Source organism: Pseudorca crassidens, chromosome 1 (genome assembly GCF_039906515.1).
Source record: "Pseudorca crassidens isolate mPseCra1 chromosome 1, mPseCra1.hap1, whole genome shotgun sequence".
Taxonomy (NCBI): Eukaryota; Metazoa; Chordata; class Mammalia; order Artiodactyla; family Delphinidae; genus Pseudorca; species Pseudorca crassidens.
Window position 1 is genome coordinate 150,580,061 of NC_090296.1, and position 70,162 is coordinate 150,650,222.

The following is a 70,162-nucleotide window of genomic DNA, read 5'->3' on the forward strand; positions in this document are numbered from 1 at the left end:
GACTGTAGGTTCACAGAGAAGACTTAGCCTTCATATCAGGAAGTCCATTAATCACAAGACCCAAGGACGGATAAGCATTCCACTGAGGCTTCGGGGAATAACCAGCAAGATATTTAAAAACAGAAATGATAAAAAAAAGGACTAGCCCTGGAGTGGTGGAACTTTGCGGGGGGAAGGTCAGGGGTGGGAGGGGGAGGAAAGAGACATTTTATCACTGCGTTTCGGGGGGAATTATTTGGTTGTTTAACCTTGTTCATACGTATTACTTTGATTAAAATTCGTAAATGTTAAACATGAAACCAGTGATCAAATTACTTCCAAAGTCCACAAAGTTCATGACTGGACAATCCCTATAGTAAACACAGTTCGCTGTTTTACTTTGTAAAGTATTTTCGTTGGCACTTTCTCAATTAGTTTTACAACCCATGTATACAGAGCATGCATCCTTTACCCTATTGTATACAAGAAGGGGAAAAAAAAACAGTTTCAAATATTTACCTAAGGGCACGGTGCCAGCGGGGGCAGCGTGGGTGGGTGGCTGAAGAATAACAATAATTATAACAGTTCCCCACCCCTACCCCCCAAGTGGATGCTTCCAGGTACCAGAGCAGGTAACTGGGACCCCTCCCTGCACTCAGGGCCACATCCCTCTGTAGTCTCAGATCAATGAATCTTTCTCTTGTTTCAGAGGTTTCCCAGCAAAGAGCTCGACCCCCTCCTCCCCTCGGGCCAGAGCAGTTCTATTTTTATTTCTGGTCATTGCATATGGCTTATGTCCCAGCGGTGACTGTGCTCTGGGTGCCAGGCTCCTTGGCAGCGGCCCTAATTCGGGAGCAGAGATCTACCCAGTGCAGGGACAGCCTGCAGGCCTGCCTGGAGGAGCCCAGATGATTCACGCCAGCCCCATCCTTGGACGATGTAAAATTGTCCAGCGTTTCACACCTGAAGCAAATATGGAGAAAGAGACAACCCCGGAGGTCCCACTACCTAGTTCTAATCCTAAGTAAATGCTATGTTAAAGGTACTGGTGAAAGCCTCTTGGGCGTTTCTGAGCCACCCCACCCTGTCCTCCCTGCATCCTCTGTACTCCTGGCCAGTGGGTACCGATGCTCGAGGAACAGGGTCATTGCTCCACGTGTTTCCCGGCTCTACAAGCACGATGCTATGGAAGCCTTCCTGTTTGCAGCTTGCTTTCTTTGTGCAGCACCGTTTTTGGATATCGTAAGGGTAATGCCCTCAGTTCTGCATGGCGCCATTGCACGGATGTGCAGGCAGCCATTGGGCATGTCCTTTCTCACGTGGGCGCACATGGGGGCCTTTGGGCGTGTCCGGGTTTTGCTCTCCCCGAAGGCACTGCCATGAATGCTGGTGGACACCTCCTGGGGGTGGGGATGGGATGCTCCCCAGCTTAGCTTGGGCAAGCTTTTAGCCTCACACAAGTGCTATTGTGATTTTAATTCCAAACATTATACCTGAGTTTTGAAAATTCAGAGAATTAACCAAAATAAGTAGGCAAAAATAATCTATTTTTCACTACCTAAAAACTGCTTGACTTTTATGTCTTTTACCAGTATTTTTTCTGTGCATATAAATATGTAATTACAATTATATAGCTGTAGAGAACATTTTTTTAAAAGTTTTTTTAAAAATTTATTTAATTAATTAATTTATTTTTGGCTGCATTGGGTCTTTGTTGCTGCACGCGGGCTTTCTCTAGTTGCGGTGAGCGGGGGCTCGTTGCGGTGCGTGTGCTTCTTATTGCGGTGGCTTCTCTTGTTGTGGAGCACGGGCTCTAGGCACCTGGGCTTCAGGAGTTGTGGCTCCTGGGCTCTAGAGCGCAGGCTCAGTAGTTGTGGCGTACGGGCTTAGTTGCTCCACGGCATGTGGGATCTTCCCAGACCAGGGCTCGAACCCGTGTCCCCTGCTGGCAGGTGGATTCTTAACCACTGCGCCACAGGGAAGCCCTAGAGAACATTTTTTAAAATTAAAATGTGTGGAATTCCCTGGCAGTCCAGTGGTTAGGACTCTGTGCTTTCACTGCCAAGGGCCCCGGTTCAATCCATGGTCGGGGAACTAAGATTCCACAAGCCGAGTGACGCAGCCAAAAAAAAAGAAAAAAAAAGTCGTTTTATTTTGCATGTTGTTTTATAACCTGCCTTTTTACTTAATAATATAGTGAATATTGGGCATATTGGACATCACATAGCTCATTTAACTAACCCCCTATTCCTATTGATACTATTTTAAACATTTTGGTAATTTTAACAGATAACTTTAACTTTTTTATTATTTATTATTATTCATTTTTATTTATTATTGTTATTATTTAATATTTGCTGCATTCATAATATATGTAATGGAAGTGTGAGTTTCGACCCCCACCCCAGTGAGGGCTCATCATGGCCGACGCTTGCTGTGTGTGCCTCCCCAGCCCGTGTACCCCACCGCCGAGAATTTGAGGGGTGCACTTCCACTGCAGTCAAAGGCCACACACTAGCAGCTTTGTTCTCAGAGTGGACGGTTCACATAGGAAATTCCCCAGACTGTGGCTGGGAGAGAGCTGCGGAGCCCTGGATGAGCCACCCTCCAGGCTGGGTCCACACAGTTAACACTCTGGAACGTGCTTATGGTTAGAAAGAGCAGGACAAGCGAGGGGAGTAGCTTCCGCTCATCAGGGCCCGAGCTCAGTACCTATTTTCCCGAAGGAGTAATGGATCACTAAGCAGTAGCCCTTGTGTGACTTGTGCATGTGTTGACAACACTTCTTGGGAGGTCCAAGGGGAAGCCTGTTGATTATGCAAATCATATTGGTATTCATTGTTGGTACTCACCCAGGACTCCAGTGGAATTCACAAATAACTCGTTGCCCCACTGTTTGATGCTGGGGATGGAAGACACTGTGATGGGGGCAGGGGCTATAGGCTAAGCCCAGAGCACCACTTCTCTGGGCCTCTCTCTCCCGTGAATGTGGGTGACCACGATGTGAAACTAACAAGGGCCCTGTGCTTCCGGCACCGTCTCCATCAACACCTGCCGGTCCTGGGGCCGCTGCTGCAGGTTGTCTGTTCCACGAGGCTGCAGCCGGGTGCTGTCACTGGGTCAAGATGCTTTCCACTTGGAAAGCCTTCGGAGTGGTGCTAATGGCTGAAAGTTTATCATAGATAGAGGAGGCTTGACTGGGGGCACTGAGCCACCCACGTCCCCAGAATAAGTTACACAGTCTAACCTGTTACTCAAGGCCCTCTGCCGCGAGCCCAGCTCACCGAAGGCCAGCCCACACCCCAACAGGACTGCCAAGGCCATGGGGAGATAGTTGCCGATTTCCCCTTGAAAAATACTGCAGCCCCCCCTTTGCCTCCTGATCAGGCTCCCCTGCAGAAGGCAGATCCTTGCCACCCCCCTCCCCGCCCCCCGCAGCGGGGCGCTCACGGCCTGCGGGCCAGTGCCATGCGATGGGAAATGCTCAGCCAGCCTCTGCCCTCTGGGAGGACACGCCCTGCACCAGATGCCACCCCACTACCTGTGCAAAGGCAGCTCACTGGTCATCCCCATCACGGGAGACCTGAAGCAGGCCAGGCTGGCCCGGCAGGGGTCTCCCCCTTATTCGGTAATAGGGGTCTGTCCCAGACGGGAGCAGCACATGCCCACTGTCAGCTCTGGTCAGGGACTTGCTGTCGTCCTGCTGGCTGTTTTGAATTCTGTTAACCAATACATTGCCCAGTGCACCCCACGCCTCTGTGCAAACTCTCCCCGCGCCCTCAGCTCTGCACCTAACTGCCTTCAGTTTGACCTTTTAATCTGACACCTGGTCACTGCCCAGGGCTGAGGTCCTGTCCCCACAGACCCTCCCCCACACTGCTTACGTGCTCTGTTTGTGGACACGCATGAGTAAATCTGCTTTTCAAGCACCGGGAAAACCTATTGTTTATTTTCTTCCTTCTACACCACTGGGGGCCTCTCTGGGTCTCTACGGATCCCAGGTTCCTGAAATGGAGGCTTCCTGAACGCCAGGCACCACCCCCATCTTTTGGAAAGTAACCCCAGCAGAGCCCTCGACCTCTTTCAAACCTTTGCCGTGACATCAGGACGGATGGCTGTTTTTTCCCCATCAATGTTTTTGAAGCTTTTGGGCTCTCAGCACACAATTATTTATGGAAGCGGCTCCATCTCGCGTGCTGCTGTCCGGGGAGTTCTGAGCAACCAGGAACCGTCTCTAAGAAGGCGCAATCACGGCCGTCCTGGGAACACGCTCCCACCAAGACCGGGCTGGCTCCACACGTCTCGGCACCAGAAAGACTTTTGTTTGAAAACGTATGCTTGTTTCCCTGACAGTTCAGTGTGTGCCTGGGGCCATTCCCTTCCCACCCCTCCTCCTCGTCTGTAACGCAGAAAACAAGCTCTCATCAGGAAACGCCTGCCGGTGTGGATGGAGCTTTAGGAAAAAGCATCTCTCGTCCACTGCAAGGCCTTCCGTTGTTGCTATTTTACGTTTCTTCATGGTTTTCACGTAGCCTATGTATGAAGAGGTGATGAGAATCACAGTCCTGGGTCTGTGCCTGGTAGAGCTGCGACCGTGGGGCGGAAGCACAGCCGTGGTCCAGGCCCTCTCCCTGCCCTGCCCGTCTCGGACAGGCCCTGCTTCGGAAAGCGGCTGGGGCAGTTCATGACCATGGGAGATGGACCACAACAGATGCTGTCCCTCCCCGCAGATCCCGGGGACCCCTGGCCCTGTCTCCACAGTGCCAGCCTGGCCCCCGTGGCAGAGCAGTTTGGGGTCAGTCTCCAAGGCTGACCTGGGGGACCTAGGTGGGCTGCATCTAGGGCATTTTCTGGACAAGCGCTGTGCCCTGCACGGGAACCTGCTTTTCTTTTCAGCGCTCCTGGGGATTGAGGCTGATAAGCTTTCTGTGGGGTGGGAGGGGGAATGTGATGATCCGAGGGCCCCGGGGTAGAGCCAGAAGAGCACTGACCCCCTGCAAAGCCTTCGCCCTCTCCCAGTGTTAAGGCCTGCCAGTTCCAGGCTGGTGTGCGCCCCTCAGCCAACCACATCCAACTGCTTGAGCTGGGTCATTTCAGTTCCCTCCCCTCCCAGAGCCTCTCCAACGCCCATCAAAGGACCGGCTCTGGCAAATAATGAATCATAAATTTTATTTCAAAATGTAAACGTCACTAAACATGCATACACATTAAAACAATAAAATTTACAATTTAGTTAATTTTTTTTTTTTTGCATAGGACATCATTACAATATAGAATCTATGCCTTACAAAATACATACAAAGTTTTATCCGAGCAAGCCAAGGCCAGATTGGGAACTGTACAACTGTAATACTTCACTGTAGTGATCCAGGAAAGACGAAACATGGCCTTCGGAAGCATGGTGTGGTGCTGGTTAAAAAAAACAACAAAGAAAGTTCCTATGGAAAAGGAAAACGTGTGCTCGATGGAAATGGTCTTGGACCCTTGGATTCTACCTTGGGATTTTGGCAAACAATTCCAGAGAAGCTCCATCGATGGCTTTGGGAGGAGGAGGGGCCCCTTGTGCAGAGACCCGGCGTGCACCCGGCCCACCCACACAGCAATTCCCGGCCCCGTGGGAGCCACAGCGGCCCGCGCCCGACAACCCACAGCTGCTCGGGAGAGCGACGCCTCCAGCCCGCAGGGTCCTCGGCACTTGGCACAAGGGACTCTCCAAGGTGAGGCGAGGGAGCGAAGCCTCCCACCCACACCCAGACAGGCACCCCGACCCAGGACTGGACGCTTCCCCCCGGGTGTCTGAGCCACACTGGGAAGTGGCCCCCTGCTCCATGGAAGGCAGGCTGGGGATGGAGGCATCTGGCCTCGGAGAGGCGGCCCTGGGCTGAGTGGGAGAGACGGCCTTCACCCAGACCTGTGGTTGCCGGGCAGGCATTCAGCTTGGTTTCCAAACGAGCACGTGCAGCAGCCTGTCGCCATGTCACTAGGAAGACGTCCCGAGCCCTGAGAGAAAGCTGCTTACGCGGCCCCGCTGACCCCCATGCATCCTGTGTCCCCCGCAGGGAATGCATGATGCGCGGGGCAGGGGAAGCCACTTTCTCCCATCCTGTTCATCTTTAAATAAAAGGAGTAAGGTTTTAAAGCTGCATGAGAAGGGGAGAGGCTGAGTGGGGTCGGGGGAACACTGCAAGTCCAATACCTCGATGGGGGTCAGTAGAAACCAAGTGTGGCCCCAGGCTCACGCCTCCCACCGAGTCCAACTCTTCTAACTGATGAGAGACAGAGTAGCAGGTGGGGGAAGGGCCTCTCCCTAAACGGTGTTCAGGCATTAATCAGTAGTAAGTTGGACTGTGCATCCGAATTCTGGTACAAAATTCTCTGGGATGTGTCTGGGACAAACCTTTGAAAACTCAGCCTCAGAATCGGGAAAATCAGTTACAGGACCTGGCTTTTCCCAGGGTGATCCTGAATTCAAAAAGGGTCAGCCCACACCCTTGATTTTAGCTTTGGAAAATATGGTCACCAGAATCGCACGTGGAATCTTTGGACAGAAAGATGTGGGTGACCTGCAAAGCATTTCTTACCGGCTACAACATGATGGATATAACAGGCCCTTCAAACCTTCCAGCACTCAGTCTTTAAATGACTTTGGAAAAAGGGTTTGAAAAAAAAAAAAAGTGATAGCTGTCAGAAGTCAAAAACATCAGGTAGCCTTGTAAACACAGCCGAAACCAGGAGTTGAGAAATGAGGGGACGCTATTGCTCAGATCACGCTTCCCTGTTCAGTGGCCCTCTCGTTTGCTGAGCTCTAGGGGCGAGTCCCTGGGGCGTGCTTGGACGCTGGCAGCCACCTTAGCACCTGCTTCTGGCAAGAAAAGCGGCCAGTCTTCTGGAGACACTGGGCTGGGGGGAGGGGAGGAGACTTGGAGACCCCGCTTCTGCCGCACTTCACTTGGACCCCAGAAAGCCACCAGCCCTGTCTGTGTGTCCCCAGAAGAGGGCTGGGGGCCATCTGTGGCCCAGCTGTCTGTCCCCACCTCCGAATCACCTTCCCTGGTCTGAGCTGTGACCCAGGGCATGGAGAGGTCTGGGGACCCCAGTGCTGCTGAAGTTTGCACGTGGAGGCTGCACCCTGGCGAATCCTGCACCTGCCCGGATGCGTGGCCTCAGAATAAAGGGGGATCGTCGTGCACCCCGAGTGCCGTGGGTGGGGTGCAGCAGGATGTAGGTAGGGCACCTCCAGGACCACATTCCCATCGAGGGCATCACTGCCCATTCCTACATAGCACCCAACAGGAGAGGACCCCAGGGCCCTTCGTGGAAGGGGCTGCGTTTTTCCCGATGGCTGTAGAATAGGGTAGGTGTATGGGGAGCTGACAACCCTAACATGGCTGACGCAAAGAGGGCTTCCTTGTTCGGGACATGGGCTGAACACCAGCCCCCTGGTTGAGTCCAGGGTCACTTGTAGGCCTTTTTGGAGGGAAACTCTCCCTTCAGTCAGGCAACCTTTGTTTTGAGATCTCTGCCCCCTTGGCCTTGCAAGCACTGGAGTCGGCCACAAAAGAAAGGTTTGAGTTTTCGCTACTGTTTCTAGGAGCTCTGGGGGTTCCTCACTCACACTGAAGCCAGCAAGCATGGCCATAAACCAGAAAAATGAAAGACCCTGAAACAAACCCAGGCCGGGAAGACAATTCTACATCTTAGAAAAAAAATACAGGCTGTTCAGCAGGGTCGCCAACCGTGTAACTGCTTTCCGTGGGGGTCTGAGCGAGTGCGGCCTTCCGGGGCCTGCCACCGCACGCTTCTTTTCCACACGCACTCCACGTGTCGCGATGATGAGATGCTAGCAAGAGCCCATTCGAACTTAGCCTGAGATACATGGATTTTTCCCACCCTTCAAGTGAGATGAATTTTAGCCCCAGATGAGTCAGGTTGCCTGCTGGCTGGAACCCCAGGCCGAGTGCTTGGGGCTGCCGGGCGGGAGTTCCCTCCAGGTGACCCGCGGCAGAAGTACGGTGGCCTGTCTCCCGACCAGGCCCACTTCAGAAGGACCGCAACCTGCCATCAGAGAACTACTTTGGGAACGAAGACACACTCATCTGCCGAAAAGAGCCAACGCCTGCATATTTCTGTTTTAAGGCAATGTCACCCTTCCATCTATCAGACGGAACAGCCCTGGGTCACTTAGAGGAAACATTAAATTAAGTGCTCTCTTTGGAAACAGCAAACGCCCGCTCTCCCTCCCCCACCCTCCCACCCCGCCTCTAAAACAAACCACTCTTCTTTTATTCCACGATGACTGGGTTTAGAGTCCTTTTGCCCCCTTCCTATATGCAGAGAGCAGGGGGGTCAGAAACCCTTGTTGCTCCGCGATGCTGCGGGCAGGTCACAGGAAGCGCGGCCCCTCGGGGCACGTGGCTTCTCCCTGCCTTCAGGGACCCGTGCGGGGCGAGCACACCAAAGGACTTTGGAATAAAATTCCTGAACCTGGAATGTGAGTTCCTGAGACATGAAGTGTATTCGGAGTGTGGCGTTCTCTGCCCCACCCAGAAACAACTTTGGGAGGGACCTCCGAGGGCCCTTCCGGGCCTCACTTTGGAACCGGGCGTGAAGAGCTCTCACCCCAGGTGCTCAGGGCGCGGCTCCGTCCAGGTGGCCAGCACGTCCCGTTCTCTCTCCTGGACCAAATGCGAGCAGGGCTGTCACACAACCCAACGAGAGCCAGGGTGGGGCCACCCCCTCACCCCCTCACCCCACGACATTCCCGCCTGGTTCCCACCCATAGCAAGAGCAACGCTCCCGCACAGCTCAGGAGCTACCACGCTACTCAGAAGCCACCACCACACCACTGGCTGATCCCAGCTGACACACAGCAGAGTTAGAGATGGCAACCAGAGCGCTGCAGACAGCAGCCTGCCTGCCCCTGGCTGCTAGGGACGGAGGGTGCCCATCTGCTCTGGAGCCGCCCAGGGGCTACGAGCACCAGCTGGGCCTGGGTCTCCGGGGTTCCTCTGTGCTGCATCCCTCGCCACGACCGGCTCGGGGTGGAAGCAGAATGACCACAACCAAGGCACTCTGGGCTCAGGGAAGCCCCTCTATGGCCCTCTGAGGTCCCAAGGATCATCCCTCCTCATCGAAATGAACAGAGGTCTCTGCAAGATACCCCAAGTCCTTCCCAAACCCACACTCCCTGCCCCAACACACACACACACACACACACACACACACACACACACACACTCACACTCACACACACTGTCCTGGGGACTTGTATTTACAGGCCCCGACTCCCTGGAGGAAGGGAAGGGAGGTGACTGGGCAGGTGGTGGCTTCAGCTCTCCACTGAGGAGTGCGCTGGAGCCCGGCCTGACCCACCTGCCCAGGTCAGAGCTCCGGGAGAGACGTCCCCGGCTCTCTGCCCGCCCCCGTCAGCACGGAAAGGCTGGCGGTGGGGCCCTGCACCCTACTGCCCCACAGGCCGGGGCCTCCCAGGTAGGAGGGGAAGGGAGGAGTCCAGGGGACACAGGGCTCATGGAGAAGCTGAGGGTTCGCTAATTCTGAGCTGGGGACACGGTGGGTCTGAAAAAAGCGTTTCCCACAACTTCCGTCCGGTGTTCCCCAGGGAGGAAAGAGAATGCACGTTCTCCGACTGCATTTCCCATGACATCCCCCTCGCCACCCCCCAACGTTCCAAGTCACAATGTTCCGGTCTCTTGCTACGGAACAGTCTCTGTGAAGAGCCGAGCGCGGCCACAGCAAGCCACACACACAGAGCGTCTGGCCGGGTGGCCCCGCTTTACCCATCGTGTCAAACAAAGGCATCCCAAGAGCAGGGCCGGTCGGGGAGAATGTGGGAACTGGACGCACCAATGACACCTTCGGACACCCTTGTAGGAGGCCAGTCAAGGAACGTGGTGTAATAGTGGAAGGTCCTGGGGCCTTCTGTGGGGACACAGCAGCGGGCGGGGGCCCTGGCCATGTGGACATCAGATGGTGCGGCCGGCTGCCCAACACGGGTTTGCATCTCTGCTTCCGGCGCTCCGAGGGGGACCTGGGCAGGGTCCCGGAGGCGAGGACCCCTACAGTCTCCCTGGGGAGTCCTCCCCTTACCCATCACGGCTTAAGGCGTCCCTCTGAGCCGTCTGCATTCTGAGCCCACTGCCAGCTGGGGCGAGGCTGAAGCTGGGCAGGGGGCAGGAAGAGGGAGTCGCGGGCCCCGCTTAGGGGGTCTGCCCTGAAAGCACAAGGTCGGTGACCACGGCTCCAAACTAACCGACCGGCCTATCCGCCGCCTGCGCTGAGCTTCACCTGCACTGCCTTGCCCCCAGTGTGTGCCCAAACCTAAAAGGAAATTCCAGAGTGCAAATCTATGTACAGAGTAAGGCGGCAGGAAGGGGGTGTCCTCACTGACCTCGTGGAACATGTCCATCCCTGAGAAAGGGGGGTTCAACACCGCTGAATCACCTTCGTGGGTATGTCTCTTGTGCAATCGTGGATGGTGTTTTTTGGAATTTTTTCGTTGTTTTTTTACAAATTTGACACCTGAGGTGAAGAAAATCGTTTTTTTTGTTGTCATTGACTTCATAAAGTTCTCTCTCTTCTGATTACAAAAGGAAACGACACGGAATCACGGGAGGAAGTGAGAGCATCTGCTCATGGCTATGGTAAGGAGGAGGGGCCGCGGGGCTGGGCGGGGCCTAGGGTGGGCGTGGCAAGGAAGGGCGTGGCTTGCCGCGGGCCCCGCCCCGCCCCGCCCCGCCGCCGGCGCTCAGGGCGAGCTGGCCGGGCTGATGGTGGGGCTGCTGGCGTCCGAGCGGCTGTAGTCGCTGAGTGAGCCGGTCCGCGAGCCCCCGCCGCGCCGCTGCAGCATCCCTGGGTGGAAGTTGGCGTGGCGGCGCGCGTGCTTGGTCAGGTGGTCGCTGCGCATGAAGCGCTTGTCGCAGATGGGGCAGCTGAACTTCTTCTCGCCCGTGTGCGTGCGGTAGTGCCGCGCCAGCTCGTCAGAGCGCGCGAACTTCTTGTTGCAGTCCTGCCAGCTGCAGGCGAAGGGGCGCTCCCCTGTGGGCGACACGGCAGAGGGAGGGTCAGTCACAGCCCACACCCAAGCCTGCCCCTCCCTCCCTGCGCACCTCCCTCGGTGCCCCGTCTCTGACAGCCTCGGCGACAAATCCTTCAGGGTACAGGTGTGGGTGCCAGCGCCCTCCTGTCCGCAGGGTGGATGTAAGCAGACATCTCCCGAGAGGAAATGCCAGCATGCCAGGTGCTGCGGCCCCCTCAAGTACCCGGCACGGCGTGCCACACAGCACCCTCTGCAGGGTCAGCTGTCCCTAGGCGGTGGCGGGGAGCACAGGCCGGTCCCTGGGCTCTAAGAAGGGAAACTAGGAGGAGAGGGTGGAGGGGTCAGGGAGAGCTCGCAGGCCTGCAACTTTGGCCACACCACCCTGGCCCCACCAGGAGCCCTACTCCAGAGGCCCCAAGCCCTGCAGGACCTGCAGACAATTTGCTGACGCCAGCGCCCAGCCACCATTCAGATGGTCCACAGTCTCCTCATCTGTAACATGAATGGGTCAGGATGGACTATTTCCAGGGCCTGACAGTCTGTGACCGAGATGTCTGTTTACCGCAACAGGCTCCAACTAGAGTCTGCAGCTCCTCCTCTCAGAGATCTTCCAACATGGCCAACAGGCAGCACAGGAGGAGGCTGCGGGGTGACACCTAGCAGGGGGAGGTAAGGAAGGCTGGCTACGGTCAGCACCTCGTCCCTCCCTCCCATCCCCTGCTCAGGGCAAGGGGCAGGCCAGCCTTTACCCAGGCAAACTCTGAACCACGCACACACACAAAAGACATCAATTGCACAGGGAGAACCAGCAGGGGGTTCTAGCACCCCAGAATGCAGCCCTCTGGCACTGGGGCTGGCCACACCGTACACTTTCCTGCCCCGTTTCTCCCCCTCCCTCCCGGACTCTGGCCCTGAAGCTGAGAGCCAGCCCTTGAAGCTGGTCCACCAGTGCCTCAGCAGAGGAAATCGACACGGCCCACTCCAAATGAGCCCATCAACCTTAAATATAAACAGACACCCAAAGATGGCCAGACATCCAAGGAAAACCAGTGGCATGAAAGGGAAAGGCCAAGAGCAACAAAACCACTGACTCCAGAGGAAAAAAGAGTAAAGCCGGGAAACAGAAGAGAATATTAAGCTAAAAATTCTAATTAGCATTCTCAAAGAAATTTCAGATAAAATTTTATGCATAAAGCAAACAGGATAAAAAGGAAGTTCAGAGAACAAAAAATAGTGTTTAGAAGTTGAGAGTGTTGCTGCCCAAACAAAAATTCCATAGAAAAGCTGGAAATGTACTCAAGGAAATATCCCAGAAAAAGAGAACAAAAAAAACAGCTCTAGAAAACGTGAATGCTGCAGTGTTCTCTGTCTCCTAGCAATGCTGAGGCTGAGAGCTGTGTGTGGCTGTTTGCTCTCCTTATCGATTTTCTGTTATGGGGGGGGGCAGGGTGGGGCGGGGTGGTTTCACAATCAAGCAAGAGAGCAAACCATCACTTCCCATCTGTTACTAACAGTAAGAGCTAGAAGTTCAGCGTCACGGAATCAATCCTGTGGGTATGACATCTAACTAACAGAAGACACTGAGGAAAAGAACAAAAAAATGGAGAAGAGGAAATTACCAAAGAAACAATAGAACAGTATCTGTCAGAGTAAAAAAAGGAGACAGGAAACTAACATGGAAAGGGTTATTAGCACAGAGGTGGGCCGAGGAGTGAGGAAAGGCTCCTGCTGTGAGAATACCTGCAGTGTCAGAACACTAGGTAACAAGAGATCCCAAAACTTACTGGAGAGAAAGGGGAGAAGCAGGTCGTCCGGGAGGGAGCAAGGCTGCAACACACACCAGACTTCTCGTAAGTTACACTAGCTGCTAGATGACAGAGAAACACAGCCTCCCAAGTTTACCTTGCACACTCTAGCAAAAATAAGAAAAAACTGAGAAGCCAGGGAAGTAAGCGAACAATGAAGGGTCATCCCAGGACAAGAGTGAGGGAGACTTGGTGGGCCACTGGAGCTGTGGGCCAGGAATCACAGAGGGAAGGTTACAAGAAGAAAGGGAGTTCCATGTACCATAGAGCATGATCAAGAGGCTGAACACATTTCAGGACACGGCCAAGGCACATACTATTCTTTGGTTGAAGGGAAAAAAGAGAGGCAATTAGTAACTCCAGGAAAAATAGAAGACATGTAAGAAAATTGTCTAAATTAGAAGCAAACTAAAATGCCACATGATTACGAGCAACGAGGGAAGAGCTCTGAGCCAAACACTGTTTTAGGGGCTTTTTGTGTATTATTTGTCCTTCACAACAACCCCATGAGGTGGCAGAAGGGAATGCAGTTCCAAACAGAGGCCCTGGCATACGGAAGCAACATTCACACAGTCGTGATCATGTGAACCCCAGCACTACTTGTCAGTGTTTAGAATCGATCTTATAGACAAAGCCCATACCACTGATTCGTGGCCCCAGGAGAGAATGTGGGTTTAAGGGAGAGGTAGGAATACACCCATGTGCAGTCAAAGGAAATCTCTAAATGAGGTTAAAAGCTATAAGGATAATCAACAAAAGAATTAAAAACAATCATATAACCATCAATTCAGAAGGAGGTGGGGGAGGGGTAGGAATGAGGTAATTCCTTAAATTTCAGGGTAGGGAGGTAACGGATGGCATCTAAAGTTGATAAAATGAGAAACAGTAATAAAATCATACAGTTTTATTTATGGCAGTAACCACCGAGACAACTAAAATCAGAGCAGTATTGATCTCTAGAGAATAAGGCTGGACTGGGAAGAGGATTTTTTTGCTGCTGCAAACTCTTTTGTGTTATGTGTCTTTTAAAAAAATCATATGCATTTATGTCTTTGATAACAATAAAAAGGAATGCAGAAAAGTAATTCTTTAAATATCTAGCCCAACACCAAGTCAGAATTTTAAAACTGTTAATCGGTTCTGGGGGCGGGGGGAAGAATCAATACAAAGTTTGAGAAATACCGCACACTAATCCCACCCTAGGAGATTCACAGCGCAGTTATCATTTAAGTGTTTGGAAAGGTCCAGCACGAAATACAGTGGCGTCCTTTCACGTGACCGGCGCTGCACTCAAGACTTTGGTGCACCAGGTCCAACAGATGAGGCTCAGCTCCTCTCTCCGTGGTGTACTGATGCGTGGCCTCAGACAAAGGCCTCACTGCCTGCAGGGGGGGGTAAATAGTGGCCCCACCAAAGATACGTCCAAGTCCTGACCCCTGGAACCTGTCAATGTGACCTTATTTGCAGATACAATTAAGGTAGGGATCATGAGATGAGATCACAAACATTAGAAGAAAAGGGGGAAGGACTCCAGGGAGTGATGGACCCGTAAGCCAGGGGACTCGGAGTCTGGGGCAGCCACCAGACACTGGGAGGGGGGACTAACGCTGCCAACACTTTGACTTCACACTTCAGCGCTCCAAAACAGTGAGAGAGCATACTTCTGTTGTTCTAAGCCACCCAGTTTGTGGTTAATTGGTTACAAAAGCCACAGGAAATGAACACAGTGCCCCATCCTCACAGTGGGGTCCACGTGGGGACTCTACAGGGTTGCACACAACCAGCCCTTGGCACTGCGCCTGGTACAGGCCCAGTGCTTACTCCCGAGATGTTATTTTTGCTCTTACCTATTATTCTTGTCAACTAGGTCTCCTCGGATTTGGGCCTGCCGGGAGGGGCAGGGGGTGGGGGTGCTGGGCACAGAACCAACCCAAGGCCACACTCAGCCTTGCTTCCTAATGAACCCTGTGTCCTCACTGGGAGGCTTGTCCTTTTCAGGGTCCTTCTGCTGCAACCCTGGGAGGCGCGTTAGATGTATATAATTAGAGACGGGATGCATGACCCCAGGGCGGCAGCGAAAGGCAGCATCCAACAGGATGGGATGTTGGTGCCCGGCAGCCCGGTGGCAGGTGGGGAAAGCCCAGCATCACTACTCGGCCGGCACGCAGCCCTTGGCCTACTGGGGCATCAGCAGCACGACACTTTTATGGAGCACAAAAGCAGTGCCCAGCCCTGGGAACGTGGGTGTGATGTCGACAGACAGGGCTCTCCCTGGTCCGTCCTCTATTCTTCTGTCAGCCCGTTCCAGGTGACCAATAAGCTGGTCCACAGACAGACGGATAAACCATTCAGAAGTTAAGATGCAGGCTGGCGAGGAGCACCACCGGCTTTTGCTTGGTTGGCCTCTGAGTGGTGACATTCAAGCGGCACCGGGGAGGCTGACCAGGGGCAGCGGCAGAACTGCGAACGGATGGGGCAAAGGCAGCCTGTACAGGGAGACAGAGACCAGAGACCTCCACAACAGCACTGCTCACCCTTTTAGTAAGGAACCCGGGGAGCTTTTGTTCACCTGGGTTATGCCCATTGGCATTTATCGTAGAAATTAAAACAAAAACATTTAAACTCAAGCACATATTCCAGTAGCTGTCAGAAGGATGATGACATCACACATCATGCAGCCTCTGGAACATTCCACTGTATTCTTTTGAGAAAATAAAGGACAAATAATGCTATTGTTGAGAAAATAGTTCTGACCTCAACTGGAGGGTCTGGAGTCCCTGCAGGTGTCTCTGGGCCTCACTTTGAAAACCGCCACTGCCGCTCAGGGACTCACCCCAGGTGGCACGTGGCTGAGCTGAGCTAGGGGAGGGGCGGTTGCACCCAGAGCGGGGCAGGGGTCAGCAGGTCCGGGACCGGCGGGGCGTGCACCCGTGCACCAAACAAAGCCGAGCCTCTTCCTGGCCAGGCTCAAGTTCCGCACCTGCCTCCTCCTGGGATGCGACCGGGAAACAGCAGCGGTACCGCGGGGCTGCCACCGGAGGGAGCTAGGCCCAGCGCACAAGGGACCCAGACCCCAGACCCCTGAAGGGGGCCCAGGCCTCCTGCAGCCTCCCTGGAGCCTAAGCCTGGGGTGCGCACAGGTCGCTCTGCCCGCCCCCCCCCTTCAGAAGCCAGGAGGGCGGCAGGTGTGTGGGCGTAGGGGGCACTGGGACAGGATGGCGAGAGGGCCTAGTGAGGGAAGGAGGAAGGGGGCTGGAAGCACAGGGAGGAGGGAGGGCCAGGGTCACTGTAGGGGGCGCTGGGGACCCCGGGGTTGGAGGGTGGGTACCCGCCAGTAGGTGCTAGGCCCCAAGGAGCCAGGACTGAGGGGTGTGGGTAACGGTGGGGGCAGGTCGAGGACCTGCTGGTGCTGGTCGTTGGGGGCGCAGTGTGGGGAGGAGCTGGGGCGCCGGGCCTGGGGGTATGCAGTGGCGGGAGGTGTATAGTTGGGGGCGGGCGCAGGCAGGTAGCAGGTCGTGCGGGCGGGCCGGGGGCAGGCAGGGCGGGGGTTACATAAATGTTCCCTGGCACCCTGCGAGGCGGCCGAGAGCAGTTGCCTCATCTTATCAGGGAACAGGGCGTCCCACACTCTTGCCCAAGCCGCAAGCCTGGGCGGGAACAGTATGTTCTCTCCGAGAAGCCACAAGAGGCTCCTCGCGGAGCCACCCGCCTTGGCCCCGCCCCAGGCCCGCCCCCCGCAGGTGCAGCTGGGCTCACTAGTGCGCATGCTCCGGCTCAGACCGCCTCCTGCTCGCCCTCCGTCAAGGGCGTGTTCCCCGTGACCTCCCTCGCCCCATCCAGCCTCGGCCAAACTGCCAGCCTCCACGGGGTGAAGGGAGGTGCTGGCTCCAACAGCACCTACAAAAAAGACCATCGTGGCTCTTTTCTGTCTGTGAGCCTCTGGTGGGCAGTCAGGGGCGGGGAGTTGGGGTGTGTGTGTGTGTGCGCCCTGAGCCAGGACCACAGCAACATCTGCAGAACAGGGCCCCTTCTGGGCGGTGAGTGCCGGGGCTCTACTGGCCCGGGCTCGGGGAAGCCTGGCTGGGCTTCCCTCCGTGGAAGGGAGAAGGGGGGAGAGGCATCTCTGACCAGGGGCCCTGGGACAGAAAAGCAGATGGTGCAGGGGTACCCAGGCCTGCAAGAGCAGAACTCAGTGAGCACAAGGCATCTATGCAGGTGTGTGTCTGGGGGGGATGATGGTGAGAGGCAGGGCTGGTCCAGAGAGTCAGAGGGTGGCACGGGGAGAGGCCTCCACAGAGAAACAGCTGCTCCCGGGCTCCCAGGCCCCAGCTACTCACTGCTAGCAAGAGGCCTGTCATTCATCAATAGATAGCTCCAATCTGTGGTCGCCAGCATAGGGCTGCTTCCAGCTCCCAACCTCAAAACGGCCACGTTCTTCACTCCTGGGAGGCCCGCTCTCCCTCCCACTCTGAGGCATCTCGGCAGATGGCCGACCACTGGGGCCGACCAACCACCAGCCTCTAAGGAAAGCCAAGCTGGTTGGGGTCAGCAGAAAGGCCTGTCCTCCGAGGGGGAGGCTGACTTCCCTATTTTCTTTAGGAGGACATTCGACTACTCTGCCGGTGGTTTACAGACCCACATGGAGCTGACACACAGATGCCCCATCTCCTGGGAAGTCCAGGCTGCAAGCTCTTACCCACCATTGTACAGGTGAGGGAGGTGAGGCCCAGGAAAGAGAGTTGCCACTCCGTGGGGTCCCCCTCACCCTAGGACTCAGCAGGCAGAAGAGGCGATTTCGGCATGGAAGCAGCCTCTGCAGGGGTCAGCGCCTGCCCCTCCCCAACTCCTGCACTCCTACTCATTTGTCATGGCCGCATCTCACAGTAACGGTGAGGGTTAAGTGGGAGAACACACAGGTGCTCAGAGGAGATATGCTGTTATCACTGGTGGGGCTCCTGGGGGCGTCCCCAGCCAGACACCAGCCAGTGCTCATCTCTGCTGAAACAGCCTGGCCCTGGCCTTGCCCCTGCCCTGGGTGCTCTCCTCCACCGCTGCTGTGGTGCACGCGTGTGGCTCATCACACGCTCCTGTGTACTCTCGCACATGCCAGGGCTGGCAGGACATGAAAGGAGGCGGCACCTGGCTGGAGACTGCTACACACAGCCTGGGGGCACGGGTTAAACGAGAAAATCCGCCTTCTGCAGATGCGTGTGTCTCCACATTTGTACAATGGATGCAGGTGTATTTTTAAAAGTAGACATTTTGGGTTGTTGCTTTGCCTTGCTTTGTTTTGGAATAGGATAACTTGATCCTAAAATTCATTCAGAAAAATAAACACATAGAAACAGCCAGAAAAATGCTGAAGAAGAAGAATGAGGTGGGGGGACTGGACCACCAGATACAACATGCCGTTGCACAAGCTGCTGACCGGCAGTGGAGCACAGCGGAAATGCCTGGACCAGATTCTAAGATCATAGGAACTGTGTAGCAGAAAGCAGTGACACCTAAGGCAAGGCAGAAGGGCAGTGTCCAAAAATGTCTTAGGACAACTAGGTAACAACCAGTCCATGCTTCACACCTTAAACCAGGGTAAGTTCTGAAGGGATCAAAGATTTAAATGGGAAAAGTGAAACCACAGATGTTCTAGGGGAAAACCTGAGAACATTCCTTTAAAATGCTAAGATAGAAGTTCTTTCTATGAATCAAAGTCTAGAACCCATAAGTGAAAAGATTGATAAATTTGCGGGTGTTAAATGAACAACGCTCGCATTCCTGGCCAGGCTGTTTCCACAGCACATCCCAAATCCCACTGCCACAGATACCAGTCCAAGGGCTCCCCTTAGAACCTGGCAGGGGGGTGGGCCTGAGAGCATGAGAAACTCAGGAACAGCAATTAAGTCCAATCTACTTTTCTAGAAGGAGTTCCCAGGGCAGGACCCCAGGGCTCCAGAGCCCCTGGTCCCACTGCAAACGGGGTTGGAAGGCATTCCCTTATAAAGAGTTTGACAGACCTGGCCTGACTTAAAAGACCACGGTGACGCATTCTAACAACAGCAGACCCAGGGCTGTAATCATGCACTGGAGGTCCCCCAGGCTCCTGTCATAAAAGTCGCTCTGTTCACCCTCCCACAACTGACTGACCCTTTGGAACCAGCCCAGGTGGACGGGGCAGGCGCCAGCTGCCACCCTTCCTCCCCTTGCAGCCCAGGCGAATTCACCGCACTGTCAGGACGCAGACCCCAAATTCCAGGCAGGAGAATCGGTGTCCTCGGCCAGAGCTCGGTGAAGAGGTAGGAACTGGGAGTCCTGTTCAGGCTACTGGGAAAGGGTTTCCTCTCGGACCATAAAAAGCCAGGATGAGGGCAGGGTGTGCGCGGGGCAGGGGGAGCGCGCACAGCGTGGAAGAGCCTCTGGGGCCTTGTGGGACTGGGACATCGGGGGTGGCACAGTCACCGGCGGCCACACGGAGAGGTCCGAAGAGACTCACACCGGAGCCAGACCGCAGGCCAAGCCCCTGGCCAACCTGGCCACCCCCGCCCCAAAGAAGCCGACTCTTCAAGGTCAGCCGGGGCCCCTGGGAGAGGGCCTGGTCCGGTGGGCCACGCGACCCCCTTCCTGTGCCACTCACCACGGACACAGCAGCGGCCTGCTCTCACCCGCTTCTCCACACAGCCTGTGCAACCACTCTGGCCCCACTTCCTCTTCCTGGGCCCCCTCCCCCAGCCCTCAGTTCCTCGCCGCTGTGCCTGCCGGGTAGGCCTGGATGGCAGGGACCCCACGGCGCACAGGCGTGTACTCTCGAGGTGCGCTACTTGGGACCCCACCCACCCCAAGACGCAGGCAGGGGTCAGGACGGACCATCTCAGAGACGGGAACTGAGGTCGAAAGTCAGAGTGACCTCCCCCAGCTCACACAAGGCGTGGCTGGCCCGCGTCCAGCTTTCCTCCTTTCCCACCGTGGACCGGGCTCGGCTGTGGCCAGCTGCCCATGCTGACCTCGGCCACAACGTCCCAGGTGAGAGCAGGAGAGGAAACCCTGGAGGCCACTGGCCCATCACCCAGATGGGGCCCAGAGGCCGGCACCTGCCGCCGAGACCACCCTCCCCACTCATCCCAGAATGCCCCCCCCCCGGCTCCCCAGGGAGGAGCCAGCAGCCCCCAAGCCTGGGCAGGGGTGTCCCTGCCTGCACCCAACGTGTGCCAAGTGCCGGGCGGCTCTCTCCTGAGAGGCTGGCCTGTCTGCAAGGACTGGGCGCCCAGAGGCAGCACCCTCAAAACCAGAGCCCGGCACCCCGCCTCCAGGCCCAGCACCTACACCTGGCCTGTTCCAGGTGCAAGAAGCAAGCCCTGTTTCCCTCAGGGAAAGAGTCACGAGGCTCAAACAAAACAGAGCCAAACAATGGACTTTTCAGAGTTGACTTCATAAAGCAAATAAATCAGAATAAAAATAAATAAGCCATTATACTATAGTCCTAAAATGCCTTTGGTTTTTGAGGGAGCTGATGCAAAAAAAAAACCTCAGTCACTGACCTACTTTTGCTACAACAGTTGAAGATGCAGAAGACCTACCCCAGACACCCAGGAAGGAGCCCAGGAAAGCTCCCGGGCCCCACCCTCAGCAGCCCAGGTCACCAGATCCACCAGTGCCCGGCTAGCCTCGGCCACTTGGAGCAGTTTATACCCAGTTTTGTTTGTGGAGAGCAGATGCTGGAGCAGTAGGCCGGAGGCCTTGCCCTGCAGCAAACCTGGGTGCTGTTCCGTGCATCCCGGGCTGCACACACGGCGCAGGGGGGCCACCCACCACCCCGCGCTCTCCCCACCTGAAGAGATCCGCACTGCCCACTTTGACGGGGAACAGCACTCTCGGGGGCCTTCCAGATCAGGGGACAAAGGCCGGCCCCTCCCCTGTCACAGGCCTGGCTAGGGCCTGCCCTTCTCCTCACATCCTACCTGGTCCTCCACCTGTGCTTATGCCCTCCTCCGGCACAGCCTGGAGCAGATGTCCAAGGGAGCTGACCCTGGGGACACGGGCCAGGAAGGAAAGCAGAAGCCATTCTGAAATCCTCACCCCTGCAGTGCCCCCAGAAACCTCAGGGCTGGAGCGACCCCTTCCTCTACAGGTTCGCAGGGGACTAATGCCTAGGGAGGGCCAGTGAAAGCTTCCTCCTCCCCCCGGGACCCCGAGATGGTGCTCCTTGTAGTCGCCCCCAAGGTCACCGGAACCAGGTTTCACGTGCTGGGTGGGGCGGGTGAGCATGGAGCCGGCCGGCTGTCTCTCTGATGTTCTCGCAAACCACAGGCTGGGGTCCACTTACACACGCAGTTCCATTCCCACGGGCCAACCAGGAACACAGACCACAGAGCGGCTGAGCCCCACTGTCCTGTGCACATGGGAGACACACGTGCTGCAGAGCTATAACTGCAGGAAGGGCGCACGGTTATCTTGGGTGATCTAGGGAAGACGGGACTCACACACGTCCTTTCTGAATTCCTATAGTTTTCAACTGCACTGTTTTTTGCAGTCAGAAAGAATGCAATACACCAGTGACGTATACATACGCGTCCATACATATCTATATACGGATACAGATATTACAGACTTCTGTTACAGAATAACAGTCTCACTAAACTGCAGCTCAGCTGAATGGGCCTGCTTCCATGGAAGCCAGCACCCCTGGCCTCTGCTGAGGGAGCAGCGCTCATTTACACGCACGGGCGCACATGCCTGCAAAGGTCAAAAGGACCACATGCCAGGAATTTCAGAAAGGTGTTTTCCCTGTGCTTGCTAAGGGTTACAAAACACATTGGAAAATTTCCGTTCCCAAGGTCCCCTTTCAAATGGCAATAAGAAAATACCAATGGTTTCTGCCAGCAGGTGGCCAGCAGCCACTCCAGAAAAGGGCTCTGGAGTCTGGCTCTGTGTCTCTCACACACACACACACACACACACACACACACACACACACACACACGACTGGCTCACAACCCCATGCTTCTCCTAAAGGGACATGCAGGGAGAGGCATATCGGCTCCCACCCCAAAAGCTTCCAGATCCCGGACTACTACCCACAAGGGACTTTCTCCAGGTGATTGAACGCCCTGAGCGACTCGTGAGCTGAACCCAAAGAACAGACACATGTTTCCACTTCTTTCCTCTCTGTTTGATGGTCACTTCACTAAGTGCCTCCAGAGAGAAGTTGCGAGCATCTTCCCCGAGCTGAGGGGAGCGACTCGGTCAAGGCCCCGGCCCCCTTGACTGCAGTCTTGGGGGGAACATCCCCTGCCCAGGAATCTGTGATCTGCTGCACACTAGCCCTGGCAGCCGCTGACAGCCTGGGAGGGACATTTCAGGCCTTTCAGGCTATCTCATCAGAGGTTTTCTCAAACACCCCAGAAAGGCAAGGACATGAGTCTGGAATCCAAAACTAAAGATCCAGGTTTATTGACTTGATAAAAATGTTCTTCACGTGAGGCTGATCAAAAGCAAAGGGAACTCGTGTCGAAAATATATAAAGAACTCTTAAATCTCAACAGTAAGTGAACATTTGATTGTAGCACTGAACAAAAGACCCAAACTCAACTGAAGATGTACAGATGGCAAACACCATGTGAAAAACGCTCAATATCATTTACCATCAAGGAAATGCAGGTAAAACCATGAAATGGCACTACACACAAGTGAGAGTGGCTAGAATCCAAAAAACTGACCGTGCTGAACGCTGGTGGAGTAGCTGAAACTCTCGTTTGCTGCTGGCGACAATGCAATGTGGGACAGTCATTTTATAAGACGGTTTGACAGTTTCTCATGAGGTTAAACACAGACTCACTAGACAAGGCAGCAATCCCACCCTAGGCATTCGCCACGGGAAAAGACCCTTTATTCACAATCGGCCAACACTGGAAGTCGGCATTTTCTGCAGGTGAGTGGATGAACACGAGCTGCATCCACACAGCGGAGCACAATTCAACCATAAAAAGAAAGGAACCACTGATTCCTGCACACACAGACGGATGCACCTTAAATGCGTCTTGCGAAGTCGAAAAAGCTAGACCCCAAAATCTGTACCTTGTGTGACTATTCAGATGACCTTACACCAAAGGTAAAAACCAAGGACAGAACACACACCAGGGGTTCTAGGGGTTGAAGGATTGGGAAGTGGTTGACCACACAGGGGCATTTTTAGGGCGATGGAACTGTTGTGCCTGGTGCTGGGATGGTGGATACAAGACCCTGCATTTGTCAAAACCCATAAGCTGTACTTCACCATGAATGCGCTTGAATATTTGCAAATGTTTAGTCTGTAAAGGCGGCTGGGGATCCCGGGATGGAAGGCAGACTGGGACGGCAGACTCTGGCCCTATTACAAACACATGGCATGGCCTCCGGGGGTGGGGGATTGGGCAGGGACAAGGAGCCGTCAGGAGGAACTGCACTTGAACAAAGCTCTAGCTTCTCACGAGAGAATCCAGGGTAGACCATCCCCGAAATGCTTCACACGTATGCTGGGGCTGAACAAACAGGTGAACGCACGGTGGGTGGTGGGAGCCTGTGTCTCGCTGTTGGAGAGGGTGGTTATAGCTGAACCAGGGGGAGGCCAGTGAGCCCTTCCTGGGGGGCTGCCCTGGTGTCTGAGATGTCATGAACTCATGAGACAGTGTGAACCCATGCTTAGACGTGAGTGCACACAGAGGGATAAATGAGTAACGGTATAAAGGCTACGACTCATCCATGTTTCCTGGCTCTGTCCACCGGGAAGGGCTAGAAGCAGCAATACCCTGGGAGCAAGGAGCACCACAGCACCCAGATCTTGGTTTCTAAATACCACTTTCCAGTAGAAGGAAACAGGGATCTGTGGAGGAATGGCTCATTCTAGGACTAGAGCGGGAAACACACAAGACCAGCCTGAAGCAGCTTGTGAGGCCAGAAAGTGAGGAAGTGCACAGAAGCCAACATGTGGGGGGCAGCTCCAAGGGACACAGGAGCTAACCTGACCCAGTCCCTGCCCAAGGCTGGAACGTTTGAGCAACAAAGTAAGTATCAGCAGTAAGTCACGTGGGTACCACTCTCCTACTGATATGAAGTGATGAGAAGAGCACTTCACCTCTGTGGTAGTTTCCCCCCAAAGCCATAAACCCAGTCTCACCCCAAGACAAACACAAGACAAATACAAACTGAGGGACATTCTACACAATCCCTGGCTACCATCTCTCACAACTGTCAAGGTCAGGGGAAACAGGAAAGTCTGGGAACCTGTCCCAGCCAAGAGAAGCCTAAAGAGAGCTGACAGCTATAGTTCCAATAGCGAACTATGGAAAACCCATTGCACTCACATTTTGTGATCATGACAGCAGTGACCATGTGGCTTATTTCTGAGCAATAAGTCAGTACTTCTTAGATACTGCAAAGGGCTAGTACAGTGCCACTTGGGTAAAAAAGCAAATGCTGGTGAAAGTAAGTGATTTCCGAGGTTCCTCAGATGTGTTAGCACTGGCTCACACAGTGGCCACCTTTGCCAGCCAGACACTTCCCTGCTCAACACTTGCCCATTCCAAGGACAAATGTGTAGGAGCTGCTTGGCGACTGTGGCAGAAACAGCTAAGTGCCCACTGGCCCAGCACCCACTGTCCGGGTCTTCTTTTTCTTTCTTTTTGTTTTTTGTTTTTTTTGTATTTTAGAGTCTTCTCTTTCCAGACAACATGACTTTAGCTTTTGCAGCAGCATTGCACCAGGTTAAAATGCTTCCTGCCCGACTCCCTTGCAGCTATGATGGGCCTTGAAAACTGATTCTGGCCAATGAGTTCTGGATGAACCACGAGGTGTATTTTCATGATGAGGGGGGCTATATCAACTCTGCTTTTCATGCTTCCTCAGGGCACGTCCTCCCCACCCAGAGCCAGTCCCCCCTGCCTAGGTGAGTCCTCCCAGCCCGGAGTGAGTTCCAACGTTGCAGGACCAGCAGAGTCATGCGATCACCACCCTCTGGGGCAGCCCTCTCCTCTCCCCACAAAGTTGCCTTCTTGTTTGCCCTAAGAAGACTGCTGGCTGGGTGGGGCTCTGGCTGTCCTTCCTGGATAACATCTCTAGACAAAAGGAGGGCCCTGGCTGGTGGGCTGGACAACACAGCCCGAGAGGCAGCAGTGGCACCTGCGATGGGAAGGGGCTTTCCCTCCCAGCGCTGCGGCAGGTACACCCCCAGGCAGCTCCCGGCTTCTGGGCAGCACTCTGAGTCACCACCGACCATCAGACATCTGAGAAGAGCCTCTGACGTGGGCGGGCGGGCCAGAGCGCCAAACAGACCAGCAGAAAGAGGCAGCCCAGGGGATGCAGAGGGGCGGAGATGAAACTTCCAGAGCTGTCACTCATGCTCAGAGGTAAGATATGGTGTCTGTGAAGCAAGAACAGGATGCTCCTTAAAGAGAGGAGACCCAGAAACTGGGTCTGAAAGCAAGGACACAGCAGGGGGATACGGCAGAGACTCAAATCTCAATCTCAGGGTTGCAAAGAGAACACTGAGAAAGTCTCACAGAAAAAGAGTTAAAGACAAATAAATGGATGACAAGTGAGCAAAAGTAAGAAAATGGAAGGATCCAGGTAAAGGAGCCCAGAGAGCCCAAGGACACAGAGGTGGGCCGTCATCCAGGGCGGGCAATGACGAGGCCACATTCAGGACCGGAACCTGGGCCAGGCAGCCCCGATTGAGACCACGCCCACAGCAGTTCCAAGGAGAGAGGAGCACATCAGGTACCGAGATCAGGAGTCAGGTGGCCGTGTCCTGGGAGCTGCCTGCTCCCCGTGATGCGGCTCTGACGGTGGGTGGGCATAGGGACAGGCGGGGGACCCTCTCCACTCCCCAGCTCCGTGGTCACCGGTGGGGGGAGGAGCGTGCTTTGGGCTTCGACTGTCTTTATTCCACGTTACTCGGCGCTACTCTAGCCTGAGACATGTTAGACTTTGGTTTCCGAATGGGGGCGCTCTGACACGTTAGGGGGTGTCCGGCGTCCCCTGCAGAGAACGGAGGGCGGCGGGGCTGCGGGGTGCTGCTCGCAGGCTCTGCTCTCTTGTCCAGCAGGCCTGGCCAGGAGGCCACCCTGCTCGCTGGACCTTACCCTTCCCCCGGTCCCCGAGGCCCACTCGCTGCTCCCCAGGCTGGGCTTTGGTCAGTGGCTCCGGGCCTGCCCTCTTGAGGCCAGGGTGGTGGCCTGCAGGCCGGGCTGGGGCCCTGGGCCCCGGTTGGGGAGCGGGCCTGGCCGAGCCAAGCGCCACGTTGGACCCCAGACTCTCCACGTCTCCTTGGCCCTGGAGGCTGGGGAGTTGCAGCCTCCAGGGGTCCGAGAGCCAGGAAGGGCCATGGGGGAGTGGGAGCGTTCCCAGAAACAGCCTGGTTTCTGTTTAAAAGGAGAAACAGAAGAGTCCTCCTCCTCTTCCTCACGTCCGTGCCCCAAGGGTGTAGGGTCCCCGCTGAGAGGGCCTGGGGGTCCCCGCGGCAGGCCCCAGGCCGCCCCCACTCCCGGCCAGATGGCTGTGGGAACTCTGGCCACAGACACCGCCGCCCCCCTTCCTGGCGCTATTCTTGGTGTGTGTCTCCCTTTGGGGGGAGGACGAGGGTGGAAATGATCAGAAGCTAAAATTAGCAAACGGCGAACAATTGAGGCCAGGAATCTGAGGTCGGCTGAGGATAACGATTTGTTTTCTGTGGCCCTGAGGTGGTTTGAGCAATAAAGGGAATTGAAAATGAAAACAAATCTGGAAGCTGCCCAACCCCTGCCAGGACCAGGCCAGACACGGGGCAGCTCGGGGTGGCCCAGCCAGATGGCAGGGACTCTGCCCAGCAGGGCCCCTCCCGGGGCTCCCCTCCTCCCTCCCACGGGGACTTCCTGCTGCCGCCCTTCGAGCCGGCCTTCTCCCCCACGGCCTTGGTGACTTCCCTGGCACTAGCCTGGCTGACTTCTTCTCCCGTGGAGGCGCGGGGGGGGGGGGGGCGGCGGGTGTGGGCGGCGGGCCTCAGCGGGTGTAAACCCCCCGTGGTTGTGCCGTGAAGCCAGGCCTCCGAGCTCCTGCCTAGTTCCACGGGGACTCGCCTTTTCACCTGACCCAGTAAAACTCTCTGGGGACAGACCCGGAACTCAGGCCCAACGAGGGTCTCGCCAGGTCACACGGCGGAGTGAGGCGGGGTGGGGGGTGGGGAGGCAGAGGCCCTGAGCACACAGGGCGTGGCTAGGAGGCGGGCACTTTGACTCCCGACCGCCCCCAGGGGGGCCGGCCGCACGGTGGCCGCAGATGGACAAAGGGAGGGCAGCCGGCTCATCGGCACTAGGCGGTCAGGGAGCTGCACTCCCCTAGAGGTCGCACCCAGCGGTCCTGGGACCTGGAAGCAACGTCCCCCTTCCTTCTAAGGGCACTCGGCTTGGCCCTTCAATGCACAGCCTTTGCTAAAGCCCCCAGGGGCCTGGAACGCAGAGGCCACGAGGAGGCCCTGGCCCCGAGGATGGGGCTTCGTCCCCAAGACACAGCGACTGCCCTCGGAGACCCTTCCACGGGGCCAGCCCAGGGCCAGGAGCTGGAGCCACCGTGTGTGACTCCATTGTCACACGTGCACTCATCTCAGTCACCGAAGCTGCCGCAGGGTGCATGCCAGCCCACACCTAGCCAGGAGGGCCCAGACCCACACTCCCCCGGGAGGGGGGGGCCGGCCAAGGCTGCATTTACATCTCCAGAAGCGCTGACCAGGGCCTGGCCGGCCACCGCCCTGGCCACCAGAGCCATATGTTCAGAGCAGAGAGGCAGGGGGTCTTGAGGGGTGGAATCGGAGTCCAGGCAGAGAGTCCCCGGCGGACGCCAGGGCTGAGGAGAGATGGAAAGCTCTGGGCGTGGCCTGAGCCCCAGAGGTGAGCAAAGCTTCTGCGGCCGCCTTCCCAGGGCCAAGAGACAGTGGCGTCTGAGGCCAAACCACACGCCCTCCAGCCCTGAGGGCCGGGAGGTGCGGTGTACGACAGGGCAGTCTGAGCGTCCTGGGGTAAAGAGCGGGTCTGGGGCCTTCCCAGCCAGCCAAGTCCTGCAAAGCCCTTTGTCGACTTAAGAAAAATATATATGCACAACGCGAGAGCTCCAAGTTAAGCTGTATTTGGGGCAAAATGAAGACTGCAGCCCAGGAGACAGCGTTTCAGATAGCTCTGAGAAACTGCTCCGAGGAGGGGAGGGGAGGGGAGAGGAGGGGCCAGGATACACAGGAATTTTGCAACAAAGAGCAGGTAATTGGGAACGTCAAAAAGTTTTGTTAAATAAAGAAAACCAGACATCTCAAGTTAAGGAATTTAGCGCTTTTCTGGGTGTGGGAAGACGCTGGGCTCACTGAAATCCTTCCTTTGATGTGCACCTCAGCTATCTGGGGCCTGTATTTTCACATCCTGAGTTTCCTCAGGGCTCACCGCAGGGAGCGCAGGGAGTGGCTGCAGTCTGATGACTGCTAGAAGGCAGGTATTCTTTTCAGCCCTGAGTTTTCTCAGGGCTCACCGGCTCTCCTTGGAGAGTTGCAATCATTGGTGACTGTGACATCCTTTGTTTATTGATATGGCAGGAAATATTCCATTTATAAATATTCCATTCCATTTATAAATATTCCATTTATCACCCTGGACACCTAACAACACCCTTCCTGCCAGGGTGCCGGCTGGGTGCTCTCACACACATTCTTCCTTTCTAGAAGGCAATTTGCCCCGAAATGCACATTCCCTTGCTGGCTCCCAGGACAATCACAAGGACAAGCCCAACCTGGGTGACAGAAGAGCAAGTCACAGGAGGTGTCACAGCTCCTCAACCCAGGGCCCGGTTAGGACACCAGGGACGAACAGATGAGGACGCACTGGGCAACCGTGAAAGGCCAGGTCCAAGAGCCAGTAGGCACTTTGGAGATGTGACCATGACAGAACGTTACAGTGAGTGGGAAAGGGCCAAACGTAAAATGACCGTGTGGGACGATACCACGTTTAATGTTAAAATAGACACAGGCTGACCTGTTAACGTAGTAGCTCGTGGGATTAAAGTTATTGCTTTTCCTCCTTGTTAAGTTTTCTCTCAATACTTTCCTGTCTCCCAAATCCTTTCACGAACATGCTTGACTTTTTAAATCAGAAATAAAAACAAATGCAATGCACTGAAATTGCAGTCTTCCAGTAAAGTCAACTTCTTACGAGAAATAGGAACACTCTCACATCTAACCTGGTCCCAGAGCACCAAGAGCGAGTCATAACATGGGTGGAGCACACATTTTCCAACTGTTGATGGGACCCAACTCAGAAGCTGCCACCCGGTCCAGGGATGGTGGATTTGGGTCATCTGAAAAGGCATGTCATTGCCAGGGACACTATGGAGCTCTCCGCGTGGCTGTCCACCCTCCTGGTGTCCTTAGTCTTGCCATCACTATTCATGTTCTTGCAGAAAGGTCCTCAAAGCTGGGCTCCTCACAGGTTCAAAACTGCTGCAGCCCCACCAGCACCCTGGCTTCTGGCCCGGCTTGCGGGGCATCTCAGAACCTGGTGGGCCTCGCCTGTTGCACTGGCCCGGACCACCCCTGAGGCCCTCCTAGAAGGCTGTCCCCACACCAAAGCCACCCTGTGGGCCCCTTGAAGTCAGCCAGGAGGCTTCTTTACACGTCCAACTGCTTTCTCTAAACACGAGTGGGTGAAGACAGGACCTAAGGGGGGCACTCTGCCTGAAACCTCACATACATCCCCCGAGACCTGTAATGAGATGAAGCTCACAGACGTCCACGCATGGAAGAGCCTGGGCCACCTATGGGACGACCCTCCCCCACACTAGGATCACTGGGTCCCCATGCCCACTCCCCGCTGTGACTCAGGCAGACCCTTCCCCTCTGGCCTGCAACTTGCATACTGGCTTCAAAACAGAGGCCACAGGCCAGACCGCTCTGAAAGCTCGGGGACCCTGGGACCCTCTGAAGGGCTTCACACAGTAGGGAAGAGCCACACCATCCAGAGGAACGGCCACAACTCCCGTGACGGCTTCTCCCAGGACTTGGTGGCTTCGGCAACTCCCCTAGTGCTCCTGGTTCATCCAAGGCCACACGGCCGACTGCTGATTCTGCCGCCGGCTTTATGGGATTCTAGGGACGCTCGACCTTGTCTGCTTTAGTTAATTCACACCCAACCTCACATGGGCTGAGAGGCGCCGGAAGCTGTGACCCGCAGGGAGCCCCACAGGCCCAAGACAGGGTCGGGAAGCAGCCTGGAGGGACTGAAGCCCCCTCCTGCCACCCGCGCTTCTGACTCCCATCCTCCCGCTGGGCCCCCATCTCCTCCTCAGCCACCTGGTGGGCACCCCCGCAGGCTCACGCGGCAAGAGGCCAGGGCAAGCATCAGAGGGGAGGTGGCTAACCAGGGCTGACAGGCTGACACCGGCCAGGCCCAGAGACGGGGTCCAGGGCTGGGCAAGCACAAGGCAAGCACACCCGAAATCCCCGGCCCCCTGGACAACGGCCGCTCAACCGACCGGAGGGCTACTCCTCCCACCGCGGCCCCACGGGCACACACTTCCCACGGGGGCCGGGCAGGAGCTGCTCTGGGAACAGAGTGCCCGGGTCAAGACCGTGGGTGGGTCCCTGGAGAGCTCGGGGCAGCAGCACTTCCATGGGTCCCGGGACGCCCCCAGTGGAATGACAGTCGCACAGTGTGATGCTACAAAGCCCCTGTGGGTGGGCGGTAGGCCCCCACTCCCCCCCACAGCTGCACTTCAGTTCCAGACAGAACACAGGCCTCCACAAACAGCCCACGGTGGCCACCACGGCTGCAAAGCAGAGCCCAAGGCGTGGAGGCTGGCGAGCAGTCATGTCTGGACAGGTGGCTGTGCGGCTGTGACCTCGCGGCCAGGCCTGGGTGCCAGGAGGGCTTCCGGGGCTGAACACTGGTGAACTGTCCCCCAAGGGTGAGGACAGGGCCAAGCAACTGCTCTGGGAGGTACAACTGGGTGCCACATAATCTCTCTTTTTTGAGCTTTTCTGAAATTTCCCAAATCATTTACAGTTAACGTATCATTTTCAATAACGTGTGTGCACGTGTGCCATGCGTGGCCCTCCTCCTCCCAGAGAGCACTAGGGCTGGGCTGACACAGCCAGACCCTTGGGTTCTGCTGTCACTTTAGCGCAAAGCCAAGTCGGAGAGGGTAGCAGGGGCCACCAGCCACTCCGGTGTGCTTCGCCGAATCCTCTTCTCTTCCCTCGCGTGGGCAGCCTGACATCCTGCCAAGTCCTGTGCGCTTTTCTTCACTTTCCTCACCAGCAGAGAAACCCAGGGTTTGGGTCTTGCCTTCAGAAGTAGACAAGGGGTGCCCAGCAAGAGGAGGAGGAAGCCACCAGAGCCGAGGCTGACCGCGGGGAGCCGTCAGGAAAGCCGGGCTGCAAGCACTCGAGCATGAGAAGGGCTGCTAGGAACACACCTTTCCTCCTCCTGGGCGGGGGCTGTGCATTCCCCCAAAGATGCCCATGGAGGGGAGGGGCACACATGCAGTCCTGAGGCCCAGAAGCCGGGGGACACGAAGAGCACCATGACACCCACTTCTCCTTTCTTCTTCCCCTGGCCTCCTGAGTCATGCCGCTCCGCCCCCCCTTCTCTCCCCTCTCTTGGTGCCCCCAGCCAGACCCTGCTGGTAAGGAGCCCGCACAGGACTCCCCTTCCCACCATCCCTCACGACCCCTGGATGCCCACAGTCTGGGCCTGGCTCTCATCACCAAGGCAACATCCCTCCAGCCCAGACCTGCCTCCAGAGGAGCCCCTCTGACTTGCCCTTTGCCCCCCACCCCCCAGTGGCTGGGCGGTGCCTCTCTGCTCCCACCCCCAAGCCCCCCTCCCTTACAGGAAACTGGCTCGTAGCTTTGGAAAGACCCCCCCCTTCCCCTCTCCCCACCCACAAGCACCAAGAATGGCGCTTCTCAAACCTCCGCCAGTCCAGCGTGGCCTCGGCACAGGAGCCAGCACTCTGGTGACCCAGGTCTCCCAAGTGGTCCCCAGGCTCGGCTGCAGGAGCCTTCTCCTCGGGAGCCTTGGTGCTGCCAGAGAAGCTCTGGGGGGATGCCTGTGATGCCGGGGAGACACAGCCCCAGCTCTGTGCCTCTCTGAGCGGTTTCTTAGCCCCCAGGCACTCCCACCTCCTGAGTGTGGCCCCACCACAGCCCTGGCTGAAGGCCAACGGGCAGGGCCCCTGCCCTGCCGGCCACCCAACCCACTGCTCCTGTAGGTACCTCCCCGATGGCAGGGGCTGTGGCGCGGTGGGCGGGGAAGCCGGCGCCGCAGGGCCACCAGCCCACCTATGGACTGACCACATGGGCCGATGACCGGGGGCCCGGGACATCCTTGAATGGGAACTGAAAGGTTCGGAGAACAGGTGATGCTTTCATTTCTTCTTCAATTGAAGGTGATGCCTTTGAAAGAGGAGGCATGGAAGTGAGCCGCTGTGACAATGTGGGCATCACCTCATGGAAGCCCCTCCCTAGAGCAGAGGCTGGGGTGAGGGTGGCAGGGTTCACCCCTGGCCTGGAAGCCCCCGAGGCCGAGGTCCAGGTAGGAAGAGGGAGAAGGAAGAGGTGGCAGTGGGGCTCCAGCAGGACCGGGCCCGGGGAGATGGGTGGAGCCAGGCTGCAGCTGGGGAAGGTGGCCCAGGGGTGACCGAATGTGGACGGTGGCATGGGGAGGAGTCCTGAGCACGTCCGTCTTACTTCTCACCAAGGGGTTGGGGACCAGCCCGGGAGGAAAGGCAGCTGGTGCTAAGGAGGCGCTCTGAGCTGAGAGAGGGAGGGAGAGAGAGAGGGGGAGAGAGGGAGGGAGGGAGAGAGAGAGAGAGAGAGAGAGAGAGAGAGAGAGAGAGAGAGAGGGGAGAGAGAGAGAGAGAGAGAGAGAGAGAGAGAGAGAGAGAGAGAGAGAGAGAGAGAGAGAGAGAGAGAGTGTGTGTGTGTGTGTGTGTGTGTGTGTGTGTGTGTGTGTGTGTGGCGCGGCGGGGTGGGGTGCGGTCAGGAAAAGGAAGAGGATACTTTCTGCAACCACAGATGGGTGATCTTCCCAGAAGCAGTGGAGCCCAGCTCATCGACCTGGTGTCCTGTGTGGAAGGTCGGGTTCCTGTGGGGACACACAGGCTGGCCTTTGCCAGGACTGGGGCTCGTGGGCACACTCGGGTGCTCGGGACGGCACAAGGAAAGCCTGTCCTCCGACGCCCTTCCCCTAGAACTGGGATCAGAGTCGGTGACCACTGACTTCACCCACAGCGTAGGAGAGGCGATGAGCCAGTGGGGGCTGAGGCCCACCCAGGAGGGCTCCCGGTCATACATGGGAAGGTACGGATAAAACACGGAGACCTGCCACCAGCCAGCTGAGCGGGTGCCCTGGGTCAGCGGTGTCCTGTGTTGGGAGGCGCCCACCCGCACCTGCTGCGGGGACTCAGCTCGGCCTCACGGCAGCGACAACCCCAGACCAGGTGGGTGCTGCCCAGCGGGGACATCAGGCCCCCCACTGTCGCCGGTGAAGGGGCGGGGGCAGCAGGAGCGGCTCAGCTCTCCGCCTTTTGAGACCCCACCCACTCCTCACCCTCACTCAGTGCCTCCTTTCACCCCAGGGTGCCCTCACCAAACGCTGTGCACAGGGCCCCACGGTGGGAGAGGCGCAGGCCTCCCAGGCCCAGGGCAGCTCACAGGGACAGGGCCGCATGGCGCTGGCCGTGCAACACCAAGTCCTCTAGGGACAGAAATGCCAGCCACAGGCAGGGTCTCGGCGGCACTCAGGGGACCGTGAAGAACCCCCCACCATCCCCTGCCCCAGCACTGTCCAGGCACCCCACAAACACAGCTGCACACGCAGGTCCGTGTGGGCCACTGGCCAGGCCAGCCCCCAGCCCTGGCCCTGTCACCTTGACCCGCAGCCCTTCTCTCTCCTCGACAGCCCAGTGCTCCTGGGCCGGGCTGCAGCGGGGGCCGGGACCTCAACGCCCGGGAGCGTGTGGCCTCACGTGCCTCCTGGCTGGCCGACCCTGCCCCCTGGTGTGGCCCGGGTCGCATCACTGCCTCCTCGACCACAAGCCTGTGAAAGGCCCAAGAGGAAGCACCTGCCCCAGACCACAGGCCCCAACTCCCCGGCCTGGCCCCAAGCGTCGGGGCACCCAGCCTGCGGCCTCGGGCGCTGGACCTCGGCCCGCCGTGTAGAGGCAGGACCCTGCCCCAGCCTTGGGGCAGCCGGCACTATCCTCCAGGAGCGCAGAGGGGCCCTGACCACAGCCCCTCCCGCCCCACCCCTGCCGGCCATCCTGCCGGCTCCTTACTGCCCTGGAATCCACTGAGATGTGCTGACAGAAAAGTTCTACTGCTTTTAGGGAAAAAAATCTGTAAGCCTCAGAACCAGGACTCATTCTCCACATTCTTAGGACAGATCCTGTGACCCCGGCGTTTGGCCTCAAGGAGGAGTGTTGAAGGACAGCCCAGGCCTCCCGGAGCTCTCCCTTCTCACAGGTGGAAAGATGCCCCTCAGGCCAGGCTCCGGAGCAGGGGGTGACCCCCCATGAGCCAGGCCCACATCGGTGGGGCAGGGGCAGGCCACCCCAAATACCAAGCACCCGGCGGCGGCCAGTTTCCAGCCTGCTCCCAGCGGCCCAGCTGGACTTACGGGACACGTCTGTGCTACGGCCCCGGCCTGAAAATGGGGGCGAGGGCAGTGAAGAAGACGCTCTGGAAACCACTCTGCTGACCCCCAGCCCCGGGGCAGGAGTGGGGGGGGGGGGTGTGGACCAGATGTCAGGACAAACCGGGTTCCCCGTTTGCACAGGAGGGAGGGGCGCGAGGCCTGCCTCTGGGGCAGGAGTAACAGGCTCCGACCTGACCTCGCAGGCACCAGGCACAGTGGGCAAGGAGGGGCCCCTGAGGGACAACTCTGCCCCCAAGGAAGATGGAAAAGCAGACGGAACCTGGACCAAGAGATGCCAGTCCCGGCCTGGGAGCCAAGGCGCCCTCGGGCCATCCGCCCCAGGCTTTGCAAGACTCCATCCTCCAAGGGGTCAGCAGCGGCCACCGTTGGAGCCTGCAAACCAGAGAGCATCCCATGACCTGGCTGGCCGGCTCTTAACAGCTCTGGGCCATGTGAGCAAAAAACCCTCCCTGGTCATTTCCTGTGCTTGGAAATCGTACCCTAACACATGAATCCTGGTCGGCATCACTGCGGCCCAGAGTGCTGCCGGCACAGGTGGGCACATGTGAGGGCAGAAGCGCCTTCCCGCTGTGGTCCCCACACAAGGCTGGACCCCATTCGCGCCTCCTTGCCTTCTCAAGCAGGTGAGCATCCTGAGGGCAGGAGTGGGGAGGGGCTCAGGTGTCGCTGGGCGTGGCAGGGCAGGGTGAGGCCTTGCAGGTACAAAGCTACGGGAGTGCTGGGTGCGCCGGGGCTCAGGGGTCTCTCCACACTGAGGGCCGGGTCACTCCAGCCCACACGAGCAGGGGAGGAACACAGGTCCTCAGCACCCTCCTCCGTCCGAGCAAACCCCTGGAACAGCCCCTGCCCCGCTGGGGCACTCACAAATGTCCTCTGAAACGAGATGCCAGGACAGAGGAAGGACGGCCACGCTGGTGCCCAGGTGTCACCTCAGGATACAGGCCCTCAGCTCTCATACTCCTTCAATGTCGTCCCCTCAGACCACACAGGAAGCATCTTAATGCCAAACGCACTTATGCGAGGGTGAAAACCTAGCAGGAAAGGGGCACGAACTGTGGTTCCACAGCTGAAAAGCCAGCCTCAGGAGTGCTTTCATGCTTCCCTCTAGGAAACAATTCTCGTATCTGAAAACATAAAGCTGTGGCCCAAAAAAGAGAGAAGAAAGGGGGAATAAATCCACAGACGGCCCGAAGCTCCTGAGAGCAACTACCCCTGCAAACAAGAGGTGGGAAGCTACTGAGACCAGCAGCCCAGGAGGCCGTCAAACAGCGCCTGTCAGTCCTGAGCGGGATCCCCTGGCCCCGGGGACGGTGCCCTCTACCTGAAGGGGCCGCTTCCACTGCAAACAAGATCTCTAGCCTTCCGACCGAAGAGGCTGCCAGTCACGAAAGCCTCCCCGAGGTGGGCACCCCTCCCAATGACGGCCGGCTTCTGGAAGCCCCACCCAGAGTGCCCCATCCATCCGGGTGGGGTCATCTGGCAGGAATGGCATAGCCACTCATCACCATGAGACGGCAGAGACCAGTGACGCCCAGCAGAGAGGAGGTGGAGGGCGCCACCCCTACTTCTACCCCAGGCCGCGGGCACACCCAGAGCTGCTCTGGGGATAGGGGCCTGGGCTGTCACCTCAAGGTTCCAGTTCAGGGACTTCCCTGGCGGCACAGTGGTTAAGAATCCTCCTGCCAACACAGGGGACATGGGTTCGAGCCCTGGTCTGGGAAGATCCCACAGGCCTCGGAGCAACTAAGCCCCACAAGCTGTGCGCCACAACTACTGAGTCTGCGCTCTAGAGCCCACAAGCCACAACTACTGTGGCCCGCACACCTAGAGCCCATGCTCCACAACAAGAGAAGCCACTCCAATGAGAAGCCCGCGCACTGCAATGAAGAGTAGCCCCTGTTCGCCGCAACTAGGCAAAGCCCGCGCGCAGCAACGAAGACCCAACACAGCCAAAAATTAATTAATTAATTAAAAAAAAAAGGTTCCAGTTCAGCGGCTTCTGTCTTTAAAGAGTGTGGCCAGGGCCAAGCGGCTGGTACCTGGTAACAAATGAGGCTCACCTGCATGGGCACCACTCCCTAGCCTAAGCACAGCCTCTGGGCAGCAGGCTTCCATAGCAACAGGCCTTGGGAGCCACACTGTCTGCACTGCCTTTCTGTGGCCCAGGATAGACTGGCACTTGCCAGGCGGGAGCTGAGGCTGGGACACAGCTCACCCACATGCAGAGCCACAGGGCAGCTCCAGGAGGCCCTGAGACATGAGCTGGCACCTGCTTCAAAAAAGTAGTTCTGAATCATCTGTTTCTTTCCAAAAGAGAAGTCAGCAAAACTGTCCATTCTGAAATTCTGCTCCCACAGGTTAAACAGACACACACACTCATATACACACATGCACACAACACACACTACACATACACCACACACAAACACACACCTCCCAATGGGTGCCTTACACACAGTCTCAGAGGACAGAGGTCAGCGTGCCCAGCCTGCTTCACAGCTGAGAACCTGGAGCCAGGCTCCCTCTGTTCTCCCTCCAAGGCCAGGCGTCCTCAGCAATGCTGCACTTTGCCTCTGTTTAAATGACTGTGCACAATCAGACAAAAAGGCCTTTCTCTGATAAAAACAAAACACCGAGAGGCTCCTGACCAAGGTTACTAAGACACAGCACACGTGGAGTCAAGCTTCCATGAGCCCGGGATGAGGCACAGCAACAGCACGGGACTCTTAAGTCCAAAGTCCAGACGGTCAGGACTTACAAAGGGCACAGGGCACCAGGCACCAGACAGAACCTCTGACACCCTGCCCCGGTGACCCCAACAGACCCCTCCGCAGGGAGCTGCTTCCCACGCAGCTACCCGTGTGGGGTCGACAGGGAGGCCGGAGTGGGGGCCCAGGGGGCAGCCCTGTCTGTGCCGAGGGTAGGGAGCCAAGGGGCCTGCACACCCCCCGTGAAGATGGGCCCCTGGACACAAACCTGCCGTGCCTCTGCAGACGGCCTCCTGGGTCGGCTCCACTCATGGTAAAATCGGTGAGGTCAGCTTTCTTGCAGACTCACCTGGCACCTCCTCGGTGGGGGCAGACGCCTCTGCAGGAGCTAATTCACAGGTGGATGGAGCAGGGCAGCCCAAGGCAGCCCCAGGTAAAGGGCAAGGCCTGCCGCCAAGTCTCACCCACAGAGAGGTGCTCCCGTCCTGGCCCGGACCCTCTCAGGCACTCCCACTGAGATGGGACACCAGCCCAGCCACCGACGAGAGCAGTTACAGTTTAACATCAAACACCAAAGTGTCACCTTGTACCAAGGTATAAACTAGTTCATACCATGGCCTCCCAGGAGGACCTGGCATGTGGTGGGGAGGGCGTTGCTTGGGCTCAGACAGACTTCTGGGCGCTTGTTATGGGGCTCTGAACACCCTGAGATGAGAGAGGCATCTCCCCAAAACTCGACGGAGCGTCATCAACCTCCAAGCCCACACAATCCCGGGGCAGTGTTTACGCAAGCACTCCCGCGCCGGGATCCTGCCAGCGCCCCGGCCTGCAACCGTGCCAGCTGTCAGCAGTGGGGGCCCTTTGTGCCACCCCCGCCCTGCCACGCCAGGGCCTCTCCACAGCTGAAAAGAAAATGCCCATGAATCACTGCAAGAAACATGCCTCCTGTAAAGGGAATATAAACGTTTATTAAGAAATTCTAGGAACCAGGTCAGGCATCTTGGTATCTTAGTCACTCCAGCTAATTAAAGAAAAAAAAAATCAAAATAGAAGCCCATCCTAGGAACATGAGACAACGAGAGCTTCTCTTGCCACAAGTACTTTGAGCCGCGGCTCAGCCGGTTGCCAAGGGGACCCAGTGTTTACCTCTCCCTCTGCTGTGTAGGAGGATGCTGACCTACCAGGAACAGCTAGGCCACTGCCTCTAACACCCCACAGGAAGGGCCGCCAGGGTGTCCCCAGGGGCCCAGACAACGGAGGAGGAAGCCACAGCCCCACCCCAGACCTCTGCCCATCGGTCTCCGGTCTCCGGGGCTGAGCCAGGCCACAGAACAAAGGAGAGGCGTCTCCAGGCCTCCCCAGCCTCCTGGGCCCTGCTCCCCAGCACACGGACCCTCCCCTGTGCCGAGGACTGGAAACCCCTGAGGGCAGGTTAAAAATGTGCTTAGACCCCAGGTGTGAGGAGAGGAGGAGGGAGCGGGGTGGAGGGAGAAGGGGAGGAGGAAATGTGAGGACCAGGCTGCACCCTCCACTGGGCAGCCACAGAGCTCGGCTCAGACCCCCATGCCAGGCTGCTGGCCCCGATCGAGGGCACAATGGCCCCAGAACAAGTACCCCACTGAGGCCTGGGAATTCACAACCTCCAGCTCGACTCCAGGATGCCCGCTCCACCTTAAGGCCAGCGCTGCCCCTATAGCCTCAGCTGGACACACACTGCGCCTTCCTCCTGGCTCCTGCAGGGCAAGCCTCGGCATGACAAGCCCCCTGCCTGCCGCAGCAGGAGCCACCTGGCCAGAGGCCTCCCGATGGGCTTCCTTCCACAGAAACAACTGTCCTGAGCTTTGGTACGCATGCCTGCACACACACACGTGCACACACGTGTCTGCCTCCCGAGGCCCCGTGCAGTGCTGAACACGTGACGGGAGGAGCTGAATATGGGAAGGAGTTAAAACACTTGGTTCGTAAGTCAGGGAGACGAGCAGGGAAAGGGAGAGAAAGGGTGACGTTTTCCAAAGGCTAAAGTGAGTGAACTTAAGACTGACGCAACCTGTCCAAAGCAGGATGCTAGCACGGAACACCCAGCCCAGTATCAGGGAAGGACAGCTTCAAATCAGCACCTGTAAGAAGCCAAGGCTGAATTTCCTGCAAACCCCAGAGGCCTGCCAGTAACTTAGGGCAACCACCCTGATCGCCAATACGACATCACGAGGCCTATGCTGTGAATGCTCGGGGCCCCACCTCGAAGAGGGCTCGGAGAAAATACTAAAAGACATTTCATCATCATAAAAGATGGCATCCTGCAAAGGCCCTCAGACTCTCCCGGGGGAATACCCCCAGTGCCTTAGGCCAAGCAACAAGGCAACTTTATTTTTGAAAATTTTCTGGCTGTGCCGCACAGCATGTGGGATCTTACTTCCCCAACCAGGGATCGAACCCATGCCCCCTGCAATGGAAGTGCAGAGCCCTAACCACTGGACTGCCAGGGAATTCCCAAGGCAACTTTTGAAAACAGGATTTGCCATGCAAGCCGCCCAGAGAGGGCACTCTGGAAAAGACAAGGAAACCTGGGGAACCACCCTTGGCACCCAGGGCTGCAGGAGCTGGAGTCCCTGGGGGCCTCCTAACGCCACAACGCCTGTGCTCAGTGACAAAAATGGCAACTGATGAACAAACATGGGGAAATCCTTCCAGAGTGGGACTCGGGTAAGACCTCAGTGATGGGTGGAGGGGACCTGTGGATGGCGTCTACACCGCCTGAGCCCCACCGCCCTGCCATGCTCACTCAGCATGCCCAGTGGGAAAGGACCACCCACAGCCAGTGGGCAAACCAGAGTGGCCGGTTGGGGATGGAGGACAATGGTTAGAAGTTAGGGAAGCACGTGGGACTGCCCATCACGCAGTGATAGTATCAGTGGCAACTACGTGACTCATTCCCACTCACTGTCCCTCCTCCAGTGAAAACCTGTGAGGTTTGTTGCGGATAAGGGAGCACCCACGGTGCCAACCCCCCACCTCCCAGACCCTCTCCCTGATCTCAGACTTGGTTTTGAGCAACTCAGCCAGCCAAAGGCCCAGGCAAAATACCACTCCCCACCAAAGACACGCCTGGGCCCCTGGGGCCCCGCTCCGCCCCTCCTAGTGGGCTGAGGCTCGTGTGCGCCTTTTCTGGTTCCTCTCTTTCCCAACACTTTCTTGCAAAAACCTCTAGTTTTGATCTGCCATTAACTTTAGCTTCTTCCTCTGGCCCCCAAACAAGTTCTCTATCCTTTTTTTTTTTTAGTGAGCATTTATACAACAAAAGTGAGTTAAAAACAAGTGAAAAGCTCAGAGAAGGAATTTACAGGAGAAGGAAATTCCTGTACTGCTCCCACTGGAGGAGAATGACCTTGGGTCAACTTAACCCAAGGGCATGAGGAGCCCCATCCGGGCCCCAGGTCCCTGCCTGGCTGCCCAGCCAGCACCCTGCTGGGGCCCCTCCCCGGGTGGGGGCAGGAAGCCCCCTGAGCTCCTGAGACCGCTTCACCCTCTTTCACACCTGAGCTTCCTTCCCACGGGCCACGTCTGCAGGACAAAGGCCGGCGCCAGAAGCCCCTTCGAGGCAGGAGCCTGACACAGGCAGAGCCACGCGCTCTCTGGTGAGTGACTGCCAACTAGCAAAGCTCTCCCACCACGCGCCCTGGGCTCTGGCTCCAGGAGCCAGGCCTGGGCCCTGTGCTCCGGGACCACGGGTCGCCCATCTGTGCAGGCAGGCCACGCCCCTGTGGCAGCAGCGCAGGGACATTTAAACTGAGGCATCAAGTCTCAGCACTTTTCCGAACAGGTCACCTTGGGACAGACTGGCCAATGGCCACAGAGTGCGGCCAAGTTCCTGGTTAGCAAGTGTTTTTTGCGTGATGAACTTCAAAAAAGGAGAACAATAAACAGATCCCCACCTCCACCCCCCGCACACACATCACAGTTAAAACCTGGAGCGTGCCCCGTGCTGTGCGTTCAGAACAATGTCAGCGCAGATGCCGCTCTGGGCCAGGCCGCCCGCACCACACACACGAGGCCCATGGCAAACGGGGAGGATGCCCCAGTCCACCCGGCTCAGCAGGGGACCGGGAGCAGGTGGAGGACACGGCAGAGCCCAGCCACCAGAGGAGCGAGGGGACGCAGCCCCCTCACTGCAGGGCCTCTACGCTGGGGGGGGAGGGTGGGCCCCGACGTGTAAAACTGAGCGTGGAACTGGGAGTCACAGGTTCCACAGAAACACGCTCCAGCCTCGGATGCTCAGGTCAGCCACAACACACAGGGTACCGCGCGCGTGCGTGCGTGCGTGCGTGCGTGTGTGTGTGGCAGAACTCGGGTTGGGTGAGGAGTCCTTCTGTCCTACGTTAAGTGCCTCGTGTCAAATCACTGCCTGCAGGGTAGAAAGTTAGAGTTCCAGCCTCCATTGTATTGGCCCAGGGCAGTGGCCAAGGCCTTCTGAGCCCGGTGCTCGGCTCTGGGGGCCTCTGTCCCCACTGCCCCATCCCAGCCACACCGCAGCAGCTGCTTCTGACCCGCCAGGCTAGGCGAACACTCAGAAGGTTGTTCCCATCTTGACGGGACACTGACTTCTCAAGAAAATAATCCCATTTGGGGCTGTGAAAGGAAAGGAAAACAGGCTCAGGTGTGTGGACTTAGATCCGTATTTGGGTTTTTTCTGGAAAGCATGTTGAGACCCACCAGGAAATTAAGTGTGTCACCGGCTGCAGGCCCTGCCCGCCCAGGCCTGGGAGACAGGTCACCAGCAGGCACAGAGGCACAGAGCCGAGGTGTGGGTGGGCTGACTGAGAAGAACATGCCCACGAACACCTCCTGAGCTGCTCCAAATACCATCTGGAAACATCTGATCCAACGTAAAATCAGGGGATCCGGTTTGTTTGGGGGAAGGAGCTCCTAAGACTCTCCTGAGCTGCACTTTTACTTTAAAAAGACTTCCAACAGCAAACCTGAAAAACCCAGCACCTGTCCAGTCAAGGACATTGGAGGATGAACAGAAGCCTGGCAGGTGGACTGGGCAGAAGGGGCTGAATAAAGGTGAGCAGACGGCACCCCAGCACGGTACCTGGCTCCGCGAAGGACCAGCAGCACCCTACCCTGGCCCTCTGGAAAGCCACGGTCTCAGAGCGTCACTTACTGTCAAAAAAGAACAGCCCTGTACAGCAGAGAAGCCTGGCAGACACCCCTTCACCCGCGATCCAGCACTGTGGTGCACAGAGGGCCCAGCATCACCTGCGTTGTAGTTTTGACCAAAGATTGTTTAAAGTGGATCTAATCATGAGGAAACAATGAGACCAATGCAGATTGTGGGATCGTTCCATACGTCAACTGGCTTGGATCCCTGAAATGCCAATGCACCAAAGACCAAAAGATGGGGGGGCACACTAGTGTCTCTTAGTGTCAGATTGAGGGATACTAAAGAATTAGGACAACCAAATGCAATGTGTGATTAACCGCATCCCGGCTCCTGTATGGGCCACCTGGGAGGGTCACGAGAGAAGCTCAATATGGACTGTATGTTAGATAACGTGTAATATTTAGAGAGATGAGAGGCAGGGGAGGGAGAAAACATAATATTTAGAGAGGGAAGGTGGGAAAGAGGGAAGAAAGGATTTTTAAAAAGGGTGACAGAATATTAACTAATGACTCGAGAAGAAGAGTATTTGAATGTTCATCCTACAACCCCTTAACGTTTCAGAAGTAATGAGAATTTGTGGGGGAAACGGTGTGCGAAGGGCACTTGGGCTTCTAACACCCTGAGGCCCTGCTCATCCGCCGTTCCCTGGAACCCGGTGGAGACAGGCACGCGGGCACACCCACACCCCGAAGCCGGGGAGGCTCCACCCTCATCTGCTGTGCAACCTCCAGCATATTTCTTAACCCATCTGAGCCTGAGTGTCCTTATCTAAAAACTAGTAATAATTGCAGTGCCTGTTCCATAGGGTCCTTGTGAAGATGAAACAGTGTACTGGAAAGTACTGCAAAGGGAAGGCCCAGCCCCTGGCAAGCCGCGTGGATGTGCACGACACAGCGTGAGCACTGAGTGCGTCATTCTACAAGTTTTTATTTTAAAAACTATTTTTACTGCCTTCTTAGGGCACAAACCAGACACACCTTAACAGTGCCCTGAGAGCTCCAGATCTCTGTTGGGAAGGTCAGGTGTCACGGAGCGCAGGCCCCGGGCACGGCAGGGAGGACCTTGCAGCCTCTGCAGATGCCCTGGGTCTGCTCCAGTGCTGTGGGGTTTTGTGGGGTTTCTCAAGTTATATATTTAAACACACATGCGTGCGTGTGAATAACCCTTTGGTTTGCTTCCTCCCTTGCTTTTAGGCACCAGCAACGTATCTTACCCTTGCCCTTTTGATATGCCACGTCTAGGAATCAAACAACCACCGGGATTCAGGATTCAGCCTGTCAGAGCAGGCAGGCCCTGAGAGCGTGGGGGCCGCCACGAGTGGACTCAGCAGCACCTTCTGGGAAGGGGCAGAGCCCCCAACCCTGTTGGTTCCAGAGGCTTGAAGCCACACACACAGGGCCTCTGGCTAAGTGAAGCGTGGTCCTAATCAGATGCTCACACAGGAGGGAGGGCCTCAAATCCGCTTTCAGCCAGGGGAGCGGGGAGCAAATGGCATCACATCGGTGCCCCCCACACCCGCCCAGTGCAGGCCATGCCAGGAGGCCGCCGGGGGCACACCTGACTGCGGCAGGGGCTGCGGGCCACCGGGTAAGCTGAGTCAGGATGGCAGGACAGCCGGTCGTGAGGGATGCAAGAGTAACAATGGTTTTGTTGAGTTTGTTTCAAATGTTCTCAATATGATGCTTTCACGTGTACAAAAGGAGAACTGGGAGAAGTTTAAAAAAAAAAAAAAAGTCAGCCAGAGACACAGCAGGAAACTTAGCACCGGGGAGACCAAGATCTGTCAGCCTGTTTCCTTTCAAAACATAATGTGTCCTTTAAGTCAACAGAGTAGCTCTACCACACATTTAAATGCTGCCTATGCCCCCGTCACTACCACCACCAGGTCTCAATCCCACACGAACGCCAGCTGGACACCAGGACACGCACCAGAGTCTACTGCTGCATGGCTTCTAACAGCACACAAACAAGAAGAGCAGCGCAGCTGTGCTTCCAGCAGGTAAGAGACTGGGTAAGTGACAATACAGGCACACAGCCGCACCCTGGAGTACTATGCAGCCACGAAAAAGAACGAAGCTGCCTCACTGAGCAAATACACAGGACAAAAGCCTCGGTGGAATGTGTTTGGTGGATCCTACATGTGTGTTTTTAAATCACCTACTCCATGGATGCACGTGCTTGCGTGTATACACAAAAGTCCATTAGAAGGGTCTGGAAAGGGATGCACCAGTAAAGGGCAACAGTGGTTAGCTGGGGGAGGGGAGGGTTGCACATTCTGTCTACACACTTCTGCACTGTTTGAAGAGTTTCACAACTAGGCCCACTGGCAGCCTGCGACTGTGAGCGAGCAGGGGCGGGAGCTGCTGGCCTGGCCGTGTCCTAGACAAAGTGCTGGCCTTCTGCCAGCTTGGTTTGCTCTGGGCGAAGGAGATCCTGGCCAGCCACCCTCCACTCTGACAGGCTGCCTTTCCAACGCAGCTGCCCAGGGGAGCACCTGCCAGGGGTCCGGGCGGGCAGCGTGCTTGGAAACCATGTTCTAAAGCCAGAGTTTGGGTTGGGGGAGGGGACCTAAATCCTTGCCCCAGTAATCTCACTGGGGATCGAATCCCTCGTTCAGTGGGTCAGGGTAAATTTCAAAGAAATCCTGCCCCAAATTATCACAGGAAATGGCTGAGACAGTGAAGTCTCACTCTACTTTCCACCCCACCCCACACAGGGCCAGGTGGCTAGGAACATCTCTCTGGGGCTGCAGGAGGGAGGGGCTGTGTCCAGCACAGTGCCCACCTTCCTGGCCAGGCCCCCAGAGCTGCTGAGACGGGCCCAACCCAGGGTGCAAGGAGAGGTTTTCGCCACTAGCGCTGGAGGGAAAACAGGGCACAGAGGCATTGTGAAAACAATCCTTTGTGGGAACAAATAGGTAGGAATGTATTTGTGATATGTCTGCCTAGAAAGACTGCGGCCACTCTGCTTGGTGCTCACCAAGCACCCCCTGCCCCCCGCCCCATCCTGGACAACAGGCAGGAACCTCCTCCAACATGTGCGACCTGGACAGCTGCGGGGGGCGGGCGGGGAGTCTGCCCTCAGAGGGGTCCAGAGCTTCCCTTCTCTAAGTCCTTGAATTTTCAAATCAGAGCCCTTCAGCCTCCAAGAAAATCTGTTCCTGGTCTAGGCAGTCCCCAAAGCGAGTCTTAGCAAACCTCCCAGGTCTGGGCTGGGAAGCTACGAACAAGCAAATAACAAGGGGCTCAAGTTGCAAAGACGTTTGTGTCTCTGTTTTGTTTTATCATGAGCTTGCTATAACATCAACAGTTACCTAAATGTGACAGAGGGTCATGAGTTCCTAGGATGACCATTGGGGGACCACACAGCCACAGAGCTAACCAGGACAAGCAGCAGCTCTTTGCGTGCAGTCGGGTAGGGGTGGGGGTGGGAGATCAGAGCAGAGCCAGGAAGCCCAGGTGCCCCCAGAGTCGAAGATGCCCCTAGGGGACTTCCCTAGCAGCCCAGAGATTAAGACTTCACCTTCCAATGCAGGGGGTGAGGGTTCAATTCCTGGTTGGGGAGCTAAGATCCCACATGCTCCGCAGCCAAAAAAACAAAACATAGAACAGAAGCAATACCGTAGCAAATTCAATAAAGACTTTAAAAATGGTCCACATCAAAAAAAAAAAAAAAAAAAAACCATGACCCTAGGAACTCTCAAAGTAATTTCACGTACACACATCCTCGTTTCCCGCACACCTTCCAGGTGGTCAAGGGAGACATCACCAAGCTGCAGGGAGACCTGGGAACCAGTCCCTGGTCACAAAGCTAGGCAGAGCAAGGTGCCAACTGCCTCCTTGGCTACAGGTCATTTTGGTATTCACTCCCCACCATACAATTGCTATGGGAGTAGGGGGGGTCCCTAATGAAAGGCCTGGCATGACCTGAGCCACTGCCTGCAGAGACCACCCCTCCCACCACAGAACACTCTGGGAGCCCACAAACCAGGGGCTGTTGCTCGGGTCTTCCCAGGGTCACCTCTCGGTCACCCCCTGCAGCCAACTTGCCTTTCCTCTCCCTTCTGTGGGCTACCTCTGTCCCCTCTATGAACACCAGTGACTTATGCTCTGCACACCTGGGCTTAGCCTGGAAATAGGCTTCCTGGAGGTGCCCTGGACCAGAGGTAGATTCTTGGTTCATAAGCAGATTCACCTGGGGGACCCCTTAAACTGCAGTCAACATCTGGTACCTGGAAATCTGCATTTCCGAAGGCCCCAAGGGAACCCTGTGCACTCCTGACTTGGAGGTCTACAACTGCTCTGGAGGTGGGGCTCCAGAGTTTCTGCACACCTGGAGGTTGGGGCCGGCTTCCTGCTCTAAGAACAGACACAGTACTTTGCAGGCAAAGTACGGATCCATCCTCTTCTGGCTGCCTTGGGCTTACAGGCACCCCAGAGAGGCTGGCTTCCACCCCACTGTGAAGGCGCGGGTTCCCAGCGCCCCTGACTCAAGCATCTAGCCATCCTGCCCTGTGCTGCGCAGGGCACATGGACCCTGGACCAGGGGGGCTGAGGCAACCCGGAAGGCATCCCCCGGCGGAGGCCCGGGCGAGCCTCGCCCCGGGCCAGTCCCTCCGCAATTCGCGAAGCTGGCTACCGGGTGCTGCCGGGTGGAAGGCCACAGTAAAAGAGGCTGCAGAAAGGTTTTCCAATCAAGTTCCCTACCCAGTACTGGCCTCGCCTCAACGAGGTACTCAACCCCAGCCGCACCCCAAACCCTGGCCCCGCCCGGGTACTCGGGGTCCACCAGGCTCCAAACCTCGCTTCGCCCCTCCCCCACGACCACACCCACTCTTGCAGTAACGTCCCCACCCCCCTCATGAGTCCACACAGCCCGAACTCTGACTCAGACAGCCTAGAAACGGCCCGCCTTCACCCGCGACCCCACCACCTGCCACGTGGTTTGAGCGGCCACAGCATGGGACCAGAAATGCGGGGACAGCCTCGGGGGGGAAGAGGTCGTGAGATCCACGGTACCTGACACCCGCAGACCTTGGGCCGACTCAGTTCCAAATGTACCGGGAGAAACAGCCTTTCAGCTCTAGGTTCTTGAAGACTACTGCGGTTTTTAAATCAGTCATGTAATCAGTTTGTGAGTTATTTTACAAATGAGAAGATGAAACCTTTGATCACGAAGTTAATAGTATAAAGGCTTAAAAACTGTCCCAAAGGTGGAAGACCTAAGTGTCCAGAAGAGTTCGCGTAAGCTCAGATGAAATACACGATTCTTTAAACCAAACTGGGAAAGAAAGGTTGTTTACCCATTAAAAGGTTGTTTCCACTTTTGTGTTTAAAAAACAAAAAACCACCACAGAGGAATCAATGACAAATACCCGGACTCGCGCGAAGGGAAATGCTGCCCTGGGGTCGGGGGCGGGCGGCGGTCCGCGGATCCCAGGCTGCCGGCTCCGGCTGCCCGCCCCCGTGCAGGTGCTGCCTGCCCGCATCCGGCCCCGGCAGGTGAGAGCACGGCGGGGAGGAGGGCGGCGCAGACCCACGGGCAGGAGGCAGGGCGCTCCTTTCGAGAGAAAGCGCAGCGGGCCCCAGGAGCCCCTCGGGTCCGGCGCGCCCCCGCCGGCCGGAGGGGCGGGGCTCCCACAAAGAGCCGCGAGAGAGGACCCGGGACCGCCCCCCGCGTCGGCCGCCGCTGGCTCTGGTTTCGACAAATTAAACCTTAGAGCGCTGGAAAAATTACAGGAAGAGAAGAGCGAAGAATATGCCGAGTGGCTGGAGGCAGCCCTGTCCCCGCGTGAACTCCGCCCGCCGCGCGCCCGGGCCGGCCCCTCCCCACCCGAGCGCGCGCCCGGCCGGCGGGGGAGGGGCCGGGCGAGGACACCCCTCCCCCGCGGCTCCCGGGCCGCCCACCTCCCCCGGCCGCAACCGCGGCCCCCACCCAGCTAGCCGGCACCTGCCCTTGCGCCCCCCGGCCTGGGCGGGGTCCCCGCCCCCGGCCCCGGCCCTGATGACGACGATCGCCCCCGCGGCCCCGCCCGAGCGCGCCCGGGGAGGGGGCGTGCCCGGCGGGGGCGCGGTCGCCGGGCGGGCGCCGGCTCCCAGTGCCGGGACCCGCCTCGCGCAGTGCGCGGGGTGTCGCCCGCAGCCCCAAGCGGCTCGGACAGGGGCGAGGCCCCTACCGTTCCCGGCCCGACCTCCCCTCGCTACCCGCCGGCGGCTCCGGGGGCGTGGCCGGGCAACTCGCACTGGCCCCGGGCCGCCCCACTGACCTGTGTGAGTTCTCAGGTGCGCCTTGAGGTGCGAGGATTTCCCGTAAACTTTCTCGCAGCCCGCGTAGTGGCACTTGTGCTTTCTCTGCGGGGACTCGAGGTCGGCGCGACTTCGACCCCGCCGGCCCCTTTGTCTGAGGCCGGGCTCGCCGCTCCCCGCGGGCCCCGGCTCTCGCTCCGGCTCCAGCCCCGCCTCGGGCTCGGGCTCGGGCTCGCTCCACGCCGGGCTGAGGGGCGCGGCCGCCGCGCCACCGGCGCCGGGGGAGGTGGGCTCGGAGGCGGGTGGTGGCGCGGGCGGCAGGCGGCAGGGGGTCCTCGCCTTCCGGGCCGCGGCGCCCTCTCTGCGCTCCGCGGGGGCGGGCGCTGGCGCTTGTTGGTTAAGGTCCGCCAGGATCCGCGCCACTACGAAGAGCGAGGCGCTGTCCTTGCCGTCGCGGCGCTCTTCGACGCGGGGCAGCGTGGCGGCGACAGCGGCCGCGCCCTCGGGTCCGGGCTGCGGCCCCTCCCGCGGCCCGTGCACAACCGCTCGGCTCGACATGGACACGAGGCACTCGGCGGCGAAGTGGTCCACATAGGCGGCGGCTGCCATGCTGCGGGCTCCGGCCGGCGGGCGGGCGGCACTGCTGGTCGCTGCGAGTCGTCAGCGGCGCATCCGCACCCACGGCCTCCGGAGAGCTGGCGGGGGGCGGGGGCGCGGCGCGCCCTCTCCGCGGGCTGGGCTGGGCGCGCAGCCGCCTCTGCCGTCACCCGCGCGGCTCCGCGTCTGCGAGGCGCCCGCCTGGCTGGGCACCGAAGAGTGAGCGCATGGGGGGCGCGGGCGAGTTGGGTCCCCGCGGGGCGTCAGGGGAGGCCTGCCCTAAGGATGCCGAGTGGCGACGTTAGGGACAACCGCGCCAAGTCGCGGCCGCAGCCTCGCCGCGCATTGTGGCAGGCGGGACAGCCGCCGCGCGCGCCGCGGCTCGGTGTGGGCGGCCCGGCCCCGGGGGTGGGCGGGGCCGGGGCCACATCTGGACCCGACGTCAGCCCCCAGCCACATCCTGGCGGCGCAGGTTACAGGCGGCGGCGGCGGCGGCAGCGGAGAGCTGCACACGCGGAGGGGGCGGGGATCCCGGAGCGCGCATCGGCGGGATGGAGCGGTCACGCGCCCACGCCTGGGGAGGAGGCGTGGCCGAGGACAAGGGCGGACGCCATTGGCCCTCAGGTTCGCGGCAGGGCCAATCCGTACAGAGAGAGGCGCCCACCCGGCCTCGGGGCGTGCGCGTGCCGATGGGCGTGTCCCCTTGGCCGGCGGGAGGAGGGGCGGAAATTGGAGCCCGGAGCCGGGCACGCTGACGCACGACGTCCGAGGGCGGCGGGCTGGGGCGGGGCCGCGCCCCCTCCTTTCTGCGGTGGGGACCCCGCGGGGTATTTTCCTGTCGGAGCTTTTGTACCGTGACAGCCTTGAACCCCGGCGCGGAGACGAGCGCTCTGAAGGGCGCCCCTTTGTCCCTCTAGCCCCGCCTGTGCTGGGCGCGGCGGAGAGCTCGCCTTGCGGGGCTCGCCTCCGCTTCTCCCTTTCCTCTCCGGAGTGAGGTGCCCGGCGAGGAGGCGTGTCCGCTCCAGCCGGCGCGGAACAACCTCGCCGCACCCCGCCGAAGCCGGGTTCTTGGGCGGCCTCGCCGCGAGAAAGATCGCTCGCCCTCTGCACGCTCCTCCCCTGCTGAGTCCGGCGCTCGGCCCTGCCCGGCCGGGAGCGGGGTCTCGGGTGGGGAGCGGCCACTCCCGCCGGAGGGACCCGGAGCTCCCCGACCGTCCGGCGGCCGGGGATCGAGCCGCGCCGCGCTGCCCTTGAGCCCGGGTCATCCGGAGCCCGGCTGGCCCCAAGCTGGTGGTTAGCCTGGCAGCGCGGGTGATGTGTCCACCGCGTCTTGCGTTCGCAGGAGTGAACTACGTGCCGGGGCGTCGGCGCCGCCGCTTAGGGAACGCAGGGCCCCTTCCTCCGCCTCCCCTCCCCAGGCCCGCTGCCAACTTCTCCCGGCTGCCCCTCTCCCACCTCGGCCGGGGAGGCTTCAAAAGCCACCGGCTGCGAGGGCCCCACCCACCGCGCCTCACCCACCCACTGTCGGGCCTGGCGGAGGAAATGCTCCCTGCCCCGCCCCGCCCACTTGCCCTTGGCCCTCACCGGCGCCCTCACCCTCACTCTTCTCTAGGCCCCGCCCCCCCGCCGTTCTGCTACAGGCCTAGGCCATCACCATAGAGGGTAGAGACCGGAACCGATCGCAGCAAGCCCCTGACCCGGGGAGACTGGCCGGCGTCTGCAGCTCTTAGTGGACGTTCAAACATGTCAGCTGCCCGCGGGGAGCCTGGAGAGGGAGGGCAGCCCAGGCACTGGATCCCTGCGGACCGGAGAAGAGGGGTGGGTGGGACAAAGTCATTCTGCGCACAAAATTAATAGCAGCCATTCTCACAGAATTAATTTGGGGCCTGGGTAGAAAAATCTCTTTCCAGGTCACTAAGGAGGAACGGAGACAGGCATTCTGCGTTGCATGTCATGGTGACCTGTAAACTGGTGTGGACGTTTGGGCGCCCTGGGTATCTGTGACTAAAACCCTAAAGTTCCTTCTCACTGGTGGAGTCCGTGCCCCCGGGAAGACCACACGGCATGCTATTTGGGGGGGGGCTCTGTACCAGACAGCTGGGTCAGGTTCCTCTAAGATGGTCTCCTATTGGCAGGAAGTAGTCATTCTTCTCCCAGGCAGATTGTGTTGATGACATTTAAGAGATTTGTGTTCTGACCAAATAATGATTCAGAATGTTCCTGCAGTCTCACCACATGTCACAATCAGTCACTTCATTAAGGATGGAGCTGGCCCTACGTTGACTTACCAGCCACCCATCCCCTCCCCATCCCTCTCCAGCCAGCAGTATTCTGCCCAAGTCTTCGAGGTACCACATCTCTCCACTTTCTCCATGATCCCTCAGGACACCCCAGCCTAGGACACACACCTAGGAGTAGGCACCCTTCTAGACATTAGGCTTTGACCATTGACAAGACACCTGCCCTGGGTGAGGGGAGGCAGGCCTGGGTCAAGGGTCATCTGCACTGACACATACCCCACCCCCATCCACAGCCCGAAACAGCCCACAGGCCTCCGCCTGGATGCAGCCTCCCTGAGGATTTTGGCTGTGCCCCTGTGGCATTCTGGAGGCAAAACTCAGCCCCTTGGTTTATTTCTCAGGCCTTTAATGATTGTTCATGGGGACTTCCCTGGTGGTCCAGTGGTTAAGACTCCACGCTGCCAATGCAGGGGGCCCGGGTTCGATATCTGGTCAGGGAGCTAGAGCCCACATGCATGCCGCAACTAAGGAGCCCGCCTGCTGCAACTAAGACCCGGTGCGACCAAATAAATGAATAAATGTTTTACAAAATAAAATAAAATAAATAAATGATTGTTTATGGAAGGAGGCCCCAGGGCCCAGCAGACTACCCCAATCCCACATGGGAGTATCTTCCAGATACATATAGTTGTCTTCCCCAGAGGAAAATCTCACCATAGCCACGGGCCCGTGTTTTCCTTGCTTAAGAGGATTTTGACAGAGGTGGCTTCTGTACGTATGAGGTGGGTGAGGATCTAGTGTCAGATGGAAGGAACAGGATAAACAAAAGCAGGGTAGGGAGGATCAGCCCAGAGAAAGTGAATGGGGATGTGTCTGGAGTGAAGAGGCTGGACTGGAAAGGGGGCTGAGGTTTCCGCTGGAGGTGGTGGATTGACAGTATGTGTTGACTCTGACTTTTGGAGCCTCCTGACACAGGAGTAAGTTTGCTTGCTCTAAGGCAGAAATTGGCAAGAATGGGGCAAGCAAGGGAAGAAGTAACTGCAACAGGGTTGTTGAAGCTAAAATACTCAGCAGTCCTGAGAAAACGAAATCTTGAAATGGTAGCCAGGAAGGAAAACCAAGAACAAACTCTGGAGTCCCCCGAAGGTTCACCAATGGATGGCACTAGGCACCTCTGGATGCGGGCGTGAATGGAGGCTAAGATAATAGCTGGCATAAAGTCTGCTTAAGAAGCGCCCAGATCCTCTCACCAGATCTGTGCTGCCTTCCCCATCCTGATAAAAACTAGATGTCTGTCATCTAAAGAAGGTAAAAGGACACATCTTGGGCCGAGAGATACCATTCACAATTAAGGGCAGAGGTTCCATAATAGGAACAGAGGGGTTAAATGAACCTATAGGTGTTAGATGCTGAGAACATGCCCCATCCCCTCTTCTGGGTTTTCAGAATGGCCGCAGCCAGGAGGCTGAAAGGGTCTTTCCTGGGGCATTAGACCAGGCTGAGGGGAACACCTAAACTTTCTGACACCTGTGGTTGCCCAAGGGAGCAGCCAGACCACCCTAGAGGGAAGGGCGCAAGTAATGAGCCCCAACGTGTGCAGAGCTTCTAATCGGGGTTTCACAGGCAGCCGAAGCTGACCCAGCATCTCAGGAAAGCCTGTGTCATGAAACCTAAAGCCCAATAGATTTTTTTAAATCAACTTGGAGGAAACAGAGACTATGCAGAGAGAAGTACATGGCAACGTAGTCATCAATAATGTCATCAGAGAAAATATCGCAACCCATGAAGCGAGGCCACATATAAAGAAACATTCGGAGAACAAACAAAAAGTGTTCTTGGAAATTTAAAGTAGCAGAAATGAAAAAAAAAAAAAACCTCCAGAGAGGGATTGGAAGATAAAGTTGAGGAAATCTCTATGAAAGAAGAACAAAAGGAACCCCAAAAATGGGAAGCAGGAGAGAAAAAAATAAAGGGGGACCATCCAGAAAGTCCTTCGATCAAATAATAGGAACCCCAAAAGAGTGATCAGAGAAACACGGGTGGCAGGGGGTGGAAGTGGGGGGAATCATCATTTAATTCATCCTTAAAAAAATCTCTAAAACTCAGGGGCATGCACTGAAAGGGCCCACAGGGAGCTCAACGGGAAAAAATAGTTCTACCCCAAGGCACATCACTGTTGAAGTTCAGAATAATGGGGACCAAAGTGTCCTGACATTAGAAGTAGGTCACACAGCGATGGTCAGGAGCCAGAAGGCGAGAGGCAAAGCCTTGAGAATCTAAAGGAAAATTATTCTCCAGTCTTTACCCAGTGAAAATATAAACCAAGTACTTTGAGATGAATGAGATCTCAAAAATTTTTACCCATGGGTTCTTTCTCATGGTAGGATGCTACCAGAGATAATTCTTCACCAAAATAAAGAAGCCAATGGAGAAAGAGGGAGGCATGTGATCCAGGAAGGAGGCATTCAATGCAGAAGGGAGGGGAGGGGTGCAGAGGGCCACCAGGCCAGGCTGGAGCAGGTCAAATGCTCCATGGACATTTCGTCAGGAGGTGAAATAGACAGGATCCCTGTATCCATCAGGAGAAGCTGGGCCCGAAGTACAAACCACCTGCAAATCTCAAAGTTTTTTTTCTGGGCTTCCCTGGTGGCGCAGTGGTTGAGAGCCCGCCTGCCGATGCAGGGGACACGGGTTCGTGCCCCGATCCGGGAAGATCCCACATGCTGCGGAGCGGCTGGGCCTGAGATCCATGGCTGCTGAGCCTGCGTGTCCGGAGCCTGTGCTCTGCAACGGGAGAGGCCACAGCAGTGAGAGGCCCGCGTACCGCAAAAAAAAAAAAGGTTTTTTTCTGGCCGTGCTACACATCCATCGTGAGTTGCCTGGGGACACCCAGGTCGATGGAGCAGCCTCTGTCTAGAACATGCCGGTCGCCATGGTAGAGGGACCCAGAGGTGTCCCTCATGCTTTCTTTCACACAAGATACACTGTCCCTCTCCCCAGGTGGGAAAACTTTTAAATCCTGACCTAGGGGCCAGAGACAGGGAAATCGGAGATGAGAAGGAAAACAGGGATTTGAGGCCAAGGGAGGTAGCATCCTGCTCGAGATCGAGGACCTCTGTAGGCGGCTCCACCCCACTCCCAGCTCCAATACACAATCTCAACATTCAGTGATGGAGAGGGACAGAATGACACAACAAACAGCCCAATTCAGAAAGAGGAGGAGGGGGAGATCCCAGCAGACAGTGTCCATTAGCAATTCTGAGACCCTGCTGGACAGATTTTGCCCCTCATCCTGGAGTGACTGGGTGAATAGTCCCAGTCTCACTCCCTGGGAGTCCCAGCCACCCAATTGTTCTACGGGCCCTGCTCCACCTTGCGGGGTTCCTCCTCCACCATCATCCTCCTTGGCTGTATGTTGCGGGAGAGGGGCCATGGGAATATGCCTTCCTTGGAGGCTGAGCAGTTTCCCCAGCCCACTCTCAGCCTGTAGAAGGTTAGAGGTGAAGGGTCATCTTAAGTTCCAGCCACAAACTGTATTAGTGCTTGTACATGGTTTATTTTGCCCTACTAGTTCCTCAACACTCTAGTTAATGTCTTACCTAATCTGTTCGATTCCAGCTTGCTTCATTGTCAGTGGCCACTCTCAAGGGCCTCACAAGACATATTTGTCTCAACTGAATTGCAGCTTCTTTCAGCCTCTTGGTCTTTGATGGTAGAGGAACACCCTCAAGTCTCTTTAGTCTCTGAAACTTCTAAGTTATCCCAGGGGACAATGTATCCCACGTTCTACCGCTGGCTATGTGATGACCATCCTTCCAACCTCCACAATCAGTGTCCTCACTGCCCACTGGACCAGCCTTTATACCAATGTCACATGCCTTTTTTTCCATTGCAGCCATGCCCCACTCCTGGTTACCGTTTTCTGTACCAGTCAGGAGCAGCTAAGTTATGCTTCAGTAACAAATAGTTCCAAAACTCAGTGGCTTCAAATACCATAAGTTTAGTTCTTAGTACCTGGAGGGTTGGCTGAGCACTCTGCTCTGTGGCGTGATCATTCCCACCCCAGCATCCAGATGGACAGAGCAATCCCTCTCTGGAACACTGACAGTCACCACATCAGAGGGAAGAAGGAAGGTCTGGCAATTAAATGCTTGGCCCAGAAATGACGCACATCACTTGTGCTCTTAGCTAGTCACATGGACCATCCTGCCCACAGGGAGCCAGGGGCAGCCCCACAATGTCCCCAGAAGGCAAGGAGCTGAACTGTGCTGAAAGCGTTAATGGTTTACACAAAATCTGATGTGACCTGAGAAAACTGGCAAAGAGTTTGGGGATGGATTAATGGTAAGGACATATAAAACTAAGCAAACGGAAGATAATCAAGAGCTCCAGAGAGAACAAAAGAAAGTCCATTGTCACTGACCACTTGGTTCAGCTGCAGACAGTATTTCCATAATGATCATTGTAAACAAGGAACATTGATCTAATGGAGGAACCAGGCCCCCAGAGATGCCCACGTGGGCAGAGGCGGCGGGAGGAAAGGGAGCCAAGTCCACACCTACATCTCGGAGATCAACCAACATCACCCCAGACCAAAATCTTGGGAGGCGGCAGTGTGATTGTGTGTGATGGCAGAATTCCACTGTGGCCCCCCACCTCCCCACCCCTGGTGTCCACACCTCCTCCCAGTCAGCCCAACACCAGCCCAGCTGTTTCTGTGAAGGGCTTTTGCAGATGTGAATTCAGTGCCACATCAGTTGACCTTAAGATGGGGAAGATTATCTGAGTGGGCCTGACCCAATCACATGAGCCCTTTCATCTGGGTCTAGGGTCGGAGACAGGGAGGTCAGGGAGATTGGAAGCAGGAGTGGGGTTTGAGGCACGAGAGATTCTCTGTTGCTGGCTTTGAAGGTAGAAGGGCCTCATGGCAAGGAACATGGGGGGCTGGGAGTGGCCTCCAGCTGACAGCAGACTGTCAGGAACAGAGGGCCTCAGTCCTACAACCACAAAGAACAGAATACTGCCACAGCCACCTGAGCTTGGAACAGGGCCTCAGGCCCCAGAGGAGAACATGGGCTCAGGCAATACCTTGGTTTTGGCCTGAGACAGAAAACCCAGCTGCACCATGCCCAGACTTCTGACCTACAGAACCGCAGGCCATAAATGTGTGTTTCCAGCTAAGCTTGCGGCAATTTATTATGCAGCAAAAGGAAACAAATGCATATACTGTTTGAGTTGTGGAAACGATCAGGTAAAAGAGGCAAGTAGGATTGTCCCTGGGGAGGGGGAAGGAGGGAAGGGAAGGGATTAGAGATGGCTATGTTTCCTAACCTTGCAGCTTTAAGCTATCTGCATGTAGAACTTTGATGTAAGGAAAAACTAAAATTGAAAGATCATGTCAGAGACTACCAGCCTCCCAATTACTTTCAATGGAATGTTTGTGTCCTCCCCAGATTCATATGTTGAAACCTAACACCCAATGATGCTATTAGGAGGTGGGCCTTTGTGAGGTGATTAGGTCATAAGGGTGGGACCCTCATGAATGGGATTAGTGTCCCTATAAAGGAACCCCACAGAGCTCCCTCACCCCTTCTGCGTGTGGGGACATAGTGAGAAGACAGCCACCTATGAACCAGGTCCTCATCAGACATTGACCATGCTTGGTACCTTGATCTTGGACTTCCAGCCTCCAGAACTGTGAGAAATAAATATTTGCTGTTTATAAGCCGCCCAGTCTATGGTATTCTGTTACAGCAGCCCAAACGGACTAAGACATCAACAAAATCCATCGCCTCTTTCCACAGCAGTGAGCAACCATACTTCCCACACACCTGTGCAGTTAGGTGTGACCAGGTAATTAGGTCCCCAGGGCAGGACTGTGAGTCGAGGGGCTGTGGGCTTTTAAGAGAGTGAATCTCTCTCCTGCATCTTCTCGTTTCCTTTCTGCCTGCTGGATGCTTATGTAAACAAAGCCCTAGGGGATGATGGAGTCACGAAATAGAGGAGGCTGGAACCCAGAAATCTGGCCCAGGGTGCTCGCAGATGGTCACTGTGTTTGAGCCATAATAATCCAGGGCCTACCTGTTACTGCAGCTGAGCCTACCTTCACTAATACAAAGGTGGGAGGGGGTGGAGGGGATGGAAGGCAAACAACAGAAGAAGACATATGAGGAGAGGGCTTGGTGGCATGTGGAGTGAGGTCTGTGCTTTGTGCTATAGTGTTCTTCTCTGGGGCTGGCTTCCTGGTGGCAGCCAGGGTTGCCAGCTCTGGGCATCATCCCTCCTCCTTCCCAGGGAGTCACTGATGGCTTGCCATGCTAATAGGAGAACAAGCCATTCTCTGTTGTATGACATGGGGGTGGAGCAGAAACCCTTTTCCACGTCCTGTCTCCCAGTGGTCCTGGAGTGCAGAATAATTCATCAGGGTCCAAATGATGAAAGCCAGCTTCACATCTGGTGCACGTTTACATGGGGAAAGATTAAAACCAGAAATGCTTCTGAGACCCAGCCATCCAAAGACTTAAGAGATATTTACAGGGTCGGCAACAAATGTATGAGGAAAGCATGTTAAAATGATGGATAGTCCCTTCCAGGCTTGCTGGAGCAGATGGCTCCCACTCCTGAGCTCAAGTGACGTGGGACCCCCCCCCCCCGACTTCACGATGATCTGGGAGGGTCTCTGGTCTCAATGGTAATTGTCTGTTCTTTTGTGAACCGCCTCCTCTGCCCCGACAATAAACCCCTAGTAGTCTGCCATTCGTAACTCGTAATCCCCTCCCTGGTGGATGCTCTGGGCCAGATGTTGCGTTTTATCCTTTTGAGTTGACTCTGAAATTCTTTCCCAGCACCGGTCAAGGACAATAAGTCCCAACCTTCAGGTAACGCTTCATAGCTCCCCTGACACGTTGACACACGTGGAAAAGGCACAAGAAAGGGGCCACTCCTTCCCACTCGACAGGTGAGAAAACCGAGCCTCAGTCAGGCAGAGAGAATTCCCCAAGGCCATACCTAGCAAGATGCAGAGGACGGGTTCTTTGGCCTCGCCATGGTGCCTGCATCCCCAACCTCTGGGAAGCTAGCTAATGAATGTGGGGATTTATCAGATCCATTAAATAAGAGCCAGGTTAGTCCATTCTGGGCTCTCATGGGGATCCTGTCTAATAAGTATTCCCGTTAATGGGAATGGGTGGATTTGCCATGAACGATGTAGGATAAAGACTCTAATTCTTGGCTGTTTGCATGTAGGACTTAGTGAAGAACTGAAGGATGATTGACAGGACACAAGGCAAGCAGTATTCTTCTTGTCAGTGATGAAGGGAGTTAGAAAGTGGGGCTGGGTCATGCCCAGTCAGGTGGGCACTTCGGTTTGGGCACCGGGGGTCTGCGGTCACCTTCCGGATCACATCCTCGTGCATTCACTTGGTTTTCTGGGCTTGGGCTTCCTATGTAGGATGGTACATTGAGAGAGTCAGTAGCTATTAGACCTGATTTTACAGTTCAACTAGTGGATTTAAAATTTTTTCCAAATGTAGTATGAGTTGGTTCTTTCTACTCGAGGCTCTTTGAACCGGAGCTTTCTGACTTGGGATTTGGTCTTTGGTATGAAACTTCTTTCGCATGTAAAGCAGAGAACTGCACAACCAGGGCTATTGATGTTCCAGGGAGAAAAAAAAAAAAAAAAGTAATGTTTTCCCCCAAGGAAAAGGAAAGGAGAAGTTGAAAATGAATTAGTTTTAATCACATTTCAGGTAACTTGAGAGCAGCCAAGAGGCTGCCATCTCTAACCAGAAGTCATTTCCTGAAAGTCCAGAAATAGTTCCCACTGCAAACGGCTGACGGAGGCCCTTTGAGTGGTTTGCATTGGCTCTGGTGGGTCACCAGGAGGCAAGTCCTCCAAAGGCTCCTCTCCAAGGGGACAAGGATGCCCCTGGCTCTGGGCTAGCCACTAGACAGTGCTCTGTGACATTCAGTGCCTCGGGGCATGCAGCCCCTCAGGAAATGGGTCCTCAGTGAATGTGCCGTGTCCTTGAAGTCTCCCCTTAAAGACCTTTATCCACCCACGTGTCATTATGAAGCAGTAACTCCCAGGCTGGGAGAGCCTGACTCAGAGACTGCAGCCCAGACTCCTGGGTGGGGAGAGGGAGGGAGCCAGGCTCATCTGAACCTTCCCGGTGATGCACACAATTCTACCTACAGTTTCAGCGTGCCTGGGACACAGTGGCAAATGGGAGGGACCTGGGGGTCCCCTGAGGCTGCCAAGCTAAAGGGGAGCTCATTCTTCAAGTCAGAAATTGTTGCAATAGCACAAGGCAGTTTAAAATATTGTTGCAGTTTTTAAAAATGGCTGCAAACCTTTTGATAATGCTCGCATTGACTCTGGGCAGCTGGCGACTGCTTCAACCCATAGAGCCCCGCGCAAGGGGAGTTGTGTGACCTCTGGTCCTAAAAAGCAGCAGCCTCCCCAGGCTATCCTGCAGTGCACCCATCACAGGCTCCCTCTTGGAGCCCTGAGCTTCCATGTAAGACTTGCAACCACCCTGATCTGGAAGCCAGCCTGTGGGTGAAGAAGCATCTTGCAGCTGTTTCTCAGGTCTTGCCACCTCCAGACCTCCCAGCTGAGGCCCAAGTATCAGTGGAGCAGAAACAAACCATCCCTTCTGGGCCCCGTCAAAATTCCTGATCCACAGAACAATGGTTGTTGCTCTAGGCTATTACATTTAGGGTTAAACCAAGAAATGACTGACCTAGTCTGGATCAAAGAAAAGGGATATCTTTTGATCCTGGGGAGGGAAAGACCAAGATGGTGGGCTTGGGTCTGAGGTCTGGACTCTACGTGTGAGCTACGTGTGAGGGATTTTCAAGGGACTTGACCTATTCTGTTTGACTTAGAGACTGACTTGAGACTCCCCTCACGGCTCAGGGAGAGACCCCAAGTGGCGAGACCCTCAGACCCTCCTCTGAGAGGCTGGGTGGAGACTGTTATGTGGACCTATCTCCATGACACACCTCTATCTGGCACATGACCCATTTGGGGTCTTTGCAGCAGCCTCGTCTTCAGGAAGGTGATTGGGACTATGGCTGTCCCAGGCCTAGCTCCTGTGACACACTCTCTAAAACTCCAGGCTTCAAAAGCATCCTTTTTTTAAAAAAATATTTATTTTATTTATTTATTTACTTGGTTGCCCCGGGTCTTAGTTGCCGCCGGCAGACTCCTTAGTTGCGTCATGCATGTGGGATCTAGTTCCCTGACCAGGGATTGAACCCAGGCCCCCTGCATTGGGAGCTTGACTGTGCCACCAGGGAAGTCGCTTCAATAGCATCCTTACTGTAACATTATTTAATTTGAAAAATATTCAAAAGCTTAAAAAGTAAAAATTGTTATTAATCTCCATTCTCTCCAGGAAATGAATCCCTTCTTTGTTCTTTTCTGTCATCTTTTCCATCTAGAGATCAGTTTTCTCTATTTACTCATTGTGACAATCATTGTTAATTGTTTCCTGTCTTACTCTGCTACTGCTGCATAACAAAGTGCCCCACAACTCAGTGGCTCAAGATAGTAATAAACATTTACTATCACTCACAGTTTCTATGGATTTGGAAGTGGCTAAGCTGGGGGGATTCTGGCTTGGGGTCTTTCTCACAAGATTATAGTCCTGACGTCAGCTGGGACTACAGTCATCTAAAGCAGGGGTCCCCAACCCCTGGGCCACAGACCAGTACAGGTCCACGGCCTGTTAGGAACCGGGCTTCACAGTAGGAAGTGAGAGGCAGGTGAGTGAGCGAAGCTTCATCTGCCTCTCCCTGTGACTCCCCATGACTCGCATTACCTCCAGAACCATCCCTGCCACCCGCCATCCATGAAAAATTGTCTTCCACGAAACCAGTCCCTGGCGCCAAAACGTTTGGGGACCACTGATCTAAAGGCCTAATGGGGGCTGGAGAATCTGCCTCAACATGTTTCACTCACAGGGCTGGCAAGTCGGTCCTGGCTATCCACGGGGCGCTCAGACAGGGCCCTGGGGCTGGGCCCATGGACCCTCTCCAAAGTGGGTCTGGTGGGCTGGCTTCCAAGAGCAAGTGTCCCAAGAGATGGAGATGGAAGGGCACAGCATTTTTTTTTTGCAGTACGCGGGCCTCTCACTGTCGTGGCCTCTCCCATTGCGGGCACAGGCTCCGGACGCGCAGGCTCAGCGGCCACGGCTCACGGGCCCAGCTGCTCCACGGCATGTGGGATCTTCCCGGACCGGGGCACGAACCCGTGTCCCCTGCATCGGCAGGCGGACTCTCAACCACTGCGCCACCAGGGAAGCCCTGGGCACAGCATTTTAAAAACCTGGCACCCAGAAGTCACATGGCAGTACTTACTTCCACAGTACTCTCTGGACTGGGGCAGTCACAAGGTTCCCTGCTTCAGGGAGGACACCTCTTGATGGGCGAGTAGCAAGGTTCTAGAAGCGTGTATGGGATGGGATGTATTTCTGTGGCATTCTTTAGGAAATAAAACCTGCCATAGGGAGTGAGGGTGCCAGAGGCCTTTCCATGCAGAAGTGGGATGGTGTCTAATTCTACAGCAGTTCATAAGGACATTGGGGAGGCCTGAAAAGCCACAGCCCTATCTCCCTTCCCTCCTCCTGGGAAACCGAAGCTCTTTTTGAGAAAAAGAGGTGTTATTTTCTTTTAAAGATAAACTATAATTTTATGTGTCAAGGTGAGATACGTCTCCACTTCAAACTGTGGTCACTGTGGAATCTGGCCCCAGCGGGAGAGAGGCTCCAGCAGTCCGAGGGTGAGTTCCTGAGATGGTACCCAAGGCCACTTCCCAGAGGGAATGCTGAGAATGCCCCCCACAGAGCCCTGCTGCACCCTGGATGTGTCTCCCAGGGCCTTTGCAGGAGAGACAGGAGAAAATGTAATCGCTGGTCTTCCCAGCCTCCCTCGGAGGATCCCAATGGGATCTTAGGGGGCCCATGGAGATATGGCATCCCAGAAACCCCAGGACAGGGAGAGGTGGACCCTTGTCACCTTCTGCTCGCCGTGTGTGCCGGGGCTTCCTGTGGGAAGGCCTGGAGGGATAAGGCCTGGGGAAGCACGACAGTGGGACATGTGGACAGCAGAGCTGCCTGGCCGTCCTCTGGGTCCTTCCTTCTGTGGGCACTGCGGCTGCTTCTCTCCACCTGCTGTGCACAGAGTCTCCAGGGAACAGAGCCCCAGGAGGAGGCCTGATGGATGGAGGGACAGTCCTGCTGGTGGGTGGTTCACACAGCAGGCCTCCTGAGGGCCCTGGTCAGCAGGGCAGCTGCCCCACTGAGTATCTCGGATCCACCCTGCTGCAGGGGGAGCATGGGGAGAAGCGTGTAGCTGGAGCCAGGGGGCTTCCTAGATGCAGCCAGCAGAGGGGGAGGGGGGGTCTGGTTTGGAGACCCAGCTGGACCACCTCTACCACCTGGCGTCCGCATCCTAAAGTCAGAAGCATCCTCCTCCATCAGAGGATAAACACCCCAGTGTTAGAAAGGGCTCCAGATGATGCCCCACCCATGGGAGACAGCCACCAGTGGTAGCAGAAGGGGCAGGAGGGCAGGGTGTGGGTGGAACCACGCCTGGACTGTCCCAGACACCCTCAAACTCGGGGGCACCACAGAGGGTCAAACGGCTCTTGCTTTTCTCCCCAACACTTTACTTTGAAAGTTTTCACCCTGAAAGAGGAATGCATCGAACACCCTTTATGCAGATTCACCAGTTGTTGAGTTTTTGCCATGCTTCCCTTTATTTCTCTTTCCGTATATCTTTCTGTATCTATTTTTTCCTGAATTGTTTGAAAGTATGTTGTTAACATCATGACACCTTACTCCTAAATATTTCCAAAAATGAGGACTTGCTCCTTGAGAAGCCACAAAGCCATCATTGCATCTAAGAGGTTCATCGTCCTTTTATGACAGTTACATAATATGCAAACCATATTTAAATTTTTTGCAAAGGCTTTTAAGCTCTTTTTCTAGCCACACATCTCTTCTTTATCAATCAAACTGAGAAAGCCACACTCTCACTCAAACACGCCCTACCTTAGGTATCTCTATGGAGCCTGCCCACCTTGACACTGGGTGGGGGGTGGTGAGGGAGTCACCAGGGACCAGGATATCTCACTGTCCCCCTGCTATCCTGGTCTGGCCCTGAAGGGATGGAGCTGAGCCCTGACAAAGGCACCATGGGTTTTCCTGCCTTTAAGCGGCTTGGTCTTTAGACCAAGGCTTTAGACTGTAGACCTGGGCTATCTCAAGCCACAGGGCTGCCCTCAGGCCCCCAGGCATCTGTAGCCTTGTCCCCACCTGGTCACCATCTCACGCCTTCTTATAAAGATAGAGAAGAACACCCATCCCCTCCCTCAAACTGCCTTCCAGAAGGAAGGGGATTATGTCTGGAAGAAATCACTAGTCTACATTTGTCCACTCACAGATGACACCAAGCACTATTCTCTGGTCCCCACCATGGCCCCATGGTATGGGCTGAATATTTGTGTTCCCCTCAATCCATTTGTTGGAGCTCCAACCCCCAATGTATTAAGAGATGGGAGGTAATTAGGTTTAGAGGAGGTCATGAGTAGGACCCCCATGATGGGATTAGTGCCCTTATCAGGAGTGGAAGAGACACCAGAGCTTCTTCTCTCCACCCAGTAAGGACACAGCAAGAAGCTGGTTGTCTGCAAGCCAGGAAGAGAGTTCTCACCAGATATTGAATCTGTCGGCATCTTGATCTTGGATTCCCAGCCTCCAGAACTTTGAGAAGTACATGTCTGTTGTCTGAGTCACCCAGCCTACAGGATTTTGTTACAGCAACCAGAGCTGACTGAGGCAGCCTGTGAGGAGGGGATAACTTTCCCACTGCACAGGGGAAGCCCTCTCTGAGAGGCGTAGGGGCCATACCAAGTCACACCCAGGGCCTAGGTTGCAGCCCTGTCCGGATTCCAAGCCCAGCTGATCAGTTGGAAATGCTTTGGGCTGCAAGTAACAGAACCCAGTCAACAGTCTCTTAAATAAACAGGGATCTCCCATCAGAAGATGACAGGGCTGGAGAAGTGCTCAGGGTGCCCATGGGGGCCCAGCATCTTCTCCCTACCCCTTCACCATCTTTAAATGTTGGCGTTTTGCTCTAGAAACACTGGCCACAGCTCCAGGTCTGCAACTGGAGCTAGAAGCTGAATCGGGGGGCTGGGGGGAAACACAGAAGAACACGACCTATACCCTCTGTAAGAAGCAGCAGCTTTCCCAGAAGACTTCTGCTTTATCTTAGCTCACCATGCCAGTCTCTGAGTAGATTGATGAAGCAATTCTCTGGGGCATGTCCCGTGTCGCCTCACCCCCCAACCCACCCAGCACCTGTTAACAGAGCCTGCTTTCTGACTCGGGGTGTTTGCCAAGTCGGGACTGTCCAGGAAGTCATTGAAATTCACAGTGCCCTGTAAGGTTTCATAGGATCCCTAGCAAGTGAGCATGCTCTGGTGTGTGGTGTTTGTTTTCCTAGTGGGAAAGGGCAGAAGACGGGGTGTTTCTAATTCCATACCTCTGGCCCATCTCTAAAATGTTCCAGGGTTTTCATGGTGAGGGTTGATGGCCTGTTTGTTGGAGGGATTTTCAAGTGCGCCATGGGCTTGGTCAAGGTGGCAGTGACCCCACGGAGCCTCCTCGCAGGCGGGAAGGGGGATCCCCTGGAGGTCCTTCTTCCTCCAGCCATGCATCATGGCTCTACCTTCTCCTGCTAAGATAAATGATGTCACACAGGATCACTGTAAAGTGGTTGGCCCTGGCAAGGGCTCAGTTCCTGGTCCAGTGGCCAGGCTGCCCTAAATGCCGCCCTTGCACTGTGACACTGAGTCTTGGGGTGACCAGGCCCCTCCCAATACTCCCACTTAGCCAGCCAGCCCTCTCTCCTCCAGGCCCAGCCTACCTGCAGCCTCTCCTTACAGCCTCCCCCCAACATGCCTCCTTTTTTGCCTGTGCTCCTCTCTGGCCCCCATTTCTCCTCCTGAGGCCCGGGCTCAGCCCTAACTTCCCCAGCTGATGAGAGTTATCTTGCCCGTGGCCGCACCTTTTTGTCATTAGCTGTGCTGGGCTCAGGCCTTCACAGGGGGCTGTGCTCCTGGGCTCCTCCAGCAGGACCCCCCACCTGGCCCCCCGGGGATCATAGGCACCCTCCACCTTCCTTGGGCCTCTGGTCAGTTTTGGACTTTGGGAAGTCCCAGAAGGAAATCACAGGGAGAGAGGAGGAGGGGCCCTCCCCTGGGGTCACCCTTGGGAGCAGGTCATGGCTTTGAAGGAACCCCTTTCCACTCAGCTGTTTCCCGGTTCCAGGTACTGCCTGCCTGCCCCATGAGGACCCTGGATGGTAATGGCCCCTCGCCTGCTCTTACTTCCCCGAGGGGATGCCCTGTCCCTGTGATTTCCCTACTTGCTAGCATCCTTGTCAAGGCCACATGCACTCCCCCAGGCATGTGGGCGCATTTGCATCTGTGGCCAGCCCGACCCTTGCCCCTCCAGGTTAGCTGGAAACACATACAGGGTTAAATGTTTCTCCCGAAAGCCGGGGTAACTGCAGTGTTCCCCACTGGAATACAGTTGTAAAGTGGATCTAGTTCCACAAATACTGGCTGATTGTAGGTATTGAGGTGTGGCTTCTGGGCTTAGTACCCAGGGCACCAGATCGCAGATGCTCACAGCCAGGACAGGAGGCCCTGAGTCAGGAGAAGGCAGCCGAGCTCTGGGGAGCCTCCGGGAGGAGTTTCCAGGGAAGGTGAGGCATGTGCGGGGGGCTGGGTGGGTGGGCTACCGTGTTTGCGGGTCCACCAAGGAAGAGAGGGTGTTGGGGTGCGATGGCAAAGGCAGCCCAGGACCAATGAGGCGTGCTCAGGGGCCGGGAAGTCTGACCGGCTGGAGAAGAGCCCTCCGAGAGGCAGGTGCCGCCTGCTGATGGCAGGGCCCTAGGAGCTTGTCAAGGGCAGAGGGTCATATGTTGGGGAGTCCCCGACACAGGCAGGGGCCCACGAGGGGCTCCAAGGGGAGTGCACAGGTTGGCCGAGGCAGCTGGATGCCCTAAGGAAGGATGGGTAAGGGAGGAAGGGAGAAGCTTCAGACGTTCAGGAAAGAAAAAGAGGAGGAGGGGCCTGAAGCCTTGGGGCAGCTGAGAGGATCATATGTTGAGGAGCTGGGTCCGCGGCTCTGCTGTGTGACACTGGGCTGGCTAGTGAACCTCTCTGAGCCTGCTTCCCCAGCTAAAAAAGCTGCTTTGTGGGTGGGGCATCAAATAATGCAATGCTCCAGGGGCTTCCCTGGTGGCGCAGTGGTTGAGAGTCCGCCTGCCCATGCAGGGGACACGGGTTCGTGCCCCGGTCGGGGAAGATCCCACATGCTGCGGAGCGGCTGGGCCCGTGAGCCGTGGCCGCTGAGCCTGCGCGTCCAGAGCCTGTGCTCCGCAACGGGAGAGGCCACAGCAGTGAGAGGCCCGCGTACTGCAAAAAAAAAAAAAAAAAATGCAATGCTCCAGCCTGGGTGTGGCACCCACCACGTAGCAGGTGCGTGTCCCCAGGCAGTGGTTTTCCCTCCTTCGAGTCTAGTGTCACTGTTGGTGACCTGGAGACCTCACTTCACCAGGCAAGGTCAGCCCCTCCCCCGGCCCCAGGCCTCTGGGTCTGACCCGGGCCGTGTCCCTTGCAAGGGCCGTGCTCGCCCCGCGGAGCCCGGAGGCCCCTGGGCGGCGGCTCAGGGAGCAGACGCAGGCAGCTGCTGCTGGCCCCGCAATGTGGCTTTTGTCAGCCGGGGTGGCTGTGGAGCTCAGGATGACCTGGGCTGGGGAACAATTCCCCAGGCTCGCCCGAGCACGGCTGCAAGCTCTCAACAAAGCCATTGGGCGTGGGGCGCAGTGCGGCCTTGGGCCCCACTTTTGTGATGCAGATGTGGCAGGAGGGGCCCAGCCTGCTCCCCCAGCCAGCCCCGTCCCAGCCACTTTGTGATGCAGATGGAGCAAGGCCTCTGGCACTTGCAGGGCGTTCCTGCCTGTCCCCACCACCCTCCCCAGCCAGGCTTAATGACTGTTACCCGGCACTGGCCTGGCCCGGCCCTGGCCCTCCGGGACTCTCAGTTCAGCAGGAGATGCCAGGACCAGAGAAAAGAAGTGGAGGCAGAAGACCACCTTGAATTGCACAACCAGCTGGGAAGGATGAGACCAGGCTCCTACGTGCAGACGGCACTCAGGCCACGCTGGCCAGGCCAGAGGACAGCGTCTGGGGTGGACAGCCTCGTAGGCAGAGGTACAGCAAGTGCCAAGGCCCCGATGTGGCTGGCCAGCTGCAGGAGGAGACTGGCTGGTGGGAGGAAGGCTCCTCCCTGGACTCCTGGGCTTCTGAAGGAAAGGGCCTGATCCCCACACAGTCGGACACCCTTCCGGCCCCACCACACATTAGCCTGGAGGGTGAGTTAGCAATTTCTCTGAGCCTTTGTTTCGTCGTCTGGAAAACGAGGATAGGAGTAGCCTCTATCACAGGGTTCTGTTGAAATGAAATTAGATAATCCAGAAAAAATATTGAGTTCAGTGCCCAGCACATAACAGGTACGCAATGGCTGATAGCGATGGACAGACATTTGGCAAATATTTATCAAACTTAGAGATGCATACACCCATTTCCCTATAATGCTACTTCTAGGAATTTATCCTACAAATGTCCTCACATGTACAAAATGACACACATTCAAGGTTATTCTTCACAGATCTGTTTGCAGCAGCCAGAGATTGGAAATGACCCAACTGTCCATCTCCAGGGGTTGGTCACGTGGATTATGACCTGTCCACTCATGTAACAGTCCTCTTTTTCTGGGTGGGCGGGGGGGGGGTGGCCTGTGGCGTGACTTGAGGGATTTTAGTTCCCGGACCAGGGATTGAACCTGGGCCCGGGCAGTGAAAGCACCGAGTCCTAACCACTGGACTGCCAGGGAATTCCCATTAACAGTCCTCTTCAGCTGAAACAAGAATGAGCATGCCCTTGTGTACTGGTACAGGGAACCTGATCGCACAGGAGCTGCAAGGGGTAAACATGGCCCTGCGCAACAAAGTCAGTGCCCTAGGAAAGGAGTGAGGCCCAGCATCACAGGGGCCTGGGGTCCACTGGCCCGGGGAGGGGGAGGATGTGCCAGGAAGGGTGGCATGCAGGGCCAGGGTAGTGGACGCACACACGCCTGGAGGTAGAGATTCTCTCCTGCAGAAAGGAACTGTCTTGGGGCAAGGTGGTGGCTCACAACACTGTGGGGATGGGGTGATGCAACCGGCCACCATGGCAACAACAGGCAGTTGTAATTTTCAGAAGGTGGGCAGTGCCCCGAGCACAGCAAGAGGCTACAGGCCCCCAGCAGGACTGCCTCTGGGAGGTGCCTTAGTCACCCTGGGTGTGCACGTGGCCACAGCAGTGTGACTCCCTGTCTGTAAAATGAGGATCTGACCCGTGAGGCCTCTGCACCTCGGGGCCTGGGAGGAGAGATGGAGGGAAAGGCTGGGAGCATGCGGTAGAGCAGGCACAGGGCTCCACTGATGCAAAGGCTGTTAGCCTCCCACGACCGGCCAAGAGGGACGGCCTCATCCCTCTTCTGTTCCCTGTCGCCCTCATCAGAGAGGGCTGCGTGCACCCCTAAATTTCTGTCACCAAAGCATCTTCCAGATAAGTTAATAACGACTAGAGAAAAGAAAGAAGGCAGATTGCGTTTCCTTTGGGCACGGGGCTTCCCAGCCATGCTGCCCACAGGGGCTGCGGCCTGAACCCAGGAGTGAGTCCCCGCCAGTCCGTCCACCTGCTTTCCAAGCCCCTTGCCCCCACCCGAGCCCTTCCAGTCTTTTTTATCAGGTTTATTTATTTTTTGCAGTGCACACGGGCTTTCTCTAGTTGCTGTGATCCAGGGCTACCCTTCTTTGCTCTACGCGGGCTTCTCATTGTGGTGGCTTCTCTTGTTGTAGAGCACGGGCTCCAGGCACACGGGCTTCAGTAGTTGTGGCGCACGGGCTTAGTTGCTCTGTGCCGTGTGGGATCTTCCCAGACCAGGGCTCAAACCCATGTCCCCTGCATTGGCAGGTGGATTCTTAACCACTGCGCCACCAGGGGAGTCCAACCCTTCCAGCTTTGAACCTGCTTGCAAAGTCATCCTACCACCCCTGGCTCCCCAGGAAGGCCCCACCCCGCCCCGACTGCTGGTCTCGCCCCTTGGCCTGAAGTCAATCTCCCTTGGGACATCACTAGCTATGAGGGAGGTGAGGGTGGGGGTCTGATTCTGGTGCTCAGCATCTCCCAGGCCTGACCCTTCTGGGAAGGACTGCAAGGGATCTCTGACCTCTGGATGTGGCGACCCCGGTCCAGTGGGCAGCCCTTCCTCTGTCCACATGGGACCAGGACACACAGGGCTCTTTCCACTGTGGAGACACCGTGTAGATGGATACAGGGGCAGGAACAGGCAAGGATATTGGGGGTGTCCTGTCTGCTTCCCTCCTCCTGCAGGTTCTCCAGGGGGTGCCCTGCCCCCTCCGCCCCTGCCTGGTGAGACCAGGCTGGCTCCAGGCATCTGCCTCCCTGTCCCTGCTTCTCCATGGCTGTCTCACTGACACCCCACAACCTGTGCATCAGCCCTGTCAAGAGCCTCTACCCTTATACCCC

General features: G+C 56.6%; 1 protein-coding gene and 1 long non-coding RNA gene across 3 annotated transcripts; one reads left to right on the forward strand and one right to left on the reverse strand.

Annotated features, from left to right (window-relative positions):
* Positions 1-5,131: 5,131 nt before the first annotated feature.
* Positions 5,132-49,612, reverse strand: KLF13 (KLF transcription factor 13). The gene is made up of 2 exons (XM_067698887.1): positions 48,670-49,612; positions 5,132-11,034 (listed from the first exon to the last, which is right to left on the reverse strand). Exons 1-2 carry the CDS (start codon positions 49,256-49,258, stop codon positions 10,745-10,747), a joined length of 879 nt encoding a protein of 292 aa, XP_067554988.1. The 5' UTR covers positions 49,259-49,612; the 3' UTR covers positions 5,132-10,744.
* On the forward strand, positions 15,775-18,098 carry LOC137203227 (uncharacterized). 2 transcript variants are annotated; one of them, XR_010932995.1, is made up of 2 exons: positions 15,775-16,025; positions 17,440-18,098. It is a non-coding gene; the product is annotated as an uncharacterized lncRNA (long non-coding RNA). The 2 variants fall into 2 exon arrangements; XR_010932996.1 differs by lacking the exon at positions 15,775-16,025 and adding an exon at positions 16,761-16,877.
* Positions 49,613-70,162: the final 20,550 nt, after the last annotated feature.

Excerpts from the sequence above, each read along its gene's own strand:
- KLF13 (XM_067698887.1), bottom strand. The coding sequence starts at position 49,258 with ATGGCAGCCGCCGCCTATGTGGACCACTTCGCCGCCGAGTGCCTCGTG. Across the intron at positions 11,035-48,669 it reads GCACCTGAGAACTCACACAG|GGGAGCGCCCCTTCGCCTGC; the intron begins GTCAGTGGGGCG and ends TGTCGCCCACAG.